At 36.9% G+C, this 71,205-nt stretch overlaps 5 protein-coding genes and 2 long non-coding RNA genes across 15 annotated transcripts in view; 1 reads left to right on the forward strand and 6 right to left on the reverse strand.

Annotated features, from left to right (window-relative positions):
• Window positions 1-3,742: 3,742 nt before the first annotated feature.
• Window positions 3,743-14,124, reverse strand: LOC129452804 (chloride channel CLIC-like protein 1). 3 transcript variants are annotated; one of them, XM_073862249.1, is made up of 11 exons: window positions 13,650-14,124; window positions 13,398-13,517; window positions 12,941-13,048; window positions 12,637-12,861; window positions 12,372-12,512; window positions 11,508-11,607; window positions 10,532-10,629; window positions 8,681-8,827; window positions 7,993-8,607; window positions 5,474-5,536; window positions 3,743-4,364 (listed from the first exon to the last, which is right to left on the reverse strand). In XM_073862249.1, the coding sequence occupies exons 1-11, from the start codon at window positions 13,815-13,817 to the stop codon at window positions 4,281-4,283; spliced, it is 1,869 nt and encodes a 622-aa protein (XP_073718350.1). In that variant the 5' UTR covers window positions 13,818-14,124; the 3' UTR covers window positions 3,743-4,280. The 3 variants fall into 3 exon arrangements, with proteins under 3 accessions (XP_073718350.1, XP_055072807.2, XP_055072806.2); XM_055216832.2 differs by lacking the exon at window positions 5,474-5,536 and adding an exon at window positions 5,638-5,700 and having other exon boundaries at window positions 13,650-14,123; XM_055216831.2 differs by lacking the exon at window positions 5,474-5,536.
• A 671-nt stretch (window positions 14,125-14,795) lies between these two features.
• Window positions 14,796-18,937, reverse strand: LOC129452806 (uncharacterized). The gene is made up of 8 exons (XM_073862252.1): window positions 18,826-18,937; window positions 17,314-17,661; window positions 17,038-17,247; window positions 16,623-16,937; window positions 15,685-15,894; window positions 15,434-15,536; window positions 15,263-15,323; window positions 14,796-15,166 (listed from the first exon to the last, which is right to left on the reverse strand). Exons 1-8 carry the CDS (start codon window positions 18,872-18,874, stop codon window positions 15,134-15,136), a joined length of 1,329 nt encoding a protein of 442 aa, XP_073718353.1. The 5' UTR covers window positions 18,875-18,937; the 3' UTR covers window positions 14,796-15,133.
• A 4,124-nt stretch (window positions 18,938-23,061) lies between these two features.
• On the forward strand, window positions 23,062-25,208 carry LOC141359368 (uncharacterized). Of its 2 annotated transcripts, none has more exons than XR_012365826.1 (5): window positions 23,062-23,637; window positions 24,178-24,271; window positions 24,369-24,500; window positions 24,589-24,689; window positions 24,800-25,208. It is a non-coding gene; the product is annotated as an uncharacterized lncRNA (long non-coding RNA). The 2 variants fall into 2 exon arrangements; XR_012365825.1 differs by having other exon boundaries at window positions 23,064-23,637; window positions 24,603-24,689.
• LOC129426219 (uncharacterized) lies at window positions 24,755-26,253 on the reverse strand. The gene is made up of 3 exons (XR_012365827.1): window positions 25,732-26,253; window positions 25,304-25,440; window positions 24,755-24,985 (listed from the first exon to the last, which is right to left on the reverse strand). It is a non-coding gene; the product is annotated as an uncharacterized lncRNA (long non-coding RNA).
• Window positions 26,254-27,229: 976 nt separating this feature from the next.
• Window positions 27,230-30,918, reverse strand: LOC129453095 (uncharacterized). Its single transcript, XM_055217151.2, has 8 exons — window positions 30,873-30,918; window positions 30,325-30,672; window positions 30,042-30,251; window positions 29,638-29,952; window positions 28,093-28,302; window positions 27,848-27,941; window positions 27,678-27,738; window positions 27,230-27,581 (listed from the first exon to the last, which is right to left on the reverse strand). Exons 1-8 carry the CDS (start codon window positions 30,916-30,918, stop codon window positions 27,534-27,536), a joined length of 1,332 nt encoding a protein of 443 aa, XP_055073126.2. The 3' UTR covers window positions 27,230-27,533.
• A 3,035-nt stretch (window positions 30,919-33,953) lies between these two features.
• LOC129454052 (chloride channel CLIC-like protein 1) lies at window positions 33,954-40,051 on the reverse strand. 4 transcript variants are annotated; one of them, XM_073861840.1, is made up of 9 exons: window positions 39,940-40,033; window positions 39,048-39,212; window positions 38,177-38,269; window positions 37,866-38,090; window positions 35,103-35,243; window positions 34,823-34,922; window positions 34,570-34,667; window positions 34,343-34,489; window positions 33,954-34,258 (listed from the first exon to the last, which is right to left on the reverse strand). In XM_073861840.1, the coding sequence occupies exons 1-9, from the start codon at window positions 39,946-39,948 to the stop codon at window positions 34,136-34,138; spliced, it is 1,101 nt and encodes a 366-aa protein (XP_073717941.1). In that variant the 5' UTR covers window positions 39,949-40,033; the 3' UTR covers window positions 33,954-34,135. The 4 variants fall into 4 exon arrangements, 3 of the variants coding, with proteins under 3 accessions (XP_073717941.1, XP_073717942.1, XP_073717943.1); XR_012365846.1 differs by having other exon boundaries at window positions 34,119-34,258; window positions 34,343-34,455; window positions 39,940-40,039; XM_073861841.1 differs by lacking the exon at window positions 39,048-39,212 and having other exon boundaries at window positions 39,940-40,051.
• A 14,293-nt stretch (window positions 40,052-54,344) lies between these two features.
• Window positions 54,345-71,205, reverse strand: part of wdr47b (WD repeat domain 47b) — a 17,029-nt gene continuing 168 nt past the window's right edge. Inside the window, exons 1-14 of one of the 3 annotated variants that reach the window (XM_073861710.1) lie at window positions 70,979-71,002; window positions 70,490-70,659; window positions 69,421-69,504; window positions 69,237-69,321; window positions 67,514-68,289; window positions 66,490-66,601; window positions 61,940-62,109; window positions 61,280-61,501; window positions 60,162-60,329; window positions 58,804-58,973; window positions 58,539-58,709; window positions 58,308-58,439; window positions 56,425-56,643; window positions 54,345-54,961 (exon numbers count right to left, since the gene is read on the reverse strand). In XM_073861710.1, coding sequence (XP_073717811.1) covers window positions 54,819-54,961; window positions 56,425-56,643; window positions 58,308-58,439; window positions 58,539-58,709; window positions 58,804-58,973; window positions 60,162-60,329; window positions 61,280-61,501; window positions 61,940-62,109; window positions 66,490-66,601; window positions 67,514-68,289; window positions 69,237-69,321; window positions 69,421-69,504; window positions 70,490-70,647 — 2,610 coding nt within the window. In that variant the 5' untranslated portion in view covers window positions 70,648-70,659; window positions 70,979-71,002 and the 3' untranslated portion in view covers window positions 54,345-54,818. Of the gene's footprint in view, window positions 54,962-56,424; window positions 56,644-58,307; window positions 58,440-58,538; window positions 58,710-58,803; window positions 58,974-60,161; window positions 60,330-61,279; window positions 61,502-61,939; window positions 62,110-66,489; window positions 66,602-67,513; window positions 68,290-69,236; window positions 69,322-69,411; window positions 69,505-70,489; window positions 70,660-70,978; window positions 71,003-71,205 lie in introns of those variants that run through there. The other 2 variants (XM_055218467.2, XM_055218469.2) reach the window with 2 other exon arrangements.

The following is a 71,205-nucleotide window of genomic DNA, read 5'->3' on the forward strand; positions in this document are numbered from 1 at the left end:
CAAACGGAACCACACACAGTAAAAAATCCATATAGTTCAGGTCTGGTCCTCTTGGTTTTTATTATTGGAGATAAAAATAAAGATCATGAGTTTAAATGGTAGTGTGTTTTCCTGTTATTTCCTATGGCATTTAAAATCGATTGGACCCGGAAGCGGTGCATGATGACGTCACACTTAACTATTTATATTTATTTATAAACTGTTTTTATATACAAGAGACTGACTGATATATGATGTTGTGAATTTATATTAAGTTACATTTTGATATTAACCATATTTAGGCCATTAGACTTAAAGTACTGTGTAATCATATGGATCCTAAATGAAATATCTGCTGTACAATTCACAATAGGCTTCATGCTCAGCTGCACTACTTCCTAAACTTCAGCCAGCTCCTTGTTTCTGCCATTATTGGACAAACTGATTAATCCAGGAGTGCATGACCTCAGTAGTCAACAACAATAACTTTAGCAGATTATTTAACATGCCTCAATTCGTATCGCTTCAAGGACTGCTGCTATATCATATGGTCTCCTGTTCTGATATATTACTAGGCTCATATACTAAAATACAGTCTCCGCCTACTGGACGCATGAGGAACAACAGGGGCGCAAAACTGCCAGGGGCGTAAAACTGTCAAGGGCGTAGATCTACCGGCTCCAGGTCTGCAGCCTCCCCCTACTCGTGTCGTCAGCAAGTCTTTTCCCATCGTGCTTTTCGTCAACGCAGTCGGTGGAGAGCAACTGCGCTCGGCTGTAGAATCCGACGAGCCCGCCTATCCATCGCGAGAGTTATTTTGCACACGTCAGCGTGACATCAGAGCAAGTCGGACGTAAGTCGGACACTTTTCTAACCGACATGCATCTTGCGCGGATCACCGGTGATCGATTCTGCGCAGAATTTGCTCATCTCAAACTGTCATGACGTAGGGTTCTGCGCGTCTGCAGTTGGTCCTATCCATAGGGTCCTATCTCGTGAAAGTGAAAGCGATGCGATTTTCTTCTTCGCCGCTCGTTTCTTCTTCTTCGTCTTCTGATGTTTTATGGCGGTTGGCAAATCAACTACTGGCGCACTACCGCCACCTACTGAACTGGAGTGTGGAGCACAAAAATGGCAATGGATTCTACTGTATACAGACACATCATCGGATATTCGTTTGCTGATATTACTTTGGAATTTGGGGCAATATAGCCTACTGCATACCCAATTCAAGGACATTTTTATATTAAGAATTAAGTTCTAAGTTTGCACAGAAAACACTTAATATAGTTCACCCAAAACTTAAAATTCTGTCATTATTTTCTCATTCTCATGTTTTAAACCTGTATGAATATCATCACAAAAGAAGATATTTTGATAAATGATTGTAAGCACACAGCTGATTGTAAACATTGGCTTCCATTGTAGGAAAACAAACATTATGGAATTTACAAACTCAATCATTAATGTCTTACTTTATAAAAGAAAAAAAATTCATATTACAGCTAAGAGAGAAGAATGAGTTTTACACTTTTACAGTGTAGTCTCAAATGGGTTCTAATCCAGAAATTCACACACAAAAAAACACACTTTTCAAAACACAGCTTTCAAGTTTAGTGGCACCAGCATCTATTTTCTTTAGATCTAGACTAAAACGACGCAAATCTTCATACAAGGTGTGTACGCACGCACACGTCTTTATTTATTTTGTAAATATAGTGTAATATTAGGACTGACTAGTTTATTTAACTTACCTTAAACCATCAGCCCCAACATAGTGGCAGTTCATTTAACTCCATGTCATCTGTCATGTAACCGCACACATCAAACGCAAAGCACACGTGCCAGCCATGAGCGCCACTTCATTATCAAACTACTTTATAAACTTGCATTTGACGTCATCAGCGCTCACATCCAACGACCAATCAGGAGCGAGGAGGCTTTCCGGTGGGTGTGGCCTCTGAACGTCTGCTTTTCATCGTTTGGTTACAAAACAAAACTGCCTACAAATAATTTTGTCACAAAATTAAAAATGTATAGGGCTTGGGCGTCGTGACGTCATTACTTGTCGTGGCGGCCATGTTGGTTGCCTCCTTTACTGCTGCGCTCCATGCTGCGCTCTGTTTATAGACATACTTTCTCTCATTCGTGTGTCTTAATTTAATTTATTTGTCGTTATTTTTTTCAACCATGGTAAACCGTTGCTGTATTAATAATAAAGTAACACATTAAAAGTAATTTACATTAAAAATGACAGATTACAGAAAACTTCATTGTTTTATTCAATATCGGAAACCAAACATTAACCTCAACCCCTCAGTAATGTGTATACATGACATATAAATGACATTTATATATACGACAGTGAAGTATAACCCCCCAGTCACATTAGCTACAAGCGACAGAGACAGAGCGACAGGCTACCATTCATTTTCAATGGAAGTTGCCGTTTGCCTGCGACAAGCGACGAGCTCGCCACTGCGCGAGCAAGGCGGGGCCAATATAGACAAGCAGGCTATTTTATGCAAATACTGAGCGATGCGACAAAGCGACTGCCAATCAGAGTGAAGGAGCGGCGTGACGTAGGTCTGTGGTCGAGTCTGAGAAAATAATTCAAGATGGCGGAAAATGCGTATTTATGTATATATCTGATAAGTTTGGCATTTTATCTAATATATTTTGTTACTTTTATCGAGAAATAAATACTTTTAAATCCAAAAACACCGTTCTTGTAACTTAACAATACCTCTAAAGTGACTTTTGATACCGCTTTGAGAAACTACCCAAGGAACGCCCATCAAGCGAGTGCGTGTCGCTCGGTGTCGTTGACTTTTGTAGCTAATGTGACTGTAGGGTAACATCTGAATATTATATTTATATAGCTTAAGTCAACATTGAACATAAGGGAACTGTCCCGGTTTACTCGCCCAAAATACAGGAAAATTTCATCTTTCTGTTGCTATCCCTCTGCTGACAGCAAAAACTGCTGCATTAACTAAGCTACTTGTGAAGCTAGGTCATACGTGACTTTGCTTACAGATTGGCGTGAAATCGTGCTCTCACAACAACCACGCTGTTATCTTAAAAGGCTCTTTATTAACTCTTTTTTCATATGGATCCTAACCGTTAATAGTTCCGATTTTGTCCACATACCGGTCCCTGTTTAACGTATCCCAGTAAATTCCACATCCTTTTCCGGATTTTAACATCTTTTTTCTTTCTTTTAATTCTCCCAACTCCGCCGCTTCTCCTCGTTCAACTTGCTGTATTTTTACATTCGCGAGGCCACCAACATGGCCGCGACGTCCCAGAATGCAACGCGGCGCCCAAGCCTATTAAATAAAATCACACGTTTGACATATTTATTTGTACTTTATATGATGTTATAAAGCAAATTTTTGTAAGGTTATATATCTAATATTCAAATTCCTTAATCACCAGAAATTAGGTTTCTGTTTGCGAATTTAAAATGATGAAAATGAAACTTTACCAACATAACGCATAATCCTTCACATTTTTATTTATTCATTTTCAAAAAACTATCAAACGTACATATAATGAAGCAAAACTACATAATTTGCATAGAAACCTCCCACCAAAATATTTTTGAACATCGATGGCATAAACCATGAGGTAGCTTCTAGTTGCAATGAACAAAAAGTTTACACCCATGCCTTTGTTAAACCTGGATAAACAGTTTTCTGTGCAGCGTTTATAATTAAATTTATTTTTTGTAATATGACATATTTATTAGGTATCAGCCAAACATGTCTCCAGGTAATAGATACAAGAAATTTAAACCAATAGATATGTCTCTTCTTCTTGAAAAAGAGAGCATATCATTTTATTTTGGGGTTTCTTTTAAAAAATTACAACAAAATGGCCAGACTAAGAAAACGTAAGAGTAAGCAATACCTCTATAAATATAGGTAGCACCAATTACAGGGGCACATATTTTGTGTAATACAGGGAATAACAAACACAAAAGCATACAGGAAGTCATTAAATGCCCCTGAAAATTCAGCAGTTATCCTACTACAAATATCAACTTATCCAAAGCAAGATTTCGTAAATACACTCCTATGCTTATACAAGACGTTATAATTATTTGTAAATAAAATATTGGTGTGGTGAAAATGTCCCATTTTTTAGGTTGTAAACCTTCTCTCCAAGGTTGCATGTTAATTCAGTTACTTAAGTAACTGAATTAACATCAAAACTTACTATCGACAGGGAGAATACTAAAACAAATTTTATTTATAAATAAGCAATTGTATGAAAGTAATAGCATTGACACCATTTTATGGCTGCGTTTCTTGAACTGGAGTCCTAAAGCTTGAAAATTTTTCCTCTCCGAGGACTTCGGTTCCGTCTCCTGATCCCCCCTGAACACAAAAAGCACATATATTTGGTCAAAATAATGTAGAATTAACATAAACATTACATATTTAGTTCAAGGAACAATTGAACAACTGAGGTTTAATCACATTCTTCATGCGTCTTGGCATGCGCTCAGTCTTTTACATGTTGTGACTTTATTGTCACTCCTGAGGTTTGCCATTGTTGGAATTCAACAGACACTGGACTGAAATGGTCACGAAACATGAAATGATAATTAAAGGGGACATTTCTTTTTTAAGATGTCAAATAAATTTTTGCTGTCCCTAGAGTGCATATGTGAAGTTTTAGCTCAAAATATCATATAATTTATTATAGCATGTTAAAATTGACACTTCGTAGGTGTGAGCAAAAATGTGTCATTTTTGGGTGTGTCCTTTTAAATGCAAATGAGCTGATATCTGCACTAAATGGCAGTGCTGTGGTTGGATAGTGCAGATTAAGGGGTGGTATTATCCCCTTCTGACATCACAGGAGGAGCCAAATTTCAATGACCTATTTTTTTCATATTCTTGCAGAGAATGGTTTACCAAAACTAAGTTACTGGGTTGATCTTTTTCACATTTCTAGGTTGATAGAAGCACAATTATAGCAATTAAACATGGAAAAAGTCAGATTTTCATGCTATGTCCCATTTAAAGGCTAAGATGTAGATGATAAGAAGTAACATCTTCATGCTAACTACATTTTTACAATTTAATGAATATTGCAAATGGACATGCCCTATTGACAACAAACACCTGTAATGCTGCGTTCACACCAGCCGCTGTAAATGCATTGAGTACGAGTGATTTCAATGTTAAGTCAATGTGAAGACGCGTTGACACGCGTCTGGAGGTCTCGCAGTGCAAATGAGGCATTAAGCGCAGTAGACGCGATTCCTCGTATTTGATGCCTCGAATTTGCGAATTTGATGCCTCAAATGCAGCTGGTGTGAACCCACGGTAACAATTCTGTAACGGTAACATAGAAAAAAAATCACAATACACGCAGACTCTTAAATACCATGATTATTAGCCGTGTAATTAATTAGCTATTGACAATGATCATACAATCAACCACAAATGTAGTGATGGCAGACATTCGAGTTGCTTACAGTAAAAACCTGCAGGTTGATGTTATTTCGAGCAGCCCACATCCTTTTAGTGAACGTAAAGTGCTGCAGTGTTTGAATTAAAGGGAATTTTTTTTTTTATTAACGCTACAAATGACTACTATAAATACGGAGTTAAACTATAAAAGTAATTTGTCATCACTTACCTTTATGTCGTTCCAAACCTGCCTGACAATGAAGCTTAGAAAGAAAGCTCAAGCAGCTCCTTTCTATACAATAAATGTGTGAACAAAACAATATTATAGGTTTGGAATGACAAAAGGGTCAAATGTGATCCTACCTGTGAAACCCAGCTAAAGTCAATAGGTCTCATTCACTAATAATTGCGTACGAATTTAATACGCACAGTTGAACTTCTCACAAAAACGTTTCGCCTAATTCATAAATATAATCATGTACATTTTATAAAAGTTATAATTATAGGCTAGTATTTAATTATTGCGTACAAGTGGTTTTAGGTTTTTTTTTATTATTGCATACATTTAGAAAACATTTTGATGCGAAAGTTTTTTTTTAATCACGATTTGTTCAGAAAAACATCCGTTCGCACATCTCACAAATTTGTACGTACGCATGCTTAGGGCCTGTTTACCCGAGAACGCTCGAGGGTGAAAACGTAAAAATATTTTATCGGATGTGCCTTTCGTTTACACGGCGACGGCGTTTTGGGGGCTTAAAAACGCAAAAAAGTGAAACCACCCTTCAGAGTGGAAATCTTAAAAACGATCTACCATCGCGTTCTCGTCTAAAGAGTAAAAACGCAAAAGTCTGCTCACGGTGGCTCTCGTCATATACGCGTTTACGTCACAGGCATGTGCCAGTTCAGGAAATAACAACAAACATGTCAGATTATTTCCATACGTCGGACCTTCAAGTTGCCATAGCAGCTCTGATAAATATACAAGTCTTTCCAGCAATTGTACGAATTATTTACAGCAAGTATTACTGATCAGAGAAGGCGCATTAATTACCTCAGTGAAACTAGACGGCTTTGGACGAGACCTGGGAGAACCAGGAAGAAGGTTGTACGCAGGCTCACGGACTTGGTGTTGTTGTGTGTCAGTGCTTCACATTGTCACCTAGCCGCCTGGAGTGCATACTACATCGAATATCACACACTTTTGCGTCACCATATGCACGCAGATTTCCCCCTCAAAATGCTCGTATAAATGCGGAATAAAAAGTGATAACGCAACGCCACTTTTGCGGTTTCGTTTCCACGTAAACGTAGCCTTAGTGAATGAGACCCATTGTTTTTGTGATTTACTCTTTTCTATATAAAATCATGCTACGTAATGTAAAGAACATTCTGTGAAAAATAAGCATTGATATCTTTAATATTGACTGAGTGAGGTCAAAGGGAAACCTAATTTTTATTCTCCAAATCTCATAATCAGATTATAAAGCTGGATTTCACAAACAGGGGTCACATATTTCACCGAAAAAAAAATGATTCATTCAATTTACTCAACTTTCTTAAGGTAAGTGGTTGCAATCAATCCATTCAAGCTACATCTAAACAAAAAAGATTAGTAAAGTAAAAAACTTTTGTTTAAATGTAGCTTAAATAAATTGATTGCAACCACCCACCCCAAAAAAACCGAGCAAATTGAATGAATCATTTTTTTCAGTGTTGGGTGATTCTCGCGAAATTAGACATATGAGGTGTCATGAAACATTTTGATAAAAAAGGAAATGCAAAGTAAGAGTATCAAAATAAGAAGCATACATCTCTTCATGTACTATTTTGCATATGATTTCAATTGACATCATACAAACCAATTTTGTTTTTTTTTTCACATTTAAGGGAAAATTTTTCATTACCGCAACGTGTGCATGACTGGATTTGGGTTCTTTGACATGGAAATATTTATAATTTAAAATCTAAAAAATAAAAAGCTTCAGTGCATGTTATACTATAAACATTTACAGTAAAGAAACATGTGGTATTTGGTGATCATTGGTAAATGTAGAGACAATAATAAGGAATATAAATGTGTCCAAGACCAATTTTCTCATCCTCCGCAACAATTTTCAATCATTGTTTAAGCCCTCAAGGAACTAACATTTAAAATAAAAATAGTTGGAAGGGAAATAATTGACTGTGACACTCAAGATGGCTACCAGGTAAGCAGTTCTTATTTTTCTCTCCAGATAAAAGTTGAAATGTTGTTTGTCATAGAACCTAGACAACTTTTTAGTTCTCATTACCGAAACATGAGTTTGTAAATGCATATATTTAATGTAATATCATGTTGCGGTAATGATCATTTTTGATAATGATAATAAAAAAGTTAATAATTACATAGAAAATATTTTTTAAATCCTCTAAAATAATGTTTATAGTAAGTTCAGACCTTAATCTTATATGCGGAAAAAATTGGCTTCAATGGATTTTTGAAAATTCTGATTGTGGACACCTTCTAAATCTGGATTTCGTGAGAATCACTCATTTCCATTTTTTTAGGGTGTACTAATTCTTTAAGAGATCCAATACTTACATCATTCCCTTGTTCAGCACCCAGGGTCTTCACATCTATTTGTTGAGACGGCTCATTGCTGATGGGCTCATTTTCACTTTTGTCCTGAATCTGAGCGTCTTTCTGAGTGTCTTTGTCTTTAGTAGAAACGTTATTCTCCTTTTCTTCCTCTTTTGGGACTTCCTCCACTTTAGGTTCTCCACCTCCCTCTATCTCAGGACCTGGCTCCTGTCTTCCCTGTTGAAAATCAATGTTGTCCTCACCAGAGGCGCTACCTACAAAGCGCAGATTCTCGACCCGAACATTTTGCGCCTCTCCTGGTCTGGGATTAAATCGCTGTGGGAGGTCCATGCTTTGATAGTTCCTATCTCTTGGCTGAGGGGTCCTAATTTCTGCATTGGCATTCCGTCCCCTAAATTCCTGGTTAACGCGGTTTCCTGCTTGATTGATCCTGTTGCCCTCTTGGTGCCCTTGTAGTGGCAGTGGTGCATCTCCACCTGCCCAGTGTTCGTGCTCTCTTAATGGAGGAGCTTGCTGATGTCCTACCGCAGGAGGCGGCGGGTCCCGACGTCCACCAAGCCGAGGCCAAGGTAATGCATGTTGTATAGCCGCATGAGCACTTCCGTACACGAAAAGCTGAGGAAGGGAAGGAATTACATGAGTATGCTTTTACCTAAAGTATCTTAAAATAATTTTCATTAACTCTTACAAGGATGGCTGCCCCGATCAAAAGAAGCACAGGTATCTGGAGAGTGACTGGCAGATCTTTCAGCAAAGCTATGAGGAACTCGCTGATGCCCTGACCGATGTGCTTCAGTGGATCTGTGATGAAGTTGGTTATGGTCACTGTAATAGCCTGTTAAAAAACAAAATATTTGGAGTTTATATACATGCATACATACATATGTGGCCAAAAATATTGGCACCCTTGGTAAATATGAGCAAAAAGAAGTCAATTTCTGGCCACTGGGTAGCATTTTTACACACATTTGATGCTGGGAGAATGAAAGGGACATGTTTTTAAATTGACCAAATTAAATTTGTTGATGTATCTTTCAGGTTGTATGGCGACAGGGTGGACTCGACATGGTTAATCTGAGTGATTTCTTAAGATATTTACGCCTGTCGGTTGTGTACGAACGTTGCTTTGTTCTGCTATTTTGTATGGAAGTCTATGGGAAGTCTAGTTTGTTTTCCCCCAAAAGGGGCGGCGACGAAATTGAGTCAAGTTCCAAGTCCCATCTCCTCACTAAGATAGATGCTCAGAGTTGCTCTCAGAGGTCCTGGACATCTTGGGATACATGGCGCCATGGATTATATCAAATACGAAAGATAAAAAAGTCCAAACCTGACTTGCTCTGCTAGAAATCTTATAATGGGTTCTGGTTAAATCTTCCATCAAGAAATTGGTTCGAAACAAACATCAAAATCAACAAAAAATGGTTCACTAAGCACAAAAACAAAGGTTATACCACAGCCATCCCAGTTCCCTGACCCTGATCCTTGCAAAGTAGTGGAAAAAATTTTGGCAAACTTGAAAAAACATTTTTATGATGTGACTCCCCCCACTTTTTTTATCAATGAAACAATAAATTTTTTTTATTAACCCTTAATCAGTGCTTAAAAAGGTTTTTACCATTTGGGGTGCGATAGACCATAGGGGCTCATTTCATTTTCACTTAATTTTTCTTGATGCTTCAACTTTTCCTCACAACTTTATAATATATATTTTGTAAATATATATTTAAACATTCGGAAATGCATAAAAAATCTGTATTTTGTGTGTGTGACATGGAAAGTTTGTTCCACTTTTTATTTATGCTCCAGGACCAGACCTTAGTTTATATGTAGAAATTTTCAGATTTATAATGGATTTAATTTTATTTGACAAACAAAATGAAAAAGAGTAATGTGGGGTCATTTTCACCGGGTCATAAGTGAAAATGAAATGAGTCCCTATATAGACCTCATTGCACTTTCTATCTTTAATTATAATTTCTAAAGTTTTTCCACAAACCAGCAGATGTCAGTATTCTATCCCTAACACATAGAGCAGTGTCCAAAAACAATTAAGATTTAATTAAGATCGACATTTAAGCTATTTTTTCTTTAAAAAAAAAAATCCATTTTCATGAGGCAGTTTATGGCCTAATTAAATAATTGTGCAGTAAATAGGTAACAAAAACAAACCATAAATGTAAAGTTTAGAAGTAAATTAAAAACAATTATGTATAGTTTTGCGTATAAAAAAGATTTACAATCCTTATGCAATCGCTCTTTAAAAGTTTGGGGTCTATTACACACCTTTAGAAAAAACAAATCAAGCCCATGTTTAAATAGATTATTAAGGAAAAGTCACAGTTTCATGCCCCTGAGATGAAGGTAACACTTTTAAAAAAAGGAAGGAAAAGTCCAGGTATTAAAGGTTAAAGCTCAAAAAGGAGAAACGTAGATTTATTTTCACAGCTTTCTTTCCTCATTTTTACCAAGGGTGCCAATAGTTTTGTCCACCACAGTGTACATGTGCATTTTCAATGTGTCTCAAGCTTTGGAAACAAACCTTAGTTGGGGGTACAAGTAAGATAGGGTTCACAAGCAGCACCTCGTAGTATTGTTTGCAAGGATCATCTTGAAGTGTCCATGTACGTCTATACCACTCTGACAAACAGAAGAACAATTCAAAGGCATTGAATTTGAAAGAATTAAGAATTGATGATAACAATTTTTCTGTGTAAAGGAACAGTTCACCCAAGATATTTATGTATTGTATAGTTTTGTGTCGACTCGTAATAAACGTACACTTGTTCATGCATGTGTGCAATTTTGCAATACTAATGCAATGCTCTACCACTGAGCTATACAGGAGTAATAACGTTTGCATTCCTGTAAAAAAATAGTCTTTTGCATGCCTTTGCAATTAAAAGGGAATGCAGAGAAGGCAATTGCTACCTGCCACCTAAGGGTCCAGTCACACCAAAAGCGTTTATGGCAGTTGCAGGCGCCTTTTTTTGAATGATATTCTATGGGCAGGGCGCGTTTGCGCGCTGTTTATGCACGCCGAGCGCCTTGCGGTTTTTTGCCGCCTGCCGCGCACGCGTTTTTGAAGGAGCGCTGAGAGCGGAGAAGCGCCCGACGTCATTCGCGTCTTTGCATTGTCCAATCGAATGAGGGGAGAGGCGGGTCTTACGTTGTGGTGAGGGAAGTTTACAGTTGCTTTGAAGAACCGGACTCCACTCGCTTACTCTCTCCTGTGTGTTTGTGCACCTCTCACCCTCAAACAAGGTCAGAGCAAGCGTCCTCTTTTTAAAGTTTCTGCTAATATGACAGTTAACAGCAAAAGAGCGCTCACGCCTCAATATTTGATTGACAAGACAGCTGACTCGGTGGTTGCTTAGCAATATGAAAAGCCGCGTCGCACTGCTCTTTTCTTTAAAAAGGCAGTGCGCCGCGCCTTGCGTTTGCAAGCGTTTAAAGCGCTTTTGGTGTGACTGGCCCCTAAGGGGGCTTCATACGAATTACATAAACAGAAATCTCACCTGACAAACTGTCCTTCCAATCCATTTGTTTCAGCCCAGTACATTTCGCATTGAAGTTCTCCACCTTCACGGTGTTCTTCTGGTGCTCGGCAAATGCAAGCTAGCCAAAGAGAAATTAACATTTCTTTATCTATTGATTGTAGAGCAAAGCATATCCACCCCATTGCCATTACAGGGTTCCCACACCTTAGTTAACTTCAAATTTAAGGACCTTTCAAGGACTTTCCAGGTCCAAAACCCTCAAATTCAAGGACTAAATGTTGGGAAACATTTCAAGTGAGAGCAAGGTTACATCGTGTTACCTTTTATGATACATTGTTACAGTTCCCTTTAGAGGGAACTCGCGCTGCGTCACTGCGGTGACACTTTGGAGACGCCTCCAGGGGTAAGTGCGTCTGAATGTGTATATCAAATTCAACCAATGGTGAGGCTTAAAGACAAAGACAGGGTGATGCGGGAGCCAAGAAGTATATCACTATCTGAAATATTGCCAAAGATGGCGCTACAGGAATGCAGGAAGTATGGCAAGAGAGACGCAGCGTCTCGTTCCCTTCTTAAAGCAAACAGTTTAGCATGTGTGCTAGAATTTTTATGATATTATCTTACACTGCACATGGAATAATATGGATTTTTTTCCAGAAAACTTCTTTCATAAAATAGATTCAAGCACTTTCAATGACCTGTGTCTATGTATGCATATTTTCAAAAACTTCCCAGTGCCCTTGAATTTTTTCCCCCAGATTCAAAAACTTTCAAGGATTTTAAGGACCCATGGGAACCCTGTTATTAAAATGCCATAGATGGAACACATCAACAGTACAAGATTTATTTTAACATCTATTATAGGTGTTACAAAATTGTTACCATATAAAGATGAAACCAGTTCCAGATTAAGCTAATGAAAAAGCAGACGGCAAACATTCTCTTAAACTGGATGAACCAGGACACCATAGACCACATTTCGGTGCAGATAACAGCGGTGACAACAAGAACACAGGATAAGATCTGTAAAAAATAAAATAGGAAGTGTTACAACGTTGCATGTAATAGTTTGTGAAATCCAGGCAAGCACAACTACATTATCTTGAAGTAAATCTAGTAAACAAACAAAGTTTGAGCAAATATTGACCTTCAAGACAGTATCCACCTCCACGTAAAAAGTGTCCTCGAACCGCCACTTCCATTTTTCGGGATCATGATGTTTAAATTTCACCAGAACCTGACTGAGGGCGTCATCCATGGCTCCAGTGGTCCAGTCGTTGTCTTCTTTCAAAAGCTTATTGAAATCCGACACCGTTTGCTTGGACAGTTTCACCTCAGCGTCATAGTGCATAACTGTATGTGCATCATTGGGCTAAACAGAAAATATTCAAAGGTTATGAAACATGTGTATTGCTAATGACCATTAATACAGAGGAGATGGATAAACATACAAGGCCAAGTCTTGCCGCCTCTTTAAGAAGCTTGGAAAGGAAACGCTTGAATACTGGATAGCATGTTGGGTGTTGAGAGACGCCCCCCTTCTTTTTGTGTTCATCCACCTACAAGACGTAAAGTTAAGACATTTTATATGGTCTCAATAACAGGTGTCAGTTAGTAACTGGATTATACTTTCAATTTCTTTACATTTACATATGGTACACATCTGCATCTGGACAAAGCTTGCATGTGGAACCTCAAAAAAAAAAACACACATATAAAAGCTGTCACTGGGGCGGTACCGTTTAAAAGAATAAATCTTTGCACCTTAAGTGCGCATATTCGTACCTCTAGGTACATATTTGTACTAAATGTATACATATATGTACCTAAATGGTTTAAATAAGGACCTTTTCAAAGGGTAATGCACTATGACAGCTTTTGTATGCAAATGTGTGCAATATTTATCACCTCTTTCTGCAACATATCGAGTTTATTCATGCATTCAGAGACATCAGGAAACTGTGATGGGTCACGTGAGTCTGAATTGAACTCTCTTCTCTTGGTTGGCACATTAGGGTAACTTGCTGGCTGTGAATCAGAAAAACAAAGTTACGACTTACAAACACGATTTTTTGTTTGCTTCACAAAATACACTTGACAATCGCGTGCAGCTGCATTGGTACTAGGTAACTACCAATGGTGATATAATAAATCTCTCACCTCTGTGGGCTTTCTCATGCGCTTTGCAGTTGGGTCATAATTTAGCATGTCATAGGGATCAATCCACTCATCGTCGTCGCCATTGACATTTGCGTAGGCAATAACAAAAAGTCCAGAAAAAACAAACAGACTACAAAATACAGTCGACGAAGAGTTAGGTACCTTCATGATTAATACCTTCAGTGATCAAACACCAGCTATCTATACAGTTTCGATTTTAATAATGATATCAGTATACGGATAAATAAAGACACATTTCCAACACGCAAGTTGCTGTGTAAACGTGTTCATATTCTATAACACCATAAACGGTATTAAGTTAGCATGGTAAACAATAAAAATGTCCTTTCGCGACAATTGATCGTTAACTACAACGAAACATATTAGTTTAATATTAATTTCTGTGAAAGTGAAAGCAATGCGAGCTGCTTCTTTTTCTTCTTCGTCTGATGTTTTATGGCGGTTGGCAAAGCGAATACTGGCGCGCTACCGCCACCTATTGTACTGGAGTGTCGGTAATTATTTTCTGATCCTCATGTTCTTCTAAATCTGTATGAATTTCTTTTTTTCTGATGAACACAAAATATGATAAATGATGGTAAGTACACAGCTGATTGTAACTTGACTTCCATAGTAGGAAAACAAACATTATGGAAGTATTGTGATAAATGATGAAGAAGATATTTTGATAAATAATGGTAAGCACAAATTCCATCATATTTGTTTTCCTACCATGGAAGTCAATGGTTACGATCAGCTGTGTGCTTACCATCACTTATCAAAATATCTTCTTTGTGTTCATCAGAAAAAAGAAATTCATAGAGGTTTACAACAACATGAGGGTGAGAAAATAATGACATAATTTTGGTTTAAACTATTCCTTTAAATCTCAAGCATGTGCTTCGGCAAATCTTACAATCTTAATCTTTAATGTCTTACTTTATAAAATAAATAAAAATTCATATCACAGCATATCACACTTTTTCATAGTCTCAGATTGGTTCTCTAATCCATTTTGATGTTGGCACTGAGGCAGTTCCCTTTCAAAAAGTACATTAATTTTGGCAACCTACATGGCAACAAATGCTGACCTTGACAAATGTAGTAGCCTAAACAATTACATTTGGGTATAAACTGAGAAAATAAAAAAGATAAATTATTTATTTGCTGCCATGCAGCAGAAAGAGATACAGTAAACACAAGAAGAATAACATTGGACATTTGAATATTAATTGTTTCAAGTTTTGTTAAATTTATAGACTTTAGATGTTACAGTTTATGCTACACTGACACAAGACAAGTTAAATGATGAATGAATACAGTTGTTCAATAAATGAATAATTCATACATTTAAGCATTAGATTATTTACACTGAGCTGTTTTAAAAATGTTTATGTGACATCACTGCATCAATGATCTCGCTGCTGAGAGATTTTTGATAGGTGATGATGTCATAAAGAAAATTGTGACATCACTCCAGCAGTTCAGCTGATCACAGACATGTGCACCACTTGAGTCTAACAATGAGAAACACATAGAAAGAGATGATGTTATAAAATCTGAGCATTAGTTTATTGTATTACAGAAGATTCTCTATATACAGAATTTCTCACCTCTTCATGTTTGTCATCAGTTCTGTTTTTAGATTTTAATTTGTTCATGCTGATGAAAAACCTGTAGGATCAGAATTCAAACTCCATAATTCAAAGTCAAAATCTGAATTCATATCAAAATATCCACAGTGTGTTGTGCAGTTTTGAATTTTACTTGATATTTTTTCTTACCACATCCACAGAGCTCCTAAAATGAGAAACTGAGGCAGAAACACCAGCAGACAGACTGTGTGGTGATCAAACACTGAGATTGTTTGGACTGAGTCCATTGTTCCTGAAAAAAAAACAACACAAATTTAGTAATACTGAAAATAGCTCAGTGATGATGTCACAGCTGTGAATAAATCAGAATTAAGGACTGATTGGCTATCATTTTAATCATTGTATATTAAAGTCTGATGTATGATGAGATGTTGTGTTACCTCTTACAGTACATGAATACTCTTGTAGCTCCTCACTGTTGATTGAGTTCAGGTACAGCTTGTTTAATAATCTCAATCCATCTGTTACCTGTTGTCCATTCTTATACCAGATGTAAGTATGTTTGTTATCCAGAGTGCATTTGGTTGAACAGCTTAATATCACTTTTTCTCCATCTATCACAGGGTTTGGGCTGCTTATCACCTGTGTATCTGAGATTTCATAAAACATAATACACATGAAATACTTTAGAGCTCAACTGGTAAAGCATAGTGATGTAAGCAGTGACAAGGTCATGCAATCATACAGAACAACTGATTTAAACTGGTGTACTCAAACCACACTTTAAATCACTTTAAATAAAAGGGTCTGAATGTACAAAAAGAGCATCAATGTCAACGAATACTTTTCTTAAGTTTGAACACATTCAAAGAGGAAATGCAGGAATGAGTGTCCTAATCTTTTGAGCAACTTGACTGACTTAGGACATTTTACCGGAAACCACCCACTTACAGGAAAAGACAAAAACAAACATAACAAGTTTTTACCTGTTTTCATTTTAATACTGGGTTAGACTGGTAAGCGCTGAACTTGTGCTAATAAGTACTGATAGTCATGCTAAATTTCAACAGCAAGATACACATCACAGCATCATACAGTACATAAAACACATCATATGCTGCTCTTTTCAGTAGGGACAACCACAAAGACAAGTGTAAAATTCACAACATACACATCATAAGTTCAAGAGAAATGAAATTTAAAGTGTATGGCTCAAATGGTTGGCAATATTCAACTTTATTAGTTTCAAAATGTAATCTATTCATTGTTTAAAACAGAGAGAAAACTAAAATCAGTGGGGTTTGTTTGCTCACTCCCGGTCAGTAGTATAAATAATCAGTGAATTAAACTTTACAGAGAGTTCATTATGAGCAGTTACCTGTAACAGTAAGAATGACTCCAGGATTACCAGAAAATTCCCCTGATGTGTTACTGATGATACTGAATCCATATTCATCAGAGTCACTCATGTTGACATCTTTGATTCTCAGTGTGTTGTTCATAAACTCCACACGACCAGCAAGCTGATGATCCTCACGTAGATTCCAAACCTTCACTGAATACCAGTATGTTTCCTCTACTGTATATCCAGTGGGATGTGAGTATGAAGAGTGAATATCTACTGTTGATCCCACTAAAGCACAAACTCTTGTAGAGGTGTAAGTCACACCCCAACAGCCACTGTTAGAAAGACCTGAAAGAGTCACAAATCAGTGCTGTAAAATTTACAATCGATTTTAAAAATCTGTACATATTTCCATTTGAAATTTTGGTACTGCAAATGCCAGACTCACACACAGAAGGGGACTGAATGTTATAAAGTTGGCAGTAATAGCTTTCAGCGTTTTTACTGGATGACACAAATATGGATTTTGATTTTTCATCTTTTAAATATTGTCTATTCTTGTACCAGTAGTAATTTGTAGATGTCAGATTGCAGGAGAAATCACAGATCAGTTTTACTCGTCCATCTGTAGATTCAGGATTCATCATCACCTGTAAAACTGATTAAGTAAAACATTAAATGACAAATTAAGACAATTGAACTCCTGTTGAGAATGTAAATGTACCTGTTACTGTTAGATTGACTGTGACTGAGCTGAGATGTTTAACTCCATCCTTCATAATGATCATGAGCTGATATTCTCCACTGTCTCTCTCTCTCACATCTTTTATTGTGAGCATTGATTCAGGGTTTGTGATCCACTGATTCACTCGTCCTGAGTAATCTGAATCTAAAGTCAAATCTTCAGGTTCTTCTTTGTTTCTCCAGTTTGTTTTCTGTTTTTGGCTGAACCAGAATCCAGTTTTGATGTTGATCTTTGAGTAAAAACACTTCAGTGTCACGTCTGTCCCTTTTAGGGCACAAATATTCTGTTTATTACAGGTCACAAGGATGCTGTCCCATGTTAGCGACCCTGAAAAACATTTGAAAAATATATCCTATTGTAAATGTGAAACTATGGACACTAAGGAGTAAGACCATGCAGACAATGATCAAAAAATTCACATAACTCATAATATCTGACATACAATATAGGCTACTTGACCAAATGTTTAACAGATAACTAAATTATTTTCATTAAATCATCAAAACAAAAAATGAGCAAATTATTACATGAGTAACATTATGTTGTGCTGCATCTAAATTCTTTAAAAGACAAGTTTGGTATTTTACACTTAAAGCCCTGTTTTCAGATTGTTTATGATTTTTTGGACATATGATGCTGGCCCGAGAATTTTCGGGTGTTTGTTGTATCAGCCCACCACCTCTACAATGGCTGCAGGTGCACTGGAACAATCCTTTCTAAAATGCATTAAAATTTAATTTACAAATACGTGAAACTCACCGAGTGGTCAGGGGTGTTCACTGATATGCTCACACAAAAATCGCTGCAAAAGATGATTTCCAACAGATGTTTTAGCATTCGTTGTAAACTTGTGGACCTATTTTTCCAAACGCCTCACACTCGTATATTCTTCCGCTGAGAGCTTGAATAATAAACACTCCAGCCCAGTTGGTGGCGATAATCCAGCTTTGCCAATTGCAAGAATACAAACAAAGTTCCCGGCGCGGAGTAATACCGTACATCACAGTACATCTAATACAACTCAATGGAGTTGGACAAAACTACGATAAAACCTGTTGGAAAGCATCTTTTGCAACGATTTTTGTGTGAGCATATCAGTGAACGTCCGTGACCACTCGGTGAGTTTTACGTCTTTGTAAACGAAAGATTAATGCATTTTAGGAATTGTTCCAGTGCACCTATATATGTAGAGGAGGTGGGAGGTGATACAACAAACACCTAAAAATTCTCAGGCCAGCATCATATGTCCAAATTTCAGTCAAAACCGTTCTATTTCATCAGGGCTTTAAGTGTAAAATACCGAACTTGTTCTTTAAACTTTGACAATGAATCACTATTACAAAAGTCACTTAAAAACTTTTCAATACAATACAGAAAGCCTAAAAATCATGTCGCAACTGTACATTGAATCAGATATGCATGTAATTCTCTTTTCTTTTTCGAAAGACAAAAGCAATAACTAAACTGTAATTCACTCAATAGTGTTCATACCTTGAATGTGTAACAGCAGGATCAGAGATGAGAGTCTGGACTTCATCATTTCACTTTCTAGAAACTCACATATAAAATACAATACAAGACAAGAAAGTAGAACTTTTCTTATTCCTGTTTTAGTGGCTCATAAATGATTGGTTATCTCAGTTCCTTCCTTTTTTTTCTATACCAGCACTGTAGCACTTACCTATGATTAAGTTATTTATTTCAGTAAATGGTCAGTTGGAAGAGGAGCTAAACCTTGATAAATGACGAACTTCAGTTTGTCAATCGAAATATTATAAAAGCTGTTTTTTATTTAACCTTTGTGATTTTTGCAACCCTGTTAAAAAATTAGACATTTCTCAAAGCAGTTTAAAACTCTGACTTACAAACAACAAACATAAAAATAGCAGAACAAGTAACAACAGATTTTGAATAAATTAAGATTTCACATTGTAAAGTCCGACTTGGAGAGTTTATTCGTTTTGAATTTATCTTTCCTTTAAATTACATAGAAATTATTTTTATCAATCTCTTACAAACTTGGCAACATGGATAAATTGAGACTTTGACTAATGTAAATGCAGTCTGGTCTCTCAGCATTCAAAAATAATATCTTAAAAAAGAAAAATTTCTAAGTTTATCTTGTGATAAGCACTTGACGCAACTGTTTTTTTGCCTCCCTATAGACCGTTTCAGCAGTAACAACATAAACAAGCGGCTGTCGCGGTCCGCACGTAACTTCCGGTAAACTCCGCTAAGAATAAATAACAACAAAGTTCTTTAAACGTAGTTTATTTATATAACAAGCAAAAAAACAACACATAGATTACCTAGGAAACCAAAACATTTGTTATTTTCGACGAGGCATTGGTTCAAGAGCAGTTTAGCAACTAGTCAGGGCCATTAAAAAAACGAAACCGGAAGTAAGGTTCGGATCCAAACGTGTATCACGTGCGTCCGATGAAACCGTCTATAATAAATCCATATTGTTACCTAATTATTGTAAATCGCTTTGAATAAAAACGTCTGCTAAATATGTAAATGTAAACTAAGAAATTTGCATACAAACTGAGAAAGAGGATGATTTATTTGTTTGTTTTCATGCTGTATAGAGTCACAATAACACAAAAGAAAGAGGAAATACTTCATAAATTTTGTCTGCCTGGGTCTCAGTTTCGATGACCTTGAAAGCAACTGCAATGGGATAGGATGATTGGGATGAAACTGAATTTGACACACCTGCTCTAATGAAAGTTAGTTGACGTAGTAAAGCTATATACCTTTACATATAATAAGACGGATTTATTGACAAATCTGTTTGCCCTAAATAAAAAATAAATAGCTTAATTAAATAATTTTTTAACATGTATTTAGAAAAGCCTTTGCCATTATTTTGTAAAAACTGTAAAATGTTTGGAAAGAGATCTTGTTGCTTTTATATGCTTTCTCCAGCAGGTGGTGCCATATATAGATGTTACAAGTGCTTCGATTCATCTTTCAGTAATTGGTTCAGTTGATTTGAACCTTCGAAAAGCTTCGTATCTCCCATCACTAGGTGCAGTGACTTTATTACCATAAACAAGGTGATAAAACAGAAACAAACATGATCCAAACCATAAACATCCACATGCAACAACTGACAAAAGACAATGAAAATATTGGGGCTATATATACACAATCAGCATGAGGCCCAATGAACAAAAGAACTAGACAGAACTACAAATATGGCAAACAAAGACTTAACTTCAAAATAAGAGACATGGAATGTCTGTGGAAATATGAATACGTACTGTAGACATACTCTGTTGTTATAAAGAGGTAGACTGTAAATTCTGTTTAATTACAAAAAATATGTTTTTTGTAATAAAACATATATAATAACATGTTAGGTCAGACAATAGTTAGAAATTGTTTCTATTGTTATTGTGTAACAACTAGTTGCCTAGAATTTGAATTTGTGTTGCGTCCGGTGTGCAACCCCCTGGCCGTAACCAGAATTATTTCAAGCCTCCACCAACAGAATTTTGCCACCAACAAGTGGGAAGATGGTTGAATGGTTGTTTGGCACCCAAAATCACTAGGTCTATTCTACAAAAAGCATGATGGCAGGTGTGGGGAATTTTTTATTAGTCATTGAGCTTTCATACGTGGGGATCGGTAGCAAGTGACAATGACTTGCATAGCTGCAAGGCTTTTCGAGTCACAACTTCAAAATGAAAAATATATAAAATACATTAACAAAACTTAAAATGACAAATTCATAATGTTAGCTATATCGGTAGACATGTGAGATTCATACTTTTCAGGGCTTTTCAGAGAAGTAAATACATAATAAAACGATATAAATAAATAAGACAAAATTAAACAAAATGACAACATCATCGGTTGTCAAAGGCCAATGGAAAAAAGCTAGGTTTAATGGGCAAAGGCAAATCATACCACAGTTGAACTACATTGCTTGACCCACCTTACATCTCATAGCTGGAGCCGGTCCTGTAACCAGCATAAATGTTTCACATTTGTTTTAGTAAAATCATCAGCCAGCCTCTGGTACAGTATATGCATTGCCCCAAAACATTGACTATACATCATTTTTGAGGTATTGATGTCATTCACATGGGTGCAAACCTGTCACCTTTCGGCAAAATTCGCTGTTTTGGATCCAAAATATGTCATTCTTGTGATTCGTCTAGATCCGATGAGTTTTTAAAAATGAGGGGTGAGGGGGGTCTGCGACAGGGTCACAGTGAATGAAATAATGAAAATCATGTCCAGCTATTGTGGTAACGATATCAAATCACTAGTTTGGTGGGTTATGTTTTACAATTTATAGTCTCCTTATTTGTTGCCGAAGTTTAAGCAATCTGTGGAGAGTAAGTGGGCGCACACTTAACTGCACCGCAGTGAAATCAAGTGATTTTAAGCCATTGAAACACAAACAACAGTGCTAAATGTGCGCACTTTTTCTGTGTGAGAGGAGCGCACAAGTCGCGCATCCACTGCTCATTAAGCTTGTGATCATTTTTGCCACTGCATTGGCCTTAAATACACATATGCGTCAAAATTCATGTCTTTGCAAGTATCCTCATAATGCAACCATTAAGGGCTTAAGAGAAAGTAAAGAGCGCATGTGTTCATATCCACCTTATTTTCAAACGCAGAAGTAAAAAACAGTGTAGTGGGATCATGCATAAAACATGATTAAAGACAGTTATGGTAAATATTTACTACACTGCCATGTATGAACCAGTGTGAGGAAGAAATTAAGAAGTGGCCTGATATATACCTGCTGAAAAAAACAGCATCAAACCAGCATGGGAATTATGCTGGTCTATGCTGGTTTAGCTGGTGGTTCCACAACATATGCTGGTCTTGCTGGTATGGTGGTTCTTTCAGCAGGGTATGAAGATATATTTAATCATTTCATGTTGTTGATCGGAGGTGACGGGTCTTTATTGCACAAATATAAAAGCACAGAGACATAAAAGCATCTTTACAATGGGAAAGTCAGTCGAGTGTTTGTACATGGAATAGATCAAGACTTTGTGTTTTTAACCTTTTCAGGGGCTGGTTTAAAATGTCACAACTGTCACTCTGGTGTGACGTTTTTTTAAACAGCAATTTTTAATCAACTTGTTTGAGTTTTTATGGCGACATATCGAGCTTCACGCGATCCGACAGTCAGCAGCATCTTTCTCATTCAACAGATTGTATTATATACTATTTGAACAAACCATAACAAACATATTAAACTATTACATGTATTCAGTATTGTTTTCATTTTATGAAAATATTATTGTGCAGTAGATAAGACGAGCTTATGAAATTATTAATATACTTTTTTAACTCTTCATTTTAAACATAACAATATGTGCAAACACATTATGAACTATTGTAAACATTAACTAATAAGCAGTTTATGTCATATATATATTCTGTACTGTAATCGCATTTTTGTAATAATAAATAGTTGCAGAACAAATAAACAGCTAAATCAGCATATTTTATCAGCATAACATTAGTTGTTTTTGAATAATTATTGTATTTATTGTTCTCTGGCCGTGTCTATGGAAGGTTTTACTGGATGGATGTATGGATAATGGGTACATGTGCGCCATACACATTTGGCTCTTTTGTATGTATTATAAAACAAATATTGTAAAACAAATTTTTTTGAGATTTACTGTGTTTATCAGCTATTATGCAAATCCTAACTGCACACATTATGCCGGTCTGGATTTCATAATTAAAGAGCACCTATTATGAGATCCACGTTTTTAAACATCCTTTTGTGTGTAAGTGTGTATTAGTACATGCTAACGATATTCAAAAAGTACATACCTCAAAGAAAACGATGACGCGAGTTATCGTCTCTAACGTTCGAGGACTACAAAAAACACTCGGATTGTAGGCAACAGTTTACTTCCTGGGATTGGTGACGTAGATAAGACCAACATTATCATAGTTCAGCCCTCTCTGCTTCGCTTGGGTACGCCCTCAAAGACGGGGGTGGAGAGCGCTGAGTCAGAAGAGAGCTAAAATGGCGGAGGTTGGGAGTCCCTGCTTTGACCCTGTTTGCAAACTCTTGTTTCATCATTTAAGCGATTAAATCTCTCGAGTAGACGCTGTCTCTTTAGATGCAAGGGCAAAATAGCACTTTATGGACTTACACAGAGGACATCATGTTTAATACGGTTCCGGAAAAATCCAGTCAGAAGTTGTTCACGGAGTTTTCACAATAACTGCTTCTTATGAACCGAAGCTGGATTTGCGCGACGTTTCCTCTTGAAAGTTGGATTACCGTGCACTTCTGGATCACAGGCTGTAAGTATTCATGTTTATTATTTGCCTTTACTGTAAGTTACGTTACCGGTAACCGGAGCTTAACATTATGTGCTTGTAGAGCTCAGATATAGATCTATGTGTAGAGCTAAGCTTGCAAGCTAGTTGTTTTGTGTTGTAATAATGTATTTCATAAACAACGTACCATATTTACACACGTGTATGTTGAATTATGCAGACTATCGTTTTTATCGATGTTTATTTAGACGTGTTTACAAACTTGCTAAGCTGTTCCAGCTAAACTGTTACCGGTAAAGTTTGTTCTCATGATCAAACTCAAGAAACTCTAAGTACAGATGATTTGTTTAACGTTATATGTATTTTACTGTTGTTTTTACTTGAAGCTTTCTTAGATTTTGAAACGAAGTAAACACGTAATGTGTGTTGCTAATGTTGGGCCATGTAACATGTAATACATTAACGTTTTAATGAATAATCTAACGATTTATAATTGTTGTACTCTATTGTTATAATATGTCTTTTTGACTGAATACATGTTTGTTTTATTTGTCTATATCCTAGAATCGCAGCTGGACACATCCTTCTACACTGTATGCAAACATGCAACATCATTACACACAGTACAAGGAGTCAGACTGGCATATGAGGAGCAAAGGTGTGTAACACATATGATGTATTTAGCAAGTGAAACCACTACCAGTCTTAAATGTATAACTGATGATGACAAAGTTTTTTTCTCTGCATAATCATAGGAACCCAGGCAGTAGCATCGTTTCACAATGTTTACATCACCATCATCAGTGGATGCCTTTGCCGTCCGTAGCCTGAGATTTCAGATTTGCAGCAAAAAATGTGACTTTCCCATTTATTGGAATGCTGTGCAGGTATTTAAGTATTTTAGTAACTGTGTTAAATAAAGTACGGTAGTATTTACTTTTAAAATAAATGTATTGCTTATTTATATTTTTACAGGTTGTACCTTGCAGCCATCCATTACAATGTCACCAAGCCGTAACAAAAGCAGGAGAGGGAAAGTACAAGGCTATGTTCCCAAAACACACAAGTGACATACTGTAAGCAGTTATGTTTTATTTCAAATACATTCATAATTAAAAACTTAATGTATAAAGCAGGGAAATAAATGATCAAAACAAAAGATTTATTGACTGCAATATTTGTACAGTTATGTGGATGATGTGATCAGGCTTGTGTTTGCTGAGGTATTTGAAGATAAGCTGAAGGAAACCCCGATTCCAATGGACCTGGCATCACAGTTTGAGAGACCTTCAAAGGAGGACGTGATTGCATGCCATCTTCAGTGCAGGGGGCGTCGAAAGCAAACATTCCGATCAGGAAGCCCCAAGCATATCTGGAGAACAACACACGACAGGATGATAACCCTAAAGTGTCGTCTTAGATAGCAACAGCTGACAAAGCTTTGATATGCCATTTATCTGAATAGATAGCTGTAAGAAGTGAATTGAACAATTTTTGAACGAAGAGCACAATATGGTTACTAAAGTATGTTTATTTGTATATTGTTTAACATTTAAATATATATTTGTAATAAATAAACTTTTGACTGACTACTATATTTTCTTTAAAGTTACATTTTTTGTTCTTTTGGGTACTTTGTTACTATAATAATACTTTAGTGTTATTGGTTTAAAAATGTAATAAAACTTACTCTAGTCCTGCGCCTCAAAGGCTTATAGTCGGTACAATAAATGTTCTGTGTGTAGGGATTTAGACAATTTGTGCAAAACCTGGATGATGAATCACGCAGGTAAGAGGCCCTGGAACCTGTTGCATTCTCCTTAAAACCTAATAAGTGAAAACATAGCACTTATAAGTAAGCTCTTTCATAATAAAGTTTACCATAGTAAAATAATGTAGAACTAACATTCATTGCAATTAATACTTTTTTGTGCTACATTTGGTGTTTCCATATAGTTTGCACAATAAAATAGTATGTAAGCAGTCTTATAATACATTTTACTATAGTAAAATAATGTAGAAATTACCAAGTGAAATCGTTTAATAATCATTTCAACAAATACTTTCTATGTGCTACATTTGGTGTTTCCATATAGTTATGTAGTACGTTATAATTACCTTTTGGATGTCTTTGCAACACATTTTCGTCTTCGTTTAGCATTCTGGCAGAGCTAAGGACACCTAAAAAAGTTAAATCCAATCGCATTCATTGACGGAGATCCTTTATATCATAACGGCCGTCTGAACTCTCTGGATCGAGCTCGAAGTGGTAAGGCAGTACAGACACCATCGTTTATAGAGAAATATAACGCTTGTTTACGTTGCCTCTGAGGCTGTGACTCTAGTCAGAACCGGTGTGTCAACCCACACGTAGTCAGGGGCGTAACCTTTCAAACACACGACGAACCCAGCTGACCAATAACAGTTGAGTAGTCATCTGACCAATCCGATTACACTAGACATTTTGGGAGGCGGAGACAGGAACTAAACCGAGCGTTTTTCAGACAGTGGGAAATCGGTGAGGTATGTAAGCAATTTATAAGACTCACAATGCATTAGTTCAAGTTTTAATAACATGTATGTACTATGGGATACTGCATTTACATGCTAACGTGCCAATTTATTAGCATAATTGGTGCTCTTTAACATTAAAAAGCCAGTCAAAACAGCACACTCGTCTCCCTCGCAATACGACTACCATTAGCTGTAGTGGCTCACCGGAAGTCTTACACAAAGGGGCGCCCGCATTTACGTCAAAAATAAGGTGGAGATCTAGACTTTGGTCTTAAAGGGGAAATTACATCATTTTGGTCTTGTCTGTCACTGATGTTAATCAAACAGCATTGAGAAAAAAATCTCTCACTGCTCTTATCTAAGTCCCTTTTCTACCATTATTAAGATATATATATATATATCACTGTAAAAAATTAGCTGTAATTATGCAGCCGGTTGCCAGTAACTTACTGTAGAAGATAAAGACTGGAAAAGTTTCATATTTATTTAACTTTGAACAAACTGTTGCCAGTAAATAACATAAATGTAAAATCTACAGTAAGTTACTGGCATCTAGTTGTCAGTAATACACAGTAATACCGTAATTTCTACAGAATTTTTTTACAGTGTACATTATAATTTATTCTCCTCATTTACTTACTGACTGTTAATCTTCGGTGAGCTTGAGGTTTGCTCTTGTGTAATATACACATCTGAGTGTTACGTTGGTTTTTAATTGCATAACATTGCGCATAAAATAGCACCTCAGCGCTGCCTCCATTGTAAAATAATGCTGTGTTGATAAAAATAATCATTAAATTGGTTCTGTCACTTTGGTTACAGGCATCCTGTGTGAATTGTACACGAGTTTAACAGATGCTCGTTTATATTTATACATACTGTATTAGAGCTGTGACTGTGTGCGTGCGTGCGTGCATATATACAGCGCTTGTATCTTTGGCCCTTTCTCACCCCTGATGAGTTTGCATCCTTTCATTCAGTTATTTCATATCATTGCGATAAGACCTGCATTGTGAAAGATATGCTTGCATTGAAACTGCATTGTGAAATAACTCGTACTCAAAAAAAAAGGAAACATAAGCTGTCACAGGGAGGGTCTTTATTCAAAACGTACAACTTTGACAATGATTTTTTTTAAAATAGTTATTTACAATAACTTTGGCAACATGGCAGCAAGAGCTGACATTGACAAATGTAGTAAACAATGAGATTTGTAAATAGAATGAGATTATTTATTTATTGCATAAATTAATAGTTCAATGAATAATTAATGTATTTGAGCATTATAATTTTTGCACTATATCCTAATATTAATATGTCACTGTATGTGACATCACTGGATCAAAAATGTTGCTGCTGAGAGACTACTACTGTAGGTGATGATGTCATAGAGTTGTGACATCACTTCAGAATTCAGCTGATCTACTCACAGACCAGATGTGCACCATTTGAGTCTAACAATGAGAAACACATAGAAAGAGATGATGTTATAAAATCTGAGCATTAGTTTATTGTATCACAGAAGATTCTCTATATACAGAATTTCTCACCTCTTCATGTTTGTCATCAGTTCTGTTTTTAGATTTTAATTTCTTCATGCTGATGAAAAACCTGTAGGATCAGAATTCACACTCCATAATTCAAAGTCTTCAAATCTGAATTCATATCAAAATATCCACAGTGTGTTCAGTTTTGAATTTTACTTGATATTTTTACTTACCACATCCACAGAGCTCCTAAAATGAGAAACTGAGGCAGAAACACCAGCAGACAGACTGTGAGATGACCAAACACTGAGATATCCATTGCTTCTTCTGAACAAAAAGACACAAAATCAGCATATGAAATGTTATTGCTTTATTAAAATAAAATATTATTATTGCTAATTTGCTATGTCACAATTTTAATGATGAGCTCGGAGTGATTTTGTATTAAAGTCAGATGTATGATTAGATGTTGTGTTACCTCTTACAGTACATGAATACTCTTGTAGCTCCTCACTGTTGATTGAGTTCAGGTACAGCTTGTTTAATAATCTCAATCCATCTGTTACCTGTTGTCCATTTTTATACCAGATGTAAGTATGTTTCCTATCAAGAGTGCATTCAGTTGAACAGCTTAATATCACTTTTTCTCCATCTATCACAGGGTTCGGGCTGCTTTTTACCTGTGTACCTGAGATAAATGTCTTTTCACAGTTTGGGCAGATGTTTCTGTTTTTATCAAGGTCATGCAATCAATCACAGAAGAACTGATCAAATAAAACTAAAAAAACACTTAATTAAAGGGTCTGTGAAGTGCATTAATGTAAAATAAGGACTTCTTAAGCTTGAAAACACACATAAAGAGGAAAGTCTTGTTTATCTTAACCGATTTGAGCGACTTTATCACAAACCACCCACTTAGATAGGCTTGACAGGCATTGATCATGTTTTTGAATAAAATAAGCAAGCAACATGCAGCGTATAGTTTATAGACAATTGGAAGCATTTCTGGGGGAGACCTGACCTGCTAAAGAGAGATGGCCTCCATCCGTCCTGGGAAGGAAGTGCTATACTCTCTAGAAATCTGACCAATAGTCTTACTTTTGATATTGTCCGACTATCCCAGCTTAACCGTTCGTCTGTTAGTTCTTGACATGTCAAGATCACATATATCCCAGCACATAGAATCTATTTTACCAGAGTATCAACACATTTCTAATGTGTCTGTTCCTCGAACAAACAAATACAGAGCACCGTTTACCTCGTCTCGTACAAATCTTATTAACATAAAATGAGAAAACAATACATTAACAGATGAAACTCAAATGTTAAAATTCGGCCTTCTTATCATTAGATCGCTTACCAATAAAGAACCTATTATCAATTAAATAATTACAGACCAAAACTTAGATGCACTCTGTTTAACAGAGACCTGGCTTAAAGCAGATGATTACATTAGTTTAAGCGAATCATCCCCACAAGACTATAAACACGAACCTCGATTAAAGGGGAGAGGGGGTGGTGTAGCTACAATATACAAGAAGATATTTAAAGTAAACCACAAATCTGTACTAAAATTTAATTCATTTGAAATAATGTTGTTAAATATGGAAATAACTGATCGTAACAACAAACAGCTTTCTTTCGTTCTAGCTACCATCTACAGACCTCCGGGCCACCATACAGATTTTCTTAAAGAAATTGCAGATTTCCTGTTTGAGCTTACAGTCATTGTAGATAAAGCTCTTATCGTTGATGACTTTAATATCTACGTGGATAACCCAAAAGATGCATTAGGACTAGGGTTTATGGATGTTCTAAATTGCCGTTGCTCCCATTTAAAAAAAGAGAATCAAAGAAAAAAACGCCAGCTCCGTGGTATGACCGTCATACTGAAGGTAGCTGAAAAATTTAACGGAACTACCGAAGCACAGTCCTACATCTATTGGTGTAAGGCTGCTTTGAAACAATTGTGAAAGGCGCTATATAAATCAAATTGAATTGAATTGAAATTATGAGCAGTTACCTGTAACAGTAAGAAAGACTCCAAGATAACCAGAACATTCATCTGATGTGTTAGTGATGATCCTGAATAGATATTGACCAGAGTTACTTGTGTTGACACCTTTGATTCTCAGTGTGTTTCCCACAAACTGCACACGACCAGCAAACCGATGATCCTCAAGCAGATCCCGAATGTACCCTAAATACCAGGATGTTTTCACTACTGTATCTCCAGTGGGATGTGAGTATGAAGAGTGAATATCTACTGTTGATCCCACTAAAGCACAAACTCTTGTAGAGGTGTAAGTCACATCCCAACAGCCACTTTTAGAAAGACCTGAAAGAGTCACAAATCACAGCTGTAAAATTCACAATCGAATTTACAAATTTCCATTTGAATTTTTGGTATGGAAATGGCAGACTCACACACAGAAGAGGACTGATTGTTATAAACATAGCAGGAATAGCTGTCAGTGTTTCCACTAGATGACACAAATATGGATTTTGATTTCTTATTGCTTAAACATTCTCCATTCTTGTACCAGTAGTAATTTGTAGATGTCAGATTGCAGGAGAAATCACAGATCAGTTTTACTCGTCCATCTGTAGATTCAGGATTCATCATCACCTGTAAAACTAAATAAGCAAAACCTTACATTACATGAGTAATGAAAAGAGTTGAACTGGACCGACGAGAATGTAAATGTACCTGTGACTGTTAGATTGACTGTGACTGAGCTGAGATGTTTAACTCCATCCTTCATAATGAACATGAGCTGATATTCTCCACTGTCTCTCTCTCTCACATCATCTATTGTGAGTCCGGAAATGTAGCTTTTGATCCACTGTTTCACTCGTCCTGAGTAATCTGAATCTAAAGTCAAATCTTCAGGTTCATCTTTATTTCTCCAGTTTGTTTTCTGTTTCTGACTGAACCAGAACCCAGTTGTGATGTTGATGTCTGAGTAAGAGCACCACAGTGTCACCTGTGTCCCTCTCGCAGCACAAATATTCTGTTTATTACAGGTCACAAGGATGCTGTCCCATGTTAGCGACCCTGAAAAACATTTGAAAAATATATCCTATTGTAAATGTGAAACTACCGTGGACAAACACAAAAAAAGACAAAATCTGACATCTGACATAAAAAGCCCAAAAGTCCTGTCACAACTATACATGCATGTAATTCTCTATCTTAAGAATAACTGAAAAACAAAAGCAATAACAACAAAGTTGTGCACTCAATAGTGTTCATACCTTGAATGTGTAACAGCAGGATCAGAGATGAGAGTCTGGACTTCATCATTTCACTTTCTAGAAACTCACATATAAAATACAATACAAGACAAGAAAGTAGAACTTTTCTTATTCCTGTTTTAGTGGCTGGTCAATAATCGCTGATCTCAGTTCCTTCCTTTTTATAGTGCTGGTCTTATAATAAGAATATCATTGAAAAGTTGATTTATTTCACTAATTCCATTCAAAAATTAAAACTTGTATATTATAGTCATTTATTACACACAAGACCCATATATTTCAAATGTTTGTTCAAATTTTGATGATGATTATGATTGGAAAATCCCAAATTCAATGTTCAATATTGAAGACACATGTCTACACAATCATGGGGAAGACTGCTTACTTGACAGTTGTCCAAAAGATGACCATTGACACCTTGCACAAGGAGGGCAAGACACAAAAGGTCATTGCAAAAGAGGCTGGCTGTTCACACAGCTCAGTATCCAAGCACATTAATAGAGAGGCGAAGGGAAGGAAAAGATGTGGTAGAAAAAAGTATACAAGAAGAAATAGGGATAACTGCACCCTGGAAAGGATTGTCAAACAAAACTCATTCAAAAATGTTGGGGAGATTCAAAAAAGAGTGCACTGCAGCTGCAGGTGTATGCAAGACCTGGGTTTCAGCTGTCGCATTCCTTGTGTAAAGTCACTCTTAAACAATAGACAGCGTCAGAAGCATCTTCCTTATGGACTGCTTCTGATTGGTCCAAAGTTATGTTCTCTGATGAAAGTAAATTTTGCATTTCCTTTGGAAATCAGGATCCCAGAGTCTGAAGGAAGAGAGGAGAGGCACACAATCCACTTTGTTTGAGGTCCAGTGTAAAGTTTCCACAGTCAGTGATGGTTTGTGGTGCCATGTCATCTTCTGGTGTTGGTCAACTGTGTGTTCCAAGGTCAACGCAGTCGTATACCAGGAAGTTTTAGAGCACTTCATGCTTCCTGCTGCTGACCAACTTTATGGAGATGCAGATTTCATTTTCCAACAGGACTTGGCACCTGTGCACAGTGCCAAAGCTACCAGTACCTGGTTTAAGAACCATGGTATCCCTGTTCTTAATTGGCCAGCGAACTTGCCTGACCTTAACCTCATAGAAAATCTATGGGGTATTGTGAAGAGGAAGATGCGATATGCCAGACCCAACAATGCAGAAGAGCTGAAGGCCACTATCAGAGCAACCTGGGCTCTCATAACACCTAAGCAGTGCCACAGACTGATCGACTTCATGCCACGCCGCATTACTGCAGTAATTCAGGCAAAAGGAGATCCAACTAAGTATTGAGTGCTGTACATGCGCATACTTTTTATGTTCATACTTTTCAGTTGGTCCAGATTTCTAAAAAAGTCTTTCTTTGGATTGGTCTTAAGTAATATTTAAATTTTCTGAGATACTCAATTTGGGATTTTCCTTAGTTCTCAGTTATAATCATCAAAATTAAAAGAAATAAACATTTGAAATATGTCAGTCTGTGTGTAACGAATGAATATAATATACAAGTTTCACTTTTTGAATAGAATTAGTGAAATAAATAAACTTTTTGATGATATTATTATATGACCAGCACCTGTACATATACGTATGCGTGTGTGTCTATGTGCGCGTGCGTGCGTGCATACAACGCTTGTGTCTTTGGCCCTTTCTCACCCCTGATGAGTTTGCATCCCTTCATTCAGTTATTTCATATCATTGTGATATGACCTGCATTGTGAAAGATATGCTTGCATTGAAACTGCATTGTGAAATAACTCATACTCAAAAAAGAAACATAAGCTGTCACAGGGACGTACTCCCTTTATTTCAAAACGTACAACTTTGACAATGATTTAAAAAATAGTAATTGACAATAACTTTGGCAATATGGCAGCAATAGCTGACATGGACAAAATTGTAAACAATGAAAGTTGTGTATAAACTGAAAAATACTGAATGAGATTATTTATTACTTGCATAAATGAATAGTTCAATTAATAATTCATGTATTTGAGCATTATAATTTTTACACTATATGCTGTATGTTGTGATTGGCCTAAATACCTCTGATGTCAGACAGAAATTTGACGCTCCTTAAAATGTGTGAAAGATTTGCTCATATGCAATGCTAACAGGAGGTAGCTTAAAGTCTGTGAGTCCGAAGCGGGAGGAATTATGATAATGTCGGCCTTTACTAAATCACAAATCTTGGGTTTTTTTTCTCCTAGGGGGTTTTTCAACCCGGGGAGGCAGCCTTCTTGGGCTTAACTTAGCACCCTCTTCTTTACGTTACATTAGCAATACGCACGCTTTTAATGTTGATTCATAGCCGCAGCAAATTTAGCTGCTTTTGCTATCGTGTATTATGTTTTGCTATCTGTCGTTTTTCTATGCTTTCCACTGCTTCTATTATTGTAAAGCTGCATTGAAACAATCTCAAATTGTGAAAAGCGCTATATAAATAAAATTGAATTGAATTGAAATCCCAGAAAGTAAACTGTTTCCTACAATCCGTGTGTTTGTTATAGTCCAAGAAAATAAATTTACATTGGAGATGATAACTTGCGTCATCGTTTACTTTGGGGTTTGTACCTTTTGCATATTGTTAACATGTACTAATACACACTTAAACGCCAAAGGAAATGAATCGGACAATAGGTGCTCTTTAACTAAATTTAGCTTTCACAGAGGTTAAAGTCAGCTTGGGAAGTCGGTTCGTTTTGAATTTATCTTTCCTATAAATTACGAAGAAAGCATTTTTATCAATCTCTTACAAACTTTGTCAACTTGGATAAACGCTGACCTTGACAAATTATACCTAATGAATTTTGTAAAAAATTGAGAAAATTGATCATTTATTTGTTGTCATACTTCAGAAACAGTCACGATAAACACAAAAAGAACAAAATAATCTTTATGCATTTGTGAGATGCTTTTACAACTTACAGTGCATTGTAAGGTATACATTTTTTTGTATCAGTATGTGTGTTCGAACTCACAACCTTTTCCGCTGCTATTGCAATTCTCTACCACTGAACTATACAGGAACACAGTTTTGACTTTTGCCATCTCCATCTATACCAGGGTTGTCTTCTTCCTGCTGTTAAAAATGAGTCTGGTCCACACTGGAGATGTTTACAGGTGAGTACAGTGGCTCGACCCGTACTATCTGAACCTCTGATGTCGACTTTATGCTGTTATGATTGTCTGCCCTAAAGTCCTGTTTCCTGCATGATTGATCCTGTTGTCCTCCTAGTGCCCATTATTTTGTAGCTGGGCTGCTTGGGGCTGCTCAACCGCAGGAGGTGGTGGTTCATGACGCCAACCTTGCAAGAGCATAGGCAATATATGCCTTATTATTGCATACACAATAACCTAAGGAGAGAGCAAGTATTACCGCCTGAGTATGTTACTAACAAAAATGTGAGACATCTTAAACTAACTTTTAACAGCTCTTACTATGAAGACAATCACAGTCGTAAAAAGCACCATTGCTTGCAAAATGATTGGCAGATCTTTCAGCAAAGCTCTGAGGAACAGGTTGATGCCCTGACCAATCTGCTCCAGAGGATCTGTAAATAAGCGAGTTAAGGTGACGGTGAAAACCTGCGAAAACATGAAGAACCCATGTGTGCATTACAATGATGTTGAAATTCAAGATTGAAGATACATTGAGAAGTACAAACCTTCATTGGAGACACACGGAAAATGGGATTCATAAGCAGGATCTCATAGTATTTTTTGCAAGGATCATCTTGAAGAGTCCATGTTTTTCTATACCACTCTGAAATCAGGAATAAAATCATATTTAAGAAACTGTGATCACTATGAAATATTGTGTGGAAAAGATATCTACGTTTGTTACAGAGGATACACTTGTTTGAAATTACACAATGCTGGGTAAATCATAACACAATCATTTTGTTGTAAGGACGTCACCTGATAAACTGTCCATCCAGGTCATTTCTTTTACCCCAGTACATTTTTCGTTGAAACTCTCCATCTGCATAATGTTTTTCTGGTGTTCGGCAAACTCAAGCTAGCCAACAAGAAACATTTTGGACAAAGCATTTATACTGATCATAAAATTTATACTGAATACACCAAAATATTTTTTTCCCTTTCATTGTCATCTGGTGTACACCCGTTTATTAATAATGCAATGGGTAAATCAGTTCAATAGGACCTCTTTCAACCTCTTGTATAAAAAAAAGATTACCATATATAGATAGAACCAGTTCCAGATGAAACTACTAAAAAAGCAGATACAAAACATCCTTTTGATCTGGATGAACCTGGCCACCACAGAGCACTTTTCAATGCAGACTGCAGTGATGACAATAAGAACACACACTAACATCTGTTAAAAAAAATCAGAGGAAATTATGTCATGAAATTGTATCATATCATTGAAAGGATCAATAACCATTATGTGTAACAGAAATGGGTAGAACTACCAAGGTGCAGTGTGTAATTTTTAGAAGGATCTTTTGAAAGAAATGCAAAATAATACACAAAACTATATTATCAGGGGTGTATAAAGACCTTTTAAAATGAACCGTTATGTTTTTATAACCTTAAAATGAGACGTTTTTATCTAAATACACCGAGGGTCCCCTTACATGGAAGTCACCATTTTGTGCCGCCATGTTTCTACAGAAGCCCTAACGGAATTTTTTTTTACTAAGTTGCCTCCGACAATGAAATGTTTGTCCGGTGGTGGCTATCGTAGCTTCTTTATGCATTTCAAAAGCGAGGGTTTGGCAGCGGACTGAGTCGTTGGTTGGATTTTTGCACCGCACCCCGATATGCCGCTAAAATTTAAACACAGCAACTTTTAAACCTTAGCAACCCGAAATCAAAGTCCCTTTAGTCGTGCCTATAGGCGGCCATGTTTGCAATGCTAATGGGCAGTTAGACTAAAGTCCTATCTACTTAAATGGGGCAAGACATTTTGGATATTTTTGCTTGTATGCTCCCTGTCAAGAACAAAAAGATTTTATGTTGGCTTGTTTTTTGAAACGCGTCTCTCAGTGCACACACAGGGGGAAGTCGCTTCGCTTCACATAAAAACGTTATGCTGTTTTTCATTGCTCTATTCACCAAATGTATGTTAATGGACTTCAGTATGAGACACAGTAGCACAACTCTCTCTAAAGTTTACACATCAAGAGTTCTGATCTTTAAAGGGATGATCACGTCTGACTGACTGGAGCTGGACCGGACACATTCAAACGCATGTGCGTGAGAAAGCTGCTCACTTTAGCGCCTTTTATGGTTATTTTGTTTAAATGTTTAATGTTAACATTTGCAAGCCTTTGAAACACATGCAAATGATAAACTTTTTCCAATTTAAACTAGTGTATTAATCCGCGAATCGCATGCGAGCTGAACGTTCGGATCGCGGATCAACTGCGGTCCGTCACAGCACTGAGGAGAAGACTTAACATTACCTGGGCTTTCTTCTTCGTCCTTTCTTCGTTTTTTTCCCTGTGCGCCAGAGGATTTATTGGATCGCTTCATTTTAGATAAACACACCAGCAGCTGAGCACTTGCCTGACGTAACATAACGCAACTCCCCGCCCAACAGAGGGCGCCCGGCGCCCCCAACATATTTGTCGCCCTAGGCAACCGACTAGTCCGCCTATAGCAATGACCCACCAGCTTGACCAGCTTTGCCAGGCTGAGAGGACCAGCTTAGCTAGCATACTGCTCCCAACAAACGACAAAACAACGCGAACATTCTCCTATCCATGTGTTGTGATTTGTATATTCACACTGTGTACAAACAACAAGGTCATATGAGACACAGCCATCTTTTAACCGTATACATACTGGGAACTATATTCTCAGAAGGCGAAGCACTGCTACTTGGGCGGAGTGATTTGCTCACAGCAGCACCCGAGAAACCCCTGGTGAGGAGCAGAGAGTTCGGTCCGAGTTGTGCAAATCACATAAATAGGAAAATGTTCGCATCATTTTGTCACTCCCTGGGAGCAGCACGCCAGCTGAAGCCACTCACCTCCAGCCCCCGCGCCAAGCTAAGCCAGCGGGGGCTGCGTCAGATGGAGATGAGACATGTATTGACTTATCTAACTCTGGGGGATACGGTGAATAAGCTAAATTCCCAAAATCTGGGCGTGTTCCTCCAAACCAGCTACTGGCACCTTAAACCAGCCAAAACCAGCTACCAGCTTATGCTGGTCTTAGCTGGATTTTTCAGTAGGGCAGTCACCAGAGCGGCCAAATTGAGTGTTACATTGAACGTTCTTGTTTCTATGAATAGGGGACAATCTTATTATATCCAATATCTTCAATCAAATTAAATCAAGAGAACTTAAAGCAACTAAGTGTACACATATTGATAACAAAGTCCTTTAAAGGGAGTCTCATCACTGCGCCACCATATTTGCAATGCCTCAAGGTCTGTTGATTCTGTGAATTTATTCTTTAACGATTGGCTCTTTTTATAGGCTGGACTAGAGCAGCCGTACTGACCGTTGTAATCTCCCCCATTCAATACCAGTGGCGCATCTTGTTAATATGAATTATGAATTAATATGAATTATCTTTGTTGATACCATAGGACAGTGTTTCCCAATCTTTATTTTGCCACGGCACAGTTTGTAAAAAAAAAATAAGTAAAAAAATCATAAGGCACACCACTTTCACAATAAGCATTAACAGATCTGCACAAACATGCATTGCATTGTTTAAATGAATTGTTTAACTGCAATATTATACTGTATCAAATGTAATATTCACATTTAATGTGAAACTTGATCTTGTTTTGATGAACACAAATGATATCCTGGCTGGAATTGATGACAGTGACACATGCAGCTGTTACCAACCAAGCAACCTGGTAGCTAGCTTCGAACGCTTTTTCAAACACTGTGGCAGTGTTATTTTTCCACTGCACATTAGTGGTTGGGAAACACTGCCATAGGAAATCTCAAAATCTAGTAAACACACATTAGACCTTAATGACAGTATCCAGCTCCACATGAAAAGTGTCTTCAAATCGCCACTTCCAGGCTTCGTAGTCATGGAGTTTGAAGTTGACCAGAATCTGACTGAGAGCTTCATCCATGGCTCCAGTGGTCCAGTCATTGTCTTCTTGCAGAAGCTTCTGGAAGTCTGACACGGTTTGGTTGGACAGTTTCACCTCAGCGTCATAGTGCACAACTGTTTGTGTATTATTAGGCTAAACAGGATAAAACAAGGGTTATGAAACCTGTGTATTGCTGAACAACTTTATCTCAATCCCTCAGAGAAAATAAATGAACATACCAAACCAAGTTCTGCAGTTTTTCTAAGGAGCTTGTGAATGAAACGCTTGAAAACTGGAACACATTTTGGCTGTTGAACATTGTTATATGTCTTCTTTTTGTGTTTATAAAAAGAGATGTAAAATGTCAGAATTTCTTTATATTGAAATGTGATATGAAAAAGACAGAATCAATAGCTTGCCCCAGAACAATTACCGTACTTCAGTATTTACAGAATATACCCAAAGACATTTCAAAAATATTTGTAGTACTGGTGTGTTCTATGGTATTTTTTGTTAATGAAGTATAATAAATAGTGTCACAATTTAATCTGCACAAACACTAAAAAGTCCTGGGTTATTTTTAACCTAGCCCTTGGGTTAAATTTAGCCAAATATTTACATTTGACCCAACACTGGGTTAAAACAACCTAGCTAAATTACAACCCATTGGGTTGGGTTCATTTTGACCTAACGCTAGTTTGAAACCAACTTAACATTTTTGCACTTTAAAAAATGCTGGGTTATTTTTAACCCACAGTTGGGTAAAAAAAGGGACAAACTCCACAACTGGGTTATTTTTACTCATGGTTGGGTCAAATATAGACATTATTTGGGATAATTTAACAGTTAATGGTTGGGTTTGTCCCTTTTTGACCCAAAAAATAATCCAGCATTTGTAACAAGGTACGTTATTGCCTGCAGTTAGACATTGTTTTTTGACCAAATTAGGTCATATTACACCTAAGGGTGAATTTCTTAGTTTGAATGATGTTTGTATTAATTCCAGAAAATATTAACAAAAATGAGAACATTTAAAAAAAATTCAATCCCTTGTGACTACTATTGTAAAAATTCATTAGTTTCAAAAGTCTTCATGAATAAACATCTCACCTTTGTGGGTTTTCTCATGCACTTTCCTGTCGAGTCATAATTGATCATGTCATTTACATCTACCCATTCATCATCGTTGTCGTCATTCACGTTTACATGAGCAATAACAAAAAGTCCACAAAAAACAAACAAACTCCAAAATCTAAATAACGAACATCTCAGCACCTGCATGATTAATTAAAAACTTATATTTATATAAAAGTCTATCTGATGTTTAGATCAAAAAGTGCCAAAAGTTAAACCGACACCTACATCCTCTTCTCTGGCATAGTAGACACAGGTGAATAAACCAGTTAGTTTGGTTTACCAAGGTAACACGATCAAATGCAAAACACGGCGGGGCTACACATTAGGGCGTGGCTACATTACGTTGCTATACCTGTCAAGTTCTCAGGGGATTTTACTTTACTTCTGCCCAAACTTGAAAAAGGCCTTGGCCATCAACAGGGTAAATGGAATCAACTCAAATGGCTTCTTCTTTAATCTTCTTTATTTAGTTAGATTCTCATGTTCAATTAAGAATAGATCTCATTAGGTAAGATTTGGTATGATTAGGTTGAAAACCTTTACAAGAAAAACAAAACACAAAACATAACAATTACTTAAAACTGCCAACCAAACATACATTCATATAAACATACAAATATATATATAAATATACACAGATATAAAGTTCTCCTTAACCCTACATTAATTTAACATGCAACATTATCTCAAAAAAGCACATTATTACTCACAATATTATTCATATGCTACCACCATCATGCTATTAAATGAGCTAACATAAGCACAAACAGTTAGAGATTAGCTACATTCACTTTAGCACTTTTACCATCAATTTGCATTTAATGTTAAACTATTGAAAAATGTTAACATCAAACCGTTATCCCACCAGTAGCATCCCTGGAAATGTCTAGCAAGTAAAGTCTTTCCCTGCTTCACCATCTATCTCCAATAGCAGTTCAACATGTGCTTCACAGCTTTTCACTACATGTGCTTGAAGATGACTGTGCACTTTCTGACATGAGGACTATACAATTTCCACTTCCCTTTTCAAAATAAAAGTCTTTTTATTTTTCAAAACAAAAGTCCCTTAATAAAAGTCTCCATGCAAACCAACAGCACACTACCTATAACTTATTTCCTCCATTGACAACATATATAGTGATCAGGTGCCAAGCTGTCCCTCTTAGTATATTAGAGTTATTGTTTTACAAAATTACCTATTAGTGAATAACTTAAAGTCCTTATGTAGATCTGTAAATCAGCTGCATAATCGTATAAGACTGTGAGTTGCATTTTAAATGTCAATCAGTGCATATTTGATGCTTTTGACTATGACCTGGTGTACTAATCCATTATATTATAATGGTTTTAGACACCCTTACAAAACACCTCACAAAATGTGCCCTATAGAGACAGAGCACAGTTATGCTAATTTGAAAACCACGCCCACCGGGGGGGAAACAATCCAACCGTCTCCATTGACTTTGTATTGCGAGAGGCCGCCTCACCCTTGTCATTTCTGGGTTATAACAAAAACAGAATAATGCCTAAAAGCTGCTGTGTGACAAAATATACAGCTAATAAGTTTTTATAAGCTTTCGAGACGTAAAACTCAGCCTATAAGGAGAAAAAAGTGGATCGCCGACTATTTCCCCTATATGCAGTTCTACTAATAGGACTACTGTGAAAAGTTGCATGTTTCCACTTTTGTGTCTTTAAACGCTCGTTTTTGGAGGTCGACAGCTTATAAAAACTTATTTCTGGGTTTTTTGGGTCTTTTTTTTATTAGCTGTCACACAGCAGCTTTTATGCTTCATTCTGTTTTTTGTTATAAGCCAAAAATGACAAGGAGGCAGCCTCTCGCAATACAAAGTCAATGGAGACAGATGGATTGTTTTCCCACCGGTGGGCGTGGTTTTCAGGTTATGACGAGCTGCGTTCTGTCTCTATATGGTATAGGTGACAATATCAGCCCTGCCAACCTTGGAATTTTTTTTTGCGTAGCAACTTACTGCAGCGGGGCAGCATGGCGCAAGGTCACCACTGTGTGTAAAAGTCGTGGGTCTTGTGACAAACATGCAAAAAATCAGGGCCAACACTTTTTTACACCATTGTATATGATCTAAGTAATAAAAAAATAAGGATTTTAAATTTTCCATCTGTTTCCCCTGCTTACTGCTTGCTTGTGTATTTTATATCAGGGGTTTGCAAACTTTTTCAAACCGACAGGTCTTTTTTTTTTTTAAAAAAAAAAGTAGAAATATAGGTGAAAACACAAACACAATTTAGTAGTTTTTGAACCAGTTTAATTGAATAATTGTTTTTGCACTGAATTGGAAATTATATATTTGAAAAATACATTGAAGTGCAAGGCTGTAGAGCAGTGGTTCTCAAACATTTTCGGCATGCGGCCCCCCTTGTGTGCCGTGCATCCCTCCGTGACCCCCTTAAAGAAAATGTATGACACAAAACATTCTAAAGCTTAAAATTAGAATTAAACAAAACATATTAAATGATACAATGTAGTACTGTTGGTTAGTAGCCTTTACACAGAATTTATGATAAATTCATGTATTTTATTGGCACAATTTCACGACCCCCAGTTTGAGAACCACTGCTGTAAAGAACAGTGCACTATTGCAGACTTGGCTACTTAGGATTTGATTATAATATTTTAATAGTCAATTGTGAACTAAAGTGGGCCGGTCTGAAACTCCAGGGCAGAAAATGAGTCCCACTCCGGCCCAGGCACTGGCATCTTCTGACCTAAAGTCCTGTTTACTGGATGATTTATCCTGTTGTCCTCTTATTGTCCATTCTTTTCTAGATCGGCAGCAGGTGGTGGATCCCGATACGGAAATGTAATGTATGCCATATATGTCCCTATATCGAAACCGATCTTAGCATATATGCTACATATTTATGCAATATATTAATATCACATACATAGATCCTCTGGATATATGAATATATAGGTTTAAAACATAGATGAAATAATCTTACTAAAATGTGTATAAATACATAAATTAATATCACATATCCTCTGGATATATGAATGTATGGGCTCTATCATAACCCGGCGCAATGCACGACGCAAGTGTCTTTTGCTAGTTTCAACCCAGCGCAATGATCATTTTCACGTTTAGCGTCACGTTGTTTAAATTTTTGCGCCCATGGGCGTTCTGATCTAAAATCGAGGAGTGTTCAGGGGCATGGTTGGCTCGTTGCTATTTTGAGGCAACTAAAACCTGGTCTAAAGTTTAAAGTCTATGGCGCAATAGTGTTTTGTTATTTAATGAGCGTGTTACAAATATGCGCCTATAAACAGGACGACAGCGTGCGTTTGCTTATCACACACATGGATAATGAAAAATTAAAGCATTCAAATGTAAAAGATTATTATTGAGTCTCTTGGACATAAATGAGGATCGATTATGAGACGTTAGAAGGCGTAAAGAGCTGCTTCATCTGCAGCCTGGTAAGTAAATAAAGCATTGCTTTAAACAAATGCAAATATTGCATTTATTTTTAAATGTTTTTTTTTAAATGCTACCCCACGGATTTATTGTATATAATGACTCTGTATCTGTGGATATGATGAGATGAGAAACATTTTTAAGTAATGCTTTAAAAAAACTCACAGCGCTGTCCGAGTCCTGAAACGGCTCTCCGTATGTTTGTAAATTTTTTATCTCCTGTTTGTTACAAATAAAGTATTTTTAGAGTACAAACATTTTCTTACATACTTGTAAATTATTTTTTTGATGATATTGGATAGCCATACATTAACAGCAATTAAAAGCCTGCTATTTTTACTTCCATGACTAAGAAAAGAAGAAAACGGGTTTTAATAAAAAACAATTTCAATACAAGTGAAAAACAACACAATTATTTAACATTAATCTTAAACTGGGGATCTTCTTCCTCCACTTAGTTTTTCAGTTTACAAAGTCTGTTATCTAAATAAGGATTAGACATAACGCCAGCACAACTGGCTTTTAAAGGGGATGACAGCTGAGACTCTCATTGGTTTATTGCATGTTACGCCCAAAACACTCCAATACTCATTAAAAGAATAGGAACAACCCTTTTCGACCGTGCGCTCCGCGCACAAACCATTTTTCTCGTCGTTAAATTAGCAAAAGTGGATTCCGACATGCTTATTTAAACCGTGCGCTTTAGACCATGCGCTTAGATTGTTAAAATAGGGCCCTATAGACCCCTTCAAGGTTTGTAAACATTGAATGACTATCGGGTGCGGGCGCAGCACGGGGTCGAACTGTTCATACCATTTAGGCTTTATAATTTAATCTAACAGTGCTGAAAAATGATGACTTACCTCAAATGAAGTGAGCACTACAAACACAAGCCTCTTTGATCTTTGCATTGTCCCGGTCTGCACGTTAATTGCTTGCAGACGCAGATGTTGTATTTTTTTGTTTTTGAGATTCTGCATGAATCGCGAAAACTTAACGGAAGACCTGGTGCGATATGTTTTATTTCTAGATGCATAAAAGTAAAATAACGTATAGGCCTAGAAGATATTGCTAACTGTAAATGCGTTTGACATACTTTTTATCATCATTATAATCATGATTTGACATTTTTTCAAGGAGGTGACACCGTCCCGTACACACTGCATATTAATTCGGTTGTCACTTCACCTTTTAATGCTTAATCCTGTTCTGTACACACACAGTTCAGTAATTTACGGGACTCACAACCGCATTCTACAACCGAATTAACTCCCGCAAAATGCAGGTAGTGACAACCGCATTTACTGAAACTCTGCACAGTGTGTACATAACCGATCTGAACAACTAGTAGTTAATCAAGTGTTTAAATGTTCATCATAAACAGGACAGGTCTCTCTTCTGAAAAAATAAATGCTTAGAGGAAAGTCTTCTGTATGCGCGGTTCAGAAAATGACAGAGGCACAATTTGCTGACTATTGTTGCCAGATCTTGCACTAAAAAAACAGCGAACAAGAAAAATCCAATAATAAACCGAAATAATTCTAAATGCTTTAACTCAAAGATCTAAATATTGGGACCGGCACCATCACACTTTATTAATACCAAAAACTTGATTGCTTCTTGAGCCAAAAGCCAAAACGGTTAAGTGCCAAAACTGTATTTACGTACAAAAGAGACAAGGACCTGGCAACACTGCAAGACCGCGCGCTCCGCGCTGTGAAGCAGCCTCACAAAAGCGTAAATACACAACGCCAAGATGGATGGCAAAATACAATGCTGTTATTTTGGTGAAAGCTGTGAGCGATAAGCAAGTGAGACGGCAGAACGTTGCTATGGTTATATCAATCATCACATTTTCGGGAGTGAGTCTTGTTCCGGACATGAAACGAACATTTAGGGGATTCACTCCCGCATTTAAATGCGGTTGTCACTCCCGAAAGTTTGCAGTGTGTACGAGACCTGCCGCACGCGCACCGCAGGTCATGTGACAAGAAAATACGCGGCAAGCGTTTTCCACTGGTTTTTAATCGCGACATGTTTTTTAAAGCAACACTTTGTAGTCCCTTTTAATGTATAGTAGGCTATATACTATGCTACACTTTACTTAATAATTTTTAACCTTATTATAGTAAATAGGCCTACTATCGTGCACTATACTGTTTTTATGTAGACTAAATCAACCCACAAAAACATGGTTATTACAATGGTTAATATTGATTAGGTATAAAAGGAAGTCTCTTATGTCTTAATATGCGATAAACGATGCAAACGTCCTGTGATCACGTTAATTCACCAGGGTAGGGTTGCACCAGTCGTTCGTAAGTTCTTTCTTAAACTGGGACGTAAAGTCCAAACTAGAGGCTTAGTAACTACTAGCTAGTTTATAACTAACTCTTTACTTTATTCGGTTGCACCATTTGTTCTTAAGGCAGAACGTAGCTAGTAGGTCGTAAGCTCTCCGTAAAGTAATGCTTTGTCGCATAGAATGACTTCTATTTTTCTTAACCCAATCACAAGCCTTATAATGGGTAAACAGGAAATAGTCTGAACAGTACGTAATTTCAAACTCATTCTTGACTCGCCTAAACTGAAAGTTAAAAAAGACGTTAAAGCAAATGTAATGGACCTCAAAACATTACACTTTTAATTGAAAATATCTATCCCACACATGGAGGAGAAAATAAACAGGAAGAAATTTTAAACCTTATTTTAATTGATGGATACACAGAAAATTAAACAGAAAACTCGATGACGAACTTGCGGCTCTTCATAATTTATACGAGCTCATCGATGTAATATAATCTGGCTGACATCTTATTCCAATCGCTATTCATGGACAGAGGCTTCCGTAAATATTTAGTTACAACGTATTGTTAGGTTTAAACTAAGTTTAATGGTGCAACGCGAAAACATTTAGTAGTGCGTAAGTTGTAACTTAGTGCCCATTTACGTCGTAACTAAGCTACATTGTAACTTACGCACAGCTGGTGCAACCGGCCCTAGATCATAAAGTTGTGTATCACAGCATCAGGATGATTATAAAATTAACTTACTTGTGACGCGTGTCTCCTGATCATTTAAATTTGCACTGTGTACCCCCCCATATAATGTAAACAGGAGGAATAATAAACAAGACATTGTACAAGCACAAGTCAAGCTAAACAGCACCTAATTCAGTAACGAACAAACTGCTTAAGTTTTTACTTGTCCAACTGTCGGGTTTCTCAGTGGAGAGTGCTGATGACTCTCAACATGAAGATACGGGTTTCGCAGCCCAAACCCATTAGGTTCATTAAAGATAATAAGTTGTACTTGCGTGTGAATGGGTTGTATGTCCTACCTTCTGTTAAAATTGTATTATTACATGAAAGATATATGTATGCAACATATATTACACATATATGTGTGTTTTTTCATACATACATATATATTTATATTGATATATATGTCAATATATGAAACTGTTCCATTTTCGAATAAGTGTCATATAGTTGTCCATATATGTTTTTAATTTATATTACCGTATATTTGTAATATCAATACTTGATATATACACATATATTACATTTCCGTATGGGTCATGATGCCAACCAAGCAAGAGCTTAGGTAATATATGTCTTATAACATACACAATAACCTGAGGAGAGACCAAGTACAACCTGAGTATGTTACTTACAAAAATGTGAGACATCTTAAACTAAGTTGGCTTTTTACAGCTCTTACTATGAAGACAAGCGCAGACATAAAAAGCGCCGTTGTTTGCAGAATGATTGGCAGATCTTTTAACAAAGCTCTGAGGAACAGGTTGATGCCCTGACCAATCTGCTCCAGTGGCTCTGTAATCAAGCGAGTTAAGGTGAACATGAAAACCTGCGAAAACATGAAGAACCAATGTGTGCACTGCATATTATGAAATTCAAGATTGAAGATATATTGAGAAGTACAAACCTTCATTGGAGACACACGGAAAATGGGGTCCACACGCAGGATCTCATAGTATTTTTTGCAAGGGTCATCTTGGAGAGTACATGATTTTCTAAACCACTCTGAAATCGGGAATAAAATCATATTTAAGAAGAGCCTGTGATCACTATGAAATATCGTGTGGAAAAGATCTAAGTGAAGATTTCTCAAAAGTCTCCTTTTGTTACAGAGGATAAAATAACATCAAACTGGTTTGAAATTACATAATGCTGGGTGAATCATAACACAATTATTATTTGGGGGTAAATAACTCGCCTGAAAAATCCATCCAGGTCATTTCTTTTACCCCAGTACATTTTGCATTGAAACTCTCCATCTGCATAATGTTCTTCTGGTGTTCGGCTACTTCAAGCTAGCCAAGAAGAAACATTTTGGATAAAGCATTTATACTGATCTTTTTAATTATATTGAATGCACCAAAGTACGTTTTACCCTTTCATTGTAATCTGGTGTACACACGTTTATTAATAATGCAATGGGTATATATCAGTTCGATAGGACCTCTCTCAACCTCTTGTATAAAAAAAAGATTACCATATATAGATAGAACCAGTTCCAGATGAAGCTAATAAAAAAGCAAATATAAAACATCCTTTTGATCTGGATAAACCTGGCCACCACAGAGCACTTTTCAATGCATACTGCAGTGATGACAATAAGAACACACACTAAAATCTGTAAAAAAAAAAAAAGATCAGAGTGAAAGTGTGTCATGAAATCGTATTTTTGAAAAGATCAATAACCATGATGTGTTGTGTTTCTTCACTCTCATATTTTTGCATATTTGCAACGCTTCCAGGTATTGTTAGAACAGGACCTGTCGATTCTGCATATGCGTATATTCCCATCCCCAGAGAATTTTATTCTTTAATAGTTGACAATTGGCTCTTTTTACAGGAAGGCGGGACTAAAGCAGCCATACTGACTGTTGCAATCTCCCCCAATACTAGTGACTTATCTTGTTAATATGAAGTATCTCTAAGAAATCACCTGTGGGTTTTGCATTGACAAAACTACATTTTTGTAAAAATCTAGTAAACACATATTAGACCTTAATGACAGTATCTAGCTCCACATGAAAAGTGTCTTTAAATCGCCACTTCCAGGGTTCGTGGTGAGAACCTTCATCCATGGCTCCAGTGGTCCAGTCATTGTCTTCTTGCAGAAGCTTCTGGAAGTCTGACATGGTTTGTTTGAGTTTCACCTCATCATCATGCTAAACAGGAAAAAACAAGGGTTATGAAACATGTGTAGTGCTGAACAACTTTACCTCAATTCCTCAGAACATACCAAACCAAGTTCTGCAGTTTTTCTATGTAGCTTGTGAAGAAAACGCTTGGAAAAAATGTTGGCTGTTGAACATTGACATTTTTCTTCTTTTTGTGTTTATAAAGAAAGAATAAAAATATAAATAAAGATGTATATCAACCTGGGTTTAAGATATTCATCTTTGTTCAAAAGTAAAAAATGCGTAAACTTAACGATTCGGTTCACGCATAAATGGTTCTGAAGCTGTATCTCGGTCATTCTTTGATCAATCGAAATGAAAGTTGGTACCCCTCATGTGGACCATGAACTTGGGGTCCATGCCAAATTTGAAGACAGTGCCACACATGGGTCATGAGAAATGGTTACTAAAATGTTCGTCAGAAAATTATGATCTTTGTGTCTACGGATTCCTTAGCTCATGCCGAATCTGTCGACGTGTAATATGAAATTTGTCCTTAATTCCGATATCTTTTTATCTATTCGACATATATGCGCAAAAATCGGTAGAGCTGATGTTCTGAAGGCACCTGAAGTCTGAAGACAGCGACACTTAGGGGTTATAACAGTTATTATTAAACCGCTTATAACTTCTGAATACTTTAATTGATATTCATTTTCTTTGTGAAATTGTATTCCCTGGTTAATGTCAATTGCAACGATGTCTCATTGGTCATTTTCCAACATTCTAATCATGTGTTATTTTAAAGCATATCACATCCTGTTTTCTCGCTACTCCTTTTAAAAAAAATGTCATCTAATTTTATTGATTCTTGTCTCACATAATCTTTGGACCAGGCCGCACACAAATGACTGAACAGATTTTTGATATTATGTTCTCTTCCTAACAATTACCTGCCGAAAGCGGACTTTGCCTGTCATGTTGTCTCTTTGTCCTATTAATCTAATCTGACAATATTTGCACGTGCTGAGCATTAATATACAAAATGTTCTTCTTGACATAATTCTCACTTAAGCTATCTGATGGTCATATCAATGTATTTTTGTTATTTCTACTCTGCAGTGTCACTTCTACACTTTCGGTGATTGGATATTTTTAAATGCTTGCAGCTCTGAATCTGCTTTCCGCAGACTGGTTTAACCATGTCAACTGAGTGGCGCATCTGATCTGAGGTTGTGTGTTCAAATCCAGGGTGGTTAATATTGCTTCTGTTCCAGACCTTGAATTTTCAGTGCTTTCATTCTCATCTGAATTACTACTGAATTTTGAACTTCTCTAATTCTGAACTGATCTGTTTTCCTAATGTACAATGAATTTCTGCCAGATCAGCTCAGGGGTACAGTTCTTTCGGGCTTGGCCCCGTAACTGCTGCTTGCAGCTATTTGTTTTCGTATCTGTCCTTGTTTACCTGCCTGCCTTGTTGTTTCATTCGTTTAGTGTTGTTATAATAAACATACGTTATTGTTAACTTGCGTCAGCATCCTCCTACATGTTTTACTTGTTGCGATACCAGTGGGTTGGGTTTCTTCCTTTTTGACCCAACACTGGATTGAAAATAACCCAGCATTTTTTACAGTATACATTTATAAAAAATTCTGGATTCTTTTTAACCTACAGTTAAAAAGAGACAAACTCAACGATTGGGTTTAAATTATATACCTACTGTATTTTAAATCATGGTTGGGTCAAATATAGACCTTATTTGGGTTAATTTAACAGTTAACGGTTGGGTTTGTCCCTTTTTGACCCAAACAATAATCCAGCATTTGTAACTTGTCATTGTGTGCTTAAAACAAGCAAAAATATCTGCCAATGGGGTGAATAAAATTATCTTGAAATAATATTTATTTTTTCTTCTTTTACACTTAATTCAAGCTAAATTTTCTTACCCCATTGGCAGATAACTTTGCTTGTTTTAAGCACAAATTCACTTAAAAAAATTTAAAAATGTTCTGTCTAAAAACTAGACTTATTTTCTTGGGTCATTTTGCTCATTAAGAAAAAACATTTTAATTTAAGAATTTTGAGATATTTCTACTGAAAACAAGACAAAAATACTAAGCAAGAACGTCATTTTTTTGCAGTCTATATCATCATGTTTGACCAAATTAGGTCATATGACACCTAAGGGTGAATTTCTTTTCAAGGTAAAGTCTAAAGGGGTGGTTCAATGGTATTTCAAGCATTCTGACTTATTAACACAGTTATAGAGTTGTTTCCTCATGCTAAATGTAGGCAAAGTGTCAAAAAAGCAGTTGCACATGTTAGAGTATTTCTGTGCCGAATGCACTTGCCAGGGTTCGTACAAGTTTCGGAAAGTTTTTTTTCGATTACAGGTCCAACTGACGTTTTAGGGGTTTTCTATACGGATCACTTCTTTATATGGGCACTTCCCCCGGAACACCCATGCCCACCCGTCAATCAGCGGGAGACGCTATAGAGCTTGCAAACATAAGCCGTTTCTCAATACCAAGTACGCCAAACTCGGACTTGTGTCCTTCGTAGTTCGAACTTGCAAGTACAGACTCGGAAGAACGAACTCCTGACCTGAAATGCATTCTGGGAAAATTCGCTGTCATAAGTCCACATAAGTCTCCTCTGATGCATCCTCGATAAAATGGGCGGATCAAGAACACATCCGGGGATTTTATGTGAACTTGGGCTTGATGCGAACTTTGATTTGGAACAGTACTTGGTCCACGACTGATGACGTTTCACAAGTCCACAAGAACACAAGTACAGACAAGAAGGCATATTGAGAAACGGCCATTATCACGCCACTCAGCTTTGTTTAATTTCAAAACTCAACAATGGCATGAAAGATGAAGTGTGTTTTTGGATGTAAGGAGAAGAAATCCAGCCTTATGAAAACAATGGATATAGTAGTTTATTATCCGGGGTAGCAGCGGAGTTTTGCGTGTGTGTTTGATGCGCTGGATTTTCCCAACCGGTTCATGACGAGTTGCACACGGTGTCTTATGTTGGAAATAGTCGCGTGCATATTATATAAATGACACAAACATGTAGTGAATCATAAATTAAACAGTTTTGTATAGTGTTGCATGACTCGTACTCGCTCCTCCCGCGGTAGTAACTCCTCCTTAATTTTTTCGTACGTTATCGGAAAGATTCGGTAAAGCTAATCTTTCTTTTATACATCTGATTAAACTAAAGACTCTTCAGAGATATAAAGGATGTCATACTACTCTATAGATACTCCAGATTAACATCAGAAATGCAGAAACAGCGTGTGTTATGTGAGCTTTAAAAAATGTCTGTATTAATTCCTGAAAATATTAAGAATAATGAGAACATTTAAAAAAAAATCCCTTGTAATAATTCAATAGTTTCAAACATCATGAATAAACCTCTTACCTCTGTGGGTCTTCTCATGCACTTTCCTGCCGAGTCATAGTTGATCATGTCATATGGATTTACCCTTTCATCATTGTTGTCTTCATTCATGTTTGCATAAGCAATAACGAAAAGTCCCCAAAAAACAAACATACTCCAAAATCTAAATGACAAACATCTCAGCATCTCCATGATAAATTAAAAACGTATATATGTATATGATTTTTAGATCAACAAGTGCCCAAAGTTGAACCGGCACCTTCTTTTTAGAAAACATTTGCATAATAGACACAGGTGAATTAACCTGTTAGTTTGGTTTAGCCAGAGCCCTTTAGAAAGAGATATTTTGACAATGTAAGTCCAAAAAGCTAGTCCCTCACGTGATTCATGGAGACTTTAGTTAGTTTAGTTAGAGGCAAAGAGCTGTGATTTTTCTTTATTAACAGTCAAAAAAAGCATTGATATACAATATTTATATATCACACCAATGTAGGTCAGTGGCGAGGCTACATAAGGGCCAGGGTGGCACTTTGTAGAGTTCATTTGATTGGGCGGTGAATTATATCATGCAGGCATAGATAACTTATTGTTATTTTATTATTCACAAATCAACCACCTATGACTTGACAATTTCATTTCCTCAAGCCAATCATGGGCCCCCTAATCCCACGGGCCCTGGGGCTTCAGCCCCACCTAGCCCTTATGTTAATCCGGCCCTGCTGTTTCTAAGTTCCCTGAGTTTCCTGTAGAGGCTGAGATGGTTACTCTTGAGTTCCCTGTGTCCTGTAGGTCAGCAAATATGGTCACTCTCAAGCTCCATAGACCCTCTGCCCTTGCCAAAATGGCCGTGCATGACTCCCATAGACTCTTTGCTCTGTCTAAGATGGCCGACTATGAACTCTCTGCCCTGATGACAATGAACCGGCAGTGAGTATTGCACAAACACAGGTATAAATACACAGACTAAATGACAAACAGGTGGAATGAATCAGGTGACAACGATCAGAACAGAAACAAAACATGACATGGACTAACCGTGACATAACCCCCCCCTCAAAGAGTGGCTTTCAGACACCACCCAAACATAAACAAAAGTCTGTAGGGGTGAGTCTGGGGGGAGGGATGGAGGGCTTGGAGACCACGGCGGAAGTCGGGGCGAAGCCGGCAGGGCAGGGAGCCGGAATGAAACCGGCAGGGCAGGAAGCCGGAGGGAAACCGGCAGGGCAGGAAGCCGGGACTAAGCCGGAAAAAACGGTGCGGCCCACTCGGGAACCGACTCAGCTGATTCGTCCATCATGGGAGCCGACAGGGATTCGATTATCCCGGGAACCAACTCAAACCACCTCGGGGAAACGGACTCGTATGTGGCAGTGGCCACCCCGGGGAAAACATTGAGCGTGCCGACGGCCGTCCCAAGAGCATGGTGGTGATCAACCCAGGAACCGACCCAGAAGACTCGACCAATAGGGGAACCGACTCGCAGGAACAGGCTCACGTGAAGCGACGACCACCTCGGGGAATGAATCGGGCATGGTGACGGCCAGTTTGAGCCAAGCCTGGAGTTCCGAGCATTCCTTCTCCGTTAGCTCCAAGGGGCATCGGGGCTTTGCAGGTAGCGGGACCCGATGTCCACTACTCCCCCTCAAAAAAATATTAGGGGAAGCACTCCTCCGTGAACTTGCTGCGTCCTTGAATGGCCGGTTCATTCTGTCACGATGAGGAACAGGAGTAAGGACACAAGTGCAGAGTTCACAAAACATAAGGTCATTTAATAAAACATGAAATGTTTTGTATTATTGTGGTCTCATATGACTGCTCTCAAGATAGCGGATGCTCCCCTATGGCCGCAGCCTGCAAAAAGTGGCGGGGCTACACATGAGGGTGTGGCTACATATGTTGCTCCACCTATAACTCATTTTCCCCATGGACAACATACAGTAGTGATAAACTGTTTATCTTAGTATATCAGAGTTATTACATTGTTTCACACAATTATCTATTAGTGAATAATGTATAGTCCTTATGTAGACCTGTAAATCAGCGGCATAATCATATAAGACTGTAAGATGCATTTTTAATGTCAATCAGTTAGGGCTGTAACGATTAATCGTGTGACCAATTAAAAATGTCTGAAATCGATTCTGAAATGCAAGGCTGCGATTCTGTGTTTCATGCACAGCTTGTACGTGTACTACGACATTTGGTCAGTAGGAAGTCCTTATCAATCTAAAATCATTATGAGTCTGAGTCATTTATAATGTGCATTAAAAAAGTAACACTCGTTAAACAAAAACATTCAAAATATTCTTTATTATCGTGAAAATACCTGAAACAATTTGAAGAACAGCGATATTAATATCCCTATAGCTATTTCCTGAAATAGCGTTTGTAATGCTACTTCTTCTGTGGCACAAAGGGAGTTTCTGCACGAGAGCGCCCCCTGGCTTTGGGATGTGCCGGGATTTCACCATAATTTGTTAAAATTCATTAATTAAGAAAATGCGCATTTTCACAATTAATCATTACAGTCCTACAATCAGTGCATATGTGCAGGGGTGCCACTAGCAATTGTGTGCCCTATGAAAGAACATGAGGTTGGGTCCTCTACCACACGTGTGTTACTACTAATAGAAATGATCTTTAGGGGCCCCAATGGTGCGTGGGACCTTAGAATTAAATAATTCATAATATTGTGCATATTAAACAGATTAAAAGTCAAATAAGTTTAATGGATGCTTCTTTGATTTTGAGGTTGCATGCAAAATCCATTTGGGTTAAAAAAACAAGGGGGCATGTGCCCCCTCAGTTTGAATGGGCATGATGTATGATATCTCTGGTAGGATTCACAGACTTAAAGCAGTCATTGCATGCAGAGGATAGGCAACAATCCACTATGCATGACTACCTTAACTTGGAAATAATGACTGTCCAAAACATTACATGGTTGAAAGGGCCTTTGTAATGTTTACATCATTTACTTAAAATAAGACTTTATGCTTTTCACAATGTTTTATTAATTTTCTGTAAACTTTTAACAATTGTTTTTTAAGTGTAATACCACATAGTTGTTAAGCTGTTCATTTTCATGTTTTAAATAAGGTAAACAGGTGATTAAACATGTATCATTACTTTCCTCTATGTCAATAGAAAAGGTGCTAGATTTGCTGTGTGCAAAATCGATGCATGTAAATAAATGCATTACGAAAATGACAATCAAAAATAAGATAATTTCTAAAAATGTTCTCCACAAAACCTCTACTCTTTTTATTTACAGCATGTTGGTTTATTTACATTTGTATCAATGAAGAGATGAAAGTTCATGCTGCTTAAAACAGTATTTGTAAGTGCGAAATGTCCATAGTGCAATGTGCTAAACAACTCAAACTATAATTTATGCATATACAAAAAGCTCATATTTACAAGACATTCAGTGTAACTACAGAGAACAATACCTCAAGGCACAATTTCGCTCACATATTCGGGACGGTTTCATTACCTAAAATAGCCTACACCTACATACAGTACCTACGTGTGGCATTTTTTGTTTTTCGTAAAAAAGTCACAACTTCGACATGCATTTCAATTGAACAGTCAGTCGATTTTTCACTATAGACAATGTAATACAAACACATCAACATACTCAAACTCTCTTACTAAATGACTTCTGGTGAATGAATGTTTCTGTGCTATTTCTTGTAGCCTCATCCAGCACAATGGTGTATGTTACGGCTGATATGCCCATAATGTGACCGTCTTATCGGCCGAAGAGGACAAAAAGGAGAGATCTCTGGTGTGCCATCGACACTGGATCACTTTATCGGCATGTTCTGCAGCCACAGTTACTGGCAGGGTTTTGGTGAGATCTCCTAAAAGAAAGCATATGCAATGAACTTCAGCTATCAGATGACATTGGTGATCACAACCCATTTAAAGGGACATTCCATTTTTTTAAATATGCTAATTTTCCAGCTCTCCTAGAGTCAAACACCCGATTTTTACTGTCTTGGAATCCATTCAGCCGATCCCCGGGTCTGGCGCTAGCACTTTTAGCATAGCTTAGCACAATCCATTGAATCTGATTAGACCATTAGCATCACGCTAAAAATAACCAAAGAGTTTCAAAATGTTTCCTATTTAAAACTTGACTCTTCTGTAGTTACAAGTGTACTAAGACCGACAAAAAAATTAAAAGTTGCGATTTTCTAGGCCGATATGGCTAGGAACTATACTCTGATTATTACGGCAGAATGAGAGTTTATTTAAGATATTTAACCCTTATTTACTGTTGGGGACGTTTTCATCCACTATGGGGTGCTTTCTCTGCGTTTCAGCAAACGGAATGATTTTTGGTGACACATATTTTGGAAAAATGCTTTGAAATTTTTCAAAAAAACTCAATAATACACCATATATATATACATATATATATATATATATATATATATATATATATATATATATATATATATATATATATATATATATATATATATATATATATATATATATATATATATATATATACACACACATATATAAATATAATATTGTGTATATATATATATATATAAATATAATATTGTGTGTGTGTGTATATATATATATATATTTTTTTTTTATAAATCTGTTAATCAACCTCCAGTCCTGATCCAAACTGCTAAATGTTTACAAAAATTCCAGGATTTTAACTCTTTAATTGACAAGTTCCTAAATTATGTAACGGATTTGGGGGGGGCACACATAAAATAATTAATTTTCAACATAAAAAGTGATTGTGGACTAGATTTTTTTTACCTTTTATCACAGTCTTGGGCATGTCAAAGATTAGTAAAACACTGGCTTTGATGCATTGTTAGTTTTTGTGCAGCATCAGATTAATTTTTTTCTCCCTCATTTACTGTTCGTGGCTGTTTTTGCCCCATTGACTTCCATTATAACAACATTTTTTGATTGCAAAGCCTTGATGCCATTTTATCATGCATTCTTGATTGTTGGTGATTTTCCCTGTTGTAAAGAGGTAAAATTTGTAATTTTTACTGTTGATCACCAGGTGACACCATTAACCCTTTAGTAAGCCTGTGCAAAAACAAAGCTTAGTTTCTGGCTTGTACATGGGAGTATAACAACATATAATTGCACACAACATATTAGTGGACGTTTTCATACCAAACAACACCAAAGGGTGGTAAATTTGAACAATGCACAATGGTTAATAAAAAAGAACTTACTACCAGTGCAATGTTACCCCCCCAGACAATTCTTTGTCATTTATTAAATGTTATATAACAACATGGATAGATGATTATGTTTTCGCTGTGGCACCACCTACCTTGAAGATCAGAGATCATGACTTTGTTATCATATGATCCTGTGAGTAGATAATGCGCACCAGGAGAAAATCGGACAGAACGGACATCGCTGCTGTGTGGACGGTATGACTGAACCGTTCGGCCACCTCTGATGTCATAAAGCATGCAACGACTGTCCTCCAATCCGGTGGCCATGAGCCGACCGCTGGGATCTACTGCAACCGAGGCGACTGCACTTCCTGTCATAAGTCATAGCACACAAACATGTATAAGAGATCCATACCTATGTACCGGTATATGCATGGATATATTTGATATCTAATTGAGATAAGAGGCAGCCTTTCACCTGTATATGCCGACTCAACATGTTATGAATGTAATAATTTACATATTTTTGCTGACACCTACAAAGTGGCAATTTTAACATGTTATAATAAATTATCTATGGGATAATTTTGAGCTAAAACTTCACATGCGTACTCTGGGGACACCAAATATTTATTTTACATCTTAAAAAAGTCTTGTGAAATGTCCCCTTTAATGCACCATGAACCTACATGAACAATTGTATCAGCATTGACTAAAATCAAGCCCGTCCTGCGCAAGTAAAAGTATTACTAATAGTATTTCTCTTTTTTTTTACATAAATATTCACCTAAGGGTCAATGACGTGACATTAATTATTTTGTGTCCATATGGTTCAATTAAATGTAAAAGAGTTAAAGTTTCAAAATAAATTTGCAGATTACTTGCATACATTCTCTTAATTGAGGACCAAGTCTAAAATTTCTGTTTTTATTTAATTTTGAAACAATATTTGGGGGATAACTGCAAAAATGTGAAAGTGGTGTAACCGGTCTGTGTCAATTGGTGTAACTAGTTTTTTTAAATGAAAATATAAATATATTCATAAAAAATGTGGAATAAAATATAATCATCTAGTTTAGTGTAATACGATTTTTTTCCCCATACATTTTTAAATCATTTGACAAAGATTATTCAGAAAACAGACCTGTTTTTAGCATACATCTGCACAAATATTACAAAAACGCATTAAAAATTACATTTAGTGATAATAACTAATAAAATATATTTTTGGTGTGATATTTTAAAATGATTTTGTTTTGATGATTACGCTTACATGCCATCAAGGTGGATAAAATATTTAATATTTCTCATTCTTTGACACAATTGGCGGTTACACCATTTGACATTTTCAGGTCCATTCAGTCTTAACTTTCATAAAAACGGTGCAAATTAAATTTTTTATTGCATAAAATCAACATAAATACACTATGTGCATTGAAATATACCTGATGCATGCTTTTAAAACAATTTTTTTTGGAATTTCTCATCTTGCCAAACCATTTTTGTCACTGACCCATAAACACACTGCAAAAAATTATTTAAGAAAAAAAATCTTAGTATTTTTGTCTTGTTTTCAGTAAAAATATCTAAAAATTCTTAAATGAAGATGCTTTTTCTTGATGAGCAAAACGACCCAAGAAAATAAGTCTAGCTTTTAGACCAAAAATATCACATTTAAGTGATTTTGTGCATAAAACAAGCAAAAAAATCTTAAGCAAATTTTTCTTGAATTTAGTATTTAAGAAAAATTTTCAAGATTTTTTTGCTTACCCCATTGACATATATATACGTGCTTGTTTTATGCACAAAATCACAAACATTTGATATTTTTGGTCTAAGAACTAGACTTATTTTTTTTGGGTTTCTTTGCTCATCAAGAAAACGCATCTTAATTCAAGAATTTTTAGATATTTTTACTGAAAACAAGACAAAAATACAAAGAAATTTTTTCTTGAAAATCATTTTTTTGCAGTTCATTTTTCTCGTTCTTTTCGATATGTTAATAAAATGCCACAAATGAGTCAAATGATCAGACCTGTTCCATGTAGAGCCGTCCCCACAACCTTCACACAGCTGGGTACACGCAGGTCCCAAAACCTCACCGTCTTATCCTGAGAGCCAGATGCGATCATCCATCCACCCCATGTGTACAGGGACAGTATGTGACCTACAGACATTGCCACAGGAAAGCATACAAGACGAGATATGATGTTATAGTTGAACGCAATTCATATTAACTATTCAAACAAGCGTGGGTTTTAAAGACCTGTGTGTCCACTGAGAGCGTGTAGTCCTTGTCCTCTCTGGCAGTCAGTGGTGTAGATGTTGCAGTCTCCAGCACCAGCACTAATAAGTATCGCCCCTCCACTTTCAGGGCCCTCCATGAACGCCAGGTCTCTGATGGTACCGTCATGCATGCTAAACTCTAGATCGGGCCCTGGAGTCCAAAAGTATGTGTCATTTTCTTAATCTACAAAAAATATGTTATGTAGGATGGTTTTAGCTTGGCTTTTTGATGTTTTTCACATTACCTGTGGCGTTGCAGGTGTCTGCGTTGAAAGGCAGAACTTTGACGTATTTGTCATTGGAGCCGGTGGCAAGCAGCTGCCCACAGGGACTCCAGGCGACGCAGTAGATGGAGCCTTTGTGGTGCTTAATACGTTTGAAACAGATATCGGGCTGTTTTGCTGGACTTTGTGCGCTACACAGAAAAATAGAGAGTGTAAAACGCACAATTGTAGTAAAACGCAACTGAATGTGAGTATTCCCGTATCTGCTATCTACAATAGTAGTTGCTTACAACGCCAAAGTAATGAGTTCGAACCCAAGGAACATGTGGATTTAGGGCTGTCACGATTATAAAATTTGGCTGAGGGTTAATTGTCTAATAAATTGTGACGGTTATGACGACTAAATGCCCATTTTAGGGTTTTGACGATTATGACGATTAATTGTAGGGCTGCAACGGTTAATCGCGTGTCCCATTAAAAATGCCTTTGAAATTAATTCAGAATTTGTTTAGATTTTGAATCGATTCTTTGTTTCATGCACAGCTTGTAAGTCAGTAGGAAGTCCTTATCGATCTAAATCATTATGAATCAGAGTCGTTTATAACGACGTGCGTTTAAAAAGCAAAACTTGTTAAACAAAATCATTCAAAATATTATTTATTATCATGAAAATACCTGAAACAATTTGGAGAACAGCGATATAAATATTTCTATAGACATTTCCTGGAATAGCGTTTGTAATGCTACTACTTCTGTGGCACAAAGGGAGTTTCAGCACAAGAGCGCCCCCTGGCTTTGGGATGTGCCGGGATTTCACCGTAATTCATTAAAATTCATTCATTGAGAAAACGCACATTTGCACGATTTATCATTAAAGCCCTAATTTATTGTCTGTTTTATTGTGTTGACATTTAGTTCTCATTAATTTTTGTGTTTGTTTATAAAATATTTTCACACATTATTGTGATTATTTAAATAAAATCTTCTGGCAATAAATTAATACACATAGCAAATTTTTAAAAGTAATTATTTAATGAATACATCTTTCAAAAACTAAAAATTCGCGTTATACTGTCAGTTAAGTGGCCATCTGATACGGTCTCATTTATACACGTGCTGCAGCTCCCCCTTGTGTTTTTTAAAGAGATTGTGGTGATCTGAAATCATTGCGATGAGGTCAAACAATCACAATGAGATGACTATATAATCATTGTGACAGCCCTTTGTGGATTGATTAAATGTACACTGTGAGACGTAACACTAAAAGCGGCTTTAAATAAAATAATCTGGCGAACACAAAAATGTGATAAATGTGACAAATATACAGGCTAACAGATTCAGTTTATCTACACCTTTTTTTAAAATAGAGAAGAGTCTACCTAGTTTTAAGAGATCTTGGGTAGGTGCAGACACGCAAGGTTTTCGAGTTCGAGCCCACAGCATAGAGGGTCCCAGACGGGTGGAAAGCAACGGCCCGCACAGCTTGTGTATCCTCCAGCGTCTCCACCACAACAAACGGGGATTTGGGTTTCTCATCCTGAAACACACTGTCATCATATATTAGCATTCGAAAAGGTCACAAAGACTTTAATTAGTAATGTTTTGGTTTCATATATCATCCTGCATAAAAAATCTTACTTTGATAATTCCTATAAAATTTCATGGACAGGGTCACATACTAAAAAAAATCTGTACTGCCAGTTGTAAATGATTTTATTAACAATATGCTACCTGGATCATTGAAAATCTGAACATATTTTTTTTTTCCGGACAGGACTTAATTTAAAAAATTTAAAAACACTTTGTCTTGACATTTTTTAACATGTTTAAGTGCCAATGTTTTGTCTCACTATGCACACCAATAGTTTTTGTAGGGTATGTTTGTAAAAAAGACTTAAATATCTTATGTAACTAAGGCCTAGTCCTGGTTTAACTCCTTCCCCACCAGCCTTTTTTTGAAAAGTTGCCCCACAGCATTTTTTGTGATTTTTTTTACAAAGTTTCACAAAATGCCTTCCAGAAAAAAACTTAAACATACAAATATATTAAATTAAAATTCATATTTAAACAAACAATAAACAGACAAATACAACAGGAAAAAAATGTTTCATCCCATCTTTATATTTTCCTCTGTTTATAAACTCTTAAATATGGGTATTTTTCTTCAAAAATACAAAATCATTTTTGTGAAGGAATTTAGTTAGAGATCAGATTCAGAACGATTATCAAAACATACACGGAGTGTAAAATTAATAAATAATTTATAATTTTTTGCTTCATTTTTTTGGGGTGGCCATCTAGTGGATAATCACGGTATTACAGATTACCATAAAAACTCATCCGGAACACGTTTTTATCATGCAAATGTTTTCAAGAAAACTCGTCAATGGCGGAAATGAGTTAACCTAAACCCTGTCCGGGAAACAGCCTTATCAAAATCTAACAAACATAACTCCAGTAGAAAGGAGCTTTAAAAAAAAACTAAAAAAAATCTCACCTCTGGTTGACCAGCACAGGTGACTCATCCAGCGACGGCACTCCTCGACCTCCTCCTTTCTGTGGGGTGCTGCTGATCGCCGAAGCCTTGATCCCACCTGATCCAATTTCAGGGGTCTGTTTACCAGCCGCCGTCACACCGTTACACTGCTGAGCCAAAGCCTGAACGTCTTCTCCCAGATCTTCCATGCCCACATTCAGTTCCTCCAGTTTTTGAATGGACCTACACAAATGACCATCAAAACCAACACAAATACTAAAATTACTCAATGGTAGATTCCAATGAATGGTATAATGCTGTTATTTAAGTTAAAAACAGTAAAAAAAAATTGCTTTGATTTCACTTTCGATATTTTTCCTATTTAAAACTTGACTCTTCTGTAGTTACATCGTGTACTAAGACCGATGGAAAATTAAAAGTTGATTTTCTAGGCAGATATGTCTAGGAACTATACTCTCATTCTGGCGTAATAATCAAGGACTTTGCTGATGTAACACGGCTGCAGCAGGCGTAGTGATATTATGCAGTGCCCGAAAATAGTCCCCTGCTATTGAAAGTAACCAAGGGCACTATTTTCGGGCAAAAATAGCCACATTATCATCCAGCAAATTAACGGTACACACATTTAAATAGGATGTCTCAGAGGCACGAGGGTCTGACCTGTTCAGGAACGTCTGGGTAAGGTTGTGTCGGGCCGTGTCTGTGGGTTGATCCGGAGGGTGAACTCCACCCTCCAGCAGCATCTGATGGTACAGCTGCCTCTGCTGCTGCTTCTGTTCAAGATGCTGTTGTACTCGTAACCGCTGACGCTGAAACTCCTGAAGTTGCTCCTGCGCAAATGACACCAGCGATGGCAGATTAAAGGCGGAGTCCACGATGTTTGAAAAACGCTTTGGAAAAGGAGACGGGCCGACTACCAAAACACACTTATAGCCAATCAAATCAAATCAAATGCCGGGTTGCGTATGTGTGGGGCGGGTCTATCAACAGAAGGTCCAGATTCTATTGGGGTAGGGGCGTGTTTGTTTAGGTGATTTCAAATATCAACATTGGCTTTCAAACATCATGGACTCCGCCTTTAATACATTACAGTATCTAATCTTACAGTTGTTGTTTAAACCACAGAATAGGCAACTCGTGTGAGCAAGTACATAAAAATCTGTGTTAAAGGTGCAGTGTGTAAATTTTAGGAGGATCTATTAACAAAAATGCAATGTAATATCCATAACTATATTATCAGTGGTGTATAAAGACCTACATAATGAACCATTTTGTTTTTATTACCTTACAATAAGACGTTTTTATTTACATACACCGTGGGTCCCCTTACATGGAAGTTGCCATTTTGCATCGCCATGTTTGTATAGTAGCCCTAAACAGACGAACTGCTCTACGGACAGCGTTTCTTTAAAGTGGACATTTTACAAGACTTTTTTAAGATGTCAAATAAATAGTTGGTGTCTCCAGAGTATATATGCCACATTTTAGCTCAAAAAACCATATAGATAATTTATTAAAGGCGGAGTCCACGATGTTTGAAAAACGCGTTGGAAAAGGAGACGGGCCGACTACCAAAACACACTTATAGCCAATCAAATCAAATCAAATGCCGGGTTGCGTAGGCTATGTGTGGGGCGGGTCTATCAACAGAAGGTCCAGATTCTATTGGGGTAGGGGCGTGTTTGTTTAGGTGATTTCAAATATCAACATTGGCTTTCAAACATCATGGACTCCGCCTTTAAAACATGTTAAAATCGCCACTTTGTAGGTGTGAGCAAAAATGTGCCGTTTTTGGGTGTGTCCTTTAAAATGCAAATGAGTTGATCTCTGTACTAAATAGTAGTGCTGTGGTTGGATAGTGCAGATTAAGGGGAGGTATTATCCCCTTCTGACATCACAAGGGGAGCCAAATTTCAATAACGGTTCAATGATGGTTTACCAAAACTAAGTTATTGTTGTTATGTTTTAATATTTTCTAGGTTGATAAAAGCACTGGGGACCCAATTATAGCACTTAAAGGTGCAGTGTGTAAATTTCAGCGGCATCTAGTGGCGATGTTGTGAATTGCAACCAACGGCTCAGTCCACTGATTACCCTCGCTTTTGAAACACACGGTAGCATCGCCGGACAAACATGTCATTGTGGGATACAACTTAGTAAAAAAAGTTTGTCCGTTAAGGGCTTCTGTAGAAACATGGTGGCACAAAATGGCGACTTCCATGTGAGGGCACCCTCGTGTATGTAGATAAAAACATCTTATTCTAAGGTAATAAACACATAACGGTTCATTATGAAGGGTCGTTATACACCCCTGATAATATAGTTTTGTATTTTTTTTGCATTTCTGTCAAGAGATCCTTCTAAAAATTACACACTGCACCTTTAAACATGGAAAAAGTCAGATGTCCCCTTTAATTGGTTGTCTCAGAAAACAACATGTTTGTATGGCGGCTACCATAGCTTCTCTGTGTTTCGTGGACTGAGTCATTGGTTGCAATTCACAATCTCACCGTCAGACGCCGCTAAAATGTACACACTGTACCTTTAAAAACTGTCTAAATACCTTGGCATAATACATAAAAGTAATCTCATACAGTAATACGAATTTATAATTTAGGGTATCCAGACATTTCCTGTGAAATCAGACTCTTTAAATTAACTTGAACTCAGGTAAAGACAAGTTCGTAATGCAACCTGCAAAGATGACGATAAAGAGGCAAAAGATACGGATTGCGGCTTTACACGGAACTGCATTTACACAAACCAAAGCTGCATCTGATACTAGCTGGCACATCATCGAGACAACTAAAGCAACTATCAAAGTAATATCAATATCCCTATGCATAGCTTGCAAATAAAATTAGTTTCCATTTTTTATGTTATAGATTTATAGACAACTTTGAGGTGCTTTAATTCACAATCTGCATAATTCATAAATGAATGTGTGTTTGTGCATAATGTGCTTGTGCAATAATACTGGGGACTACACACAATTCATTACCATTACATGCTACAGGGTTTGCACGATAATATTCAGCCTGTTAAAGGGACACTCTACTTTTTTTGAAAATATTCTCATTTTCCAGCTCCCGTAGAGAGTTCAACATTTGATTTTTACCGTTTTGGAATCCATTCAGCTGATCTCCGGTTCTGGCGCTACCACTTTTAGCCTAGCTTAGCATAATCCATTGAATCCGGGTAGACCATTAGCATCGTGCTTAAAAATGAACAAAGAGTTTCGATACTTTTCCCATTTAAAACTTAACTCCTCTGCAAGTTACATTGTGTACTAAGACCGACAGAAAATTAAAAGTTGTGATTTTCTAGGCAGATATGGTTTGGACTATACTCTCATTCTGGCGTAATAATCAAGGACTTTGCTGCCGCAACACGGCTGCAGGAGGCGCAATGATATTACGCAGTCCCCTGGGTAACTTATACAACTGATGTATGGTTTTATGTGTAGGGTATCTGAGACCAAGAATGATGTTATTACTGTTTTGACTAACCCTGTACTAAGTACTGTCAGATTTTCGTCCAGACTGTGGAACCATTGGCGAACATGTCTGTATAGTAGATAATGAATGTTGTGGAAGGGTCTGTGTTGTATTGTATTACTTGAATGTTTCTGTATATGTGGATATTGTTCTTCTGTATTTATATTGATATATGGATCCTCCTGGGTCTGAAATAAAGATCTCTCTCTTAAAATAGCAGGGGACTATTTTCGGGCACTGTGTAATATCATTGCGCCTCCTGCAGCCATGTTACGGCAGCAAAGTCGTTGATCATCGGTCTTAGTACACGATGTAACTACAGAAGAGTCAAGTTTTAAATAGGAATAATTGAAACTCTTTGGTCATTTTTGAGTGTGATGATAGTGGTCTGGTCGGATTCAATGGATTGTGCTGAGCTATGCTAGGGGTGGTACAGCCAGACCTGCAGATCGGCTAGATGGATTCCAAAACTGTACAAAATCAAATGTTTAACTCTAGGGGAGCTGAAAAATGGGCCTATTTTCAAAAGTGGACTGCCCCTTTAACCACCTAATTGGGTGATTCTCACGAAAACTTGGTTTTAAAAATGTCAAGCATGAAAATGTAAAAATTGCTTAAATTTACTTTTTTTCCCACCAGACATTGAAAAACAAAGTCTGGAGTAAATGGGAACATTAATTTAAAAACTTTTACTTGTCATTTAACACTTTTTGTAACATAATTTTAAAAAATCTCATTACCGCAACAGTCAGAAAACATCAACACTGACATATTTTCAAAATGACATGACAAACCTGAAAGGACATAATTTGGAGATTCTGCACATGCATTTAAAATCAAAGTATTATGCTTCTAAAATTATCATTTAATAAGCATCTGTTGCGGTAATGATAATCAAAATGTGGTGTAAGCATTCTGACAAGACAATATTTCAAATTAACTGTAAAAAAAATGATCTTACCTGGTAGCCATCTTGAAGTAACTGGTCCATGTGCTTGGTCACTCAAAATCAAACTTTATTAAAATTCTGTATGTGTGCTTAAACTGTTCTCAAAAAGTGTTGCGGAGGATGAGAACATCAGGCATGGACACATCATATTCCTAATTTTTTATTATTATTATACATGAATATTCAGTAAATATTTTTTCTGTCATCTAAAGTAGTCTAGCAAAACATCCATTTATTTTTTTTCTTAATATTTTTGTGTTAATTTGATTAAATTACAACATAACGCATGTTCAAACACAGCCGGACACATCGCGGTAATGAGAATTTCAGCAGAAAATGAGATAAAATTTACAATTATAAATTCTTATGTTGAAACCACACATTGTGCAAGGTAGAACACAGTATTGTGTTAATTCTGATGCTTTTTAATGTTACTATTATAACACATTTTAAAGCTAAAATCATTAGTCCCGTGGTGTTTCAATGGTTTCGTGAGAATCACCTAATTATATTTACATTGCATATTTTTAACATATTCTGTATGCCAATCTTGTACATGTCCCATCCATATCCATTTATGTATTTTTAATGTATGTGTGTACCAATTTTATCAAACAGCCATGCAAAAACAAAAAAACTTTTCTATTTTATTCTTTTGACAATTTTTTGTCATTATTAAAAAATGTGATTTGTTGATAAGAGCAAATTTCTATGTAGATCTACGTAAACACAGTAAACAATATAACAAACAGAACTTACTGTACCTCAGACTTTTCATCTGATCCCACAGGGCCACCATCATTCCCAGGTGTCAGTGGAGGACGCTGTGAGTTTGTTCCTTCTGAGCCATTTATCTTCTCAGACTGAGCTTGTGCTCTGAAAGAACAACACAACATTAGTCAACACTGATATCAAATGAATTACTGTGAAATACCTTCTTTTGAAAATATGCTAATTTTCCAGCTCCCCTAGACTTAAACATTCGATTTTTACTTTTTTGGAATCCATTCAGCTGATCTCCGGGTCTGGCTGTACCACTTTTAGCATAGTTTAGCATAATCCATTGAATCTGATTAGACCACTAGCACCATAGAGTTTTGATATTTTTCCTACTTAAAACTTGACTCTTCTGTAGTTACATCGTGTACTAAGACCGACAGAAAATTAAAAGTTGCGAGGACTTTGCTGCCGTAACATGACTGCAGGAGGCACAATGATATTACGCAGTGCCCAAAAATAGTCCTCTGCTATTGAAAGTTACCAAGGGGGCTATTTTCGGGCGATGCGCAATATCATTAAAATGAACTCTTTCACTCACCAGCCAATTTGTTTGCTAAAAGTTAAAAGTTCCCAGCCATTCAGAACTTCTTCTACCCCCCCCCAAACTGTTGTATTTTAATATATGTCAGTGCAAGTTGTTTTCAGTTTGGACAGCTCTTACATTTATTTTAGTCTAGGACTAGTCTTATCCCTGTCCGGAAAAAAAACAGCCCCAAAGTGTGTCATTTATTGCGTAACTGGGACAACTAGAAATAAACCATCCGTTGGTTGGCTTTCTGAAGTGTTTTGAATCAAAACATTGCTTTGTTTATTTGGATGGTTCAACATGCCAACTTCTATCTCAACCAATGATTTTACTTTGAGGTGGGACTAACTGTTTGGCCAAAAAATGGAAAAATGAGGGGCAGGTCAATAGGCAACTATCACCTACCCTGAACAACAACAACTTATTGGTGATCGGGAGGCAAAAATAAAACCTCAAGCAGCATAAACACAAGTAGTCATTACCTGTCTGGGGAATCACCAAAGACGCTGGATTCCAACGCACCCTTGCTTGATGGATACCCAAAATTAGCGAAAGACTGCGACATTGCTGCTCCCTTTCCATCCCCATCCATGCTTTTCTTTTCCCTCCCAGCCAAACCGTGCGATAGTCCATCCAGGACGGGATTGAGAGATCGGGACATGTAAGTATCCGCCGATTGGGGTCTGCGCAAAGGCGAGGCTGGGCAGGGCGAGAGTTTGGTGAGGAGAGGTGTGAGAAGGTCCGCGTGACCCGTCCGAGCTGGTTTGACGAGGCGGTCCACGTGGATGTTCAAGGTCTTCTGCTCGAAAGAGCAGGCGAATGCGGACGACGAAAGGTTTTGAAGCCACGAAAGCAAACTTAGGTCCAGTTCCTCGCAACCGTTACCACAAAGGACATCTACAGCTAGGAGAACTTCCTCTCCGCGGATCTCTTCTCCAGTCGCCTTGCTCTGACAATACTCGACGCAGCATTCGTACAGTATTCCTTTAATGAGGAGCTGGAAAAGACGATCTCCGCTGGCTTTGAAACCAGCCTCGCTCAGTTTGCGGTCCGCAGGGATGAACTCGGCCACCATTAAGCAGGCTTCCTCGAAGCAGTGGACGCGGGCGGTGCTGGGGTTCCAGTCTTTAAATTCGGCATGGTTGGTGAGGCGAGGGAGGGTGAGGAGAAGGCAAAGTTTACTGTAGTCTTCTTTGGTTGGGCAGAACTCTTCCAAGGCATGGAGAGATTTTACTGCATCCTGCATGGTGAGCTCCAGCTGAGGGAACGACAGAGCAAAGAATTATGGGATTGTTTCTGCAGTAATTCCAAGTTTTAGTAGGATAAATGCCAAAAGTACAACAATCCAGAAATAAGGCTCAAGCACAGTTCACATGATGCATTTGGGTGATTCTTGCGAAATTAGACTCATGAGGTGTCATGAAACATTTTGATAAAAAAGTAAATGCAAAGTAAGAGTATCAAAATAAGAAGCGTACAGTTACCAACATCTTTTCATGTACTACTTTGCACATGATTTCAAATGACATCATACAAACCGATTTTGTTGTTTTTCCACATTTAAAGGGGAAAATTTTCATTACCGCAACGTGTCCATGACTGGATTTGGGTTTTTTGACATGGAAATATTTATAATTAAAAAAATCTAAAAAATAAAAAGCTTCAGTGCATATTATACTATAAACATTACAGTAAAGAAACGTGATATTCGGTGATCATTGGTAAATGTAAAGACAATAATAAGGAATATTGTGTCCAAGACCAATTTTCTCATCCTCCGTAACAATTTTCAATCATTGTTTAAGCCCTCAAGGAACTAACATTTAAAAACAATTGTTGGAAGGGACATAATTGACTGTGACACTCGAGATGGCTACCAGGTAAGCAGTTCTTATATTTTCAGATAAAAGTTTAAATTTTGTTTGTCATAGTACCTAGACAACTTTTTTAGTTCTCATTACCGAAACATGAGTTTGTAAAGCATATATTTAATGTAATATCATGTTGCGGTAATGATAATGATAATCTAAAAAATTTAAATAATTCTATAGGAAATATTTTTTAAATCCTCTAAAAATAATGGTTATAAGTTCAGACCTTAATCTTACATGTGCAAAAAAAAAATAGCTTCAAGGGCTTTTTAAAAATTTTGATGCTGGACACCTTCTAAATCTGGTTTTCGTTTGCATACAAAGAAACACTCACGTTCTCAGGATCATCTGATGCTGATATGGCATTGTTTACACAAAGAGCTTCCAGAAACTTCTGTTTTAAGATGATATATCGAAATCTGAGAAAATTAACAAAGAAAGACCATGAAACAACACATTTTTGCCTTCAAATTATTTGTTTATGATCCACTTACAAAAGCAAAACTGACATCATTCACCTCTTTCGGTCAAATTTATCCAGGCACTCTAAAGGTTGTATGAACTGCAGAACTTCCTCCCATTGGCCATCTAATACAAGTTGCCTTAGAAAGCAAAGAAAATGACCAAAAACGAGTAAACTACTTCAAATCATAAAAAAATAATAGGTCAGTAGTGCATATTTACGAAGGCTTAGATGCATCCTTTAATTTTTAAGGGGCGGTCTCCTGGACAGGGCTTATCCTAGTCCCAGACTAAAATGCATGTTTGAGCTGCCTTAAAGGTGCAGTGTGTAATTTTTAAAAGGATCTCTTGACAGAAATGCTAAATAATATACAAAACTATATTATCAGGGGTGTATAAAGACCTTTTTATAATGAACCGTTAAGTTTTTATTACCTTAGAATGAGATGTTTTTATCTACATACAGCGAGGGCCCCCTTACATGGAAGTCGCCATTTTGTGCTGCCATGTTTCTACAGAGGCCCTTAAAAAAATTTTTTTTACTAAGTTGTCTCTGTTGATGACATGTTTTTCCGGTGGCGGCTAACATAGCTTCTCTATGCGTTTCAAAAGCGAGGGGTGAGCAGTGAACTGGTTGCATTTCGCAACCTCGCCACTAGATGCCGCTAAAATTTACACACTGCACCTTTAAAGGGATAGTTCACCCAAAAATGAAAACTCTGTCACAATTTACACAATCTCATGTTCTGATGACCACAAAGGAAGATATTTTGAGGACTGTTTGTTACCAAACCGATCATAAGCCCCATTCACTTCCATACTATGGAAAAAAGAATATTATGGAAGTAAATGGGGCTCATGATCGGTTTGGTTACAAACATTCCTCAAAATATCTTTCTTTGTGGTCATCAGAACAAATAAATTTATACAGGTTTGTAACAAAATGAGAGTGAGTAAATTATGAATTGTTTTCTTTTTGGGTGAACTATCCTTTAATTTAAAAACATATTGTATTGGCATATCTTAACATATCTCTCTGCAATAGTTTTGTCTCAAGATGCACACCTGCATTGTTTTTGTAAGGCTTGTTCGTAAAAACTACTTAAACAAAGCCACTTTACCCACCTTAGAAAGAGCATATCATCTGAATAAAGCCCATTGATGATCCCACTCTCCTTTTCTAAAGCCAGCATGCTTATGTGAAGCTTCCTGGAGTTGAGAAAGTCCAAGATGAGCTTTATGATCTCCGATTCTTTGATGTTTATGATCTCCTCTGCAGTCATGGTGTTGGTTGTCTGAATGCAAAGAGAGGGAAGGTGAACCGTTAGCAAGGTCAGCAAGTGTGTGTGCTACAAATCTGCCCACATGACACAATACGGTTTGAGTGCACTTGGCATGGTGGTTAGAAAGTATGAAGACTTTTAAATTGTATAATAAGCTTACTTGCACACATAAATTGTATAATGCATATTGATCATATTGTGAACCACCATCAATGACTGCCACCAATCGCAATTAATTTCCAAACGCACTATTATGACAATAAAACCTTTTAAAGTCTTAATTAATTATGCATGCTCGTAGTTGCATGCAAGCTACGCCAACAACTTGTACCTTGCAGTCCTGTCAGCAAGAGAGTATCACATGTGCATAATGCAACACACGCACAGCATTGATGAGTATTAAGCTATGCACTCCAATCCGATCGTTTTATTTACTAATGCATTTACAGCATGCAAGCACAAACTGTCATTTTGGCTGATCCACGTTTATAAACATTACGCATGTCCGACGCAAACATGTTAGGTTGCATGTGTGTGTCCGTGCGTGCAGCGTTTCCA

This window comes from Misgurnus anguillicaudatus, chromosome 23, assembly GCF_027580225.2.
Source record: "Misgurnus anguillicaudatus chromosome 23, ASM2758022v2, whole genome shotgun sequence".
Taxonomy (NCBI): Eukaryota; Metazoa; Chordata; class Actinopteri; order Cypriniformes; family Cobitidae; genus Misgurnus; species Misgurnus anguillicaudatus.

Coding starts and splice junctions, on each gene's coding strand:
- LOC129452804 (XM_073862249.1), bottom strand. CDS start 13,817: ATGAAGGTACCTAACTCTTCGTCGACTGTATTTTGTAGTCTGTTTGTT. Junction 10,630..11,507: donor TTGGAAGGACAGTTTGTCAG/GTGAGATTTCTG, acceptor TCTGTTTGTCAG/AGTGGTATAGACGTACATGG. Junction 5,537..7,992: donor GTGCTGAACAAGGGAATGAT/GTAAGTATTGGA, acceptor CAAACACTGCAG/CACTTTACGTTCACTAAAAG.
- LOC129452806 (XM_073862252.1), bottom strand. CDS start 18,874: ATGATGAAGTCCAGACTCTCATCTCTGATCCTGCTGTTACACATTCAA. Junction 16,938..17,037: donor CATTCAGTCCCCTTCTGTGT/GTGAGTCTGGCA, acceptor TGACTCTTTCAG/GTCTTTCTAACAGTGGCTGT. Junction 15,324..15,433: donor TTAGGAGCTCTGTGGATGTG/GTAAGAAAAAAT, acceptor CTGATCCTACAG/GTTTTTCATCAGCATGAACA.
- LOC129453095 (XM_055217151.2), bottom strand. CDS start 30,918: ATGAAGTCCAGACTCTCATCTCTGATCCTGCTGTTACACATTCAAG. Junction 28,303..29,637: donor AGTCTTTCTTACTGTTACAG/GTAACTGCTCAT, acceptor CATTTATCTCAG/GTACACAGGTAAAAAGCAGC. Junction 27,739..27,847: donor TTAGGAGCTCTGTGGATGTG/GTAAGTAAAAAT, acceptor CTGATCCTACAG/GTTTTTCATCAGCATGAAGA.
- LOC129454052 (XM_073861840.1), bottom strand. Junction 38,091..38,176: donor AAACTGCAGAACTTGGTTTG/GTATGTTCATTT, acceptor TATCCTGTTTAG/CCTAATAATACACAAACAGT. Junction 34,259..34,342: donor CGACTGTGATTGTCTTCATA/GTAAGAGCTGTT, acceptor CTCTCTCCTTAG/GTTATTGTGTATGCAATAAT.